The 72,089-nt window shown below is 36.4% G+C and overlaps 2 protein-coding genes, 1 long non-coding RNA gene and 1 pseudogene across 3 annotated transcripts; 1 reads left to right on the plus strand and 3 right to left on the minus strand.

The window, feature by feature from the left end:
• Positions 1-21,024: 21,024 nt before the first annotated feature.
• LOC120085783 (Sucrase/ferredoxin-like family protein) lies at positions 21,025-24,310 on the minus strand. The gene is made up of 5 exons (XM_039041968.2): positions 23,604-24,310; positions 22,734-22,819; positions 22,292-22,597; positions 22,116-22,199; positions 21,025-21,670 (listed from the first exon to the last, which is right to left on the minus strand). Exons 1-5 carry the CDS (start codon positions 23,991-23,993, stop codon positions 21,220-21,222), a joined length of 1,317 nt encoding a protein of 438 aa, XP_038897896.1. The 5' UTR covers positions 23,994-24,310; the 3' UTR covers positions 21,025-21,219.
• A 2,074-nt stretch (positions 24,311-26,384) lies between these two features.
• On the plus strand, positions 26,385-27,050 carry LOC150033891 (uncharacterized; annotated as a pseudogene).
• A 3,190-nt stretch (positions 27,051-30,240) lies between these two features.
• LOC120085782 (26S rRNA (cytosine-C(5))-methyltransferase NOP2B-like) lies at positions 30,241-35,993 on the minus strand. Its single transcript, XM_039041967.2, has 17 exons — positions 35,576-35,993; positions 35,304-35,470; positions 35,130-35,193; positions 34,904-35,037; positions 34,730-34,813; positions 34,571-34,645; positions 34,411-34,482; positions 34,248-34,321; positions 33,948-34,000; positions 32,626-32,735; positions 32,334-32,402; positions 32,094-32,168; positions 31,916-32,008; positions 31,751-31,830; positions 31,556-31,655; positions 30,648-30,907; positions 30,241-30,524 (listed from the first exon to the last, which is right to left on the minus strand). The coding sequence occupies exons 1-17, from the start codon at positions 35,844-35,846 to the stop codon at positions 30,470-30,472; spliced, it is 1,836 nt and encodes a 611-aa protein (XP_038897895.1). The 5' UTR covers positions 35,847-35,993; the 3' UTR covers positions 30,241-30,469.
• Positions 35,994-67,581: 31,588 nt separating this feature from the next.
• LOC120087308 (uncharacterized) lies at positions 67,582-71,542 on the minus strand. Its single transcript, XR_005484482.2, has 3 exons — positions 71,409-71,542; positions 68,328-69,025; positions 67,582-67,965 (listed from the first exon to the last, which is right to left on the minus strand). It is a non-coding gene; the product is annotated as an uncharacterized LOC120087308 (long non-coding RNA).
• Between the last annotated feature and the right edge of the window lie 547 nt (positions 71,543-72,089).

Here is a 72,089-nt window from a genome sequence, read left to right on the forward strand (position 1 = left end):
CTGTATTTGAATAATCATCAATAAAACCGATGAAATATTCATACCCTCCTTGTGCCTTGACATTCATCGGATCGTAAAGGTCTGAATGTGTGAGCTCTAAAGGTTCTTTAGTTCTTAAGACTTTTTCTTATAGAAAAAAAAAAATTGGTCATCTTATTTCCAAGATAAGACACATATAGTGTTAAAAGGTTGTCTTCTAATAGATTTAGATGACCACCTTTAACCTTTTTCTTAATCCCATTAAGACTTATGTGACAATAATTTCCAATGATGAGTACTTGAAGAAATCTTTGTCTTTTGTTTTTCAACCATTTTAAAGATCTGAATATTTAAAAATGGTCTTCGCCTTGGTTGGTTTTAACATAGAAGTTGTTTTATAGTAGAACAAATCAAAATACTTCTTTTGCTATTGAACACTTCATTTATGACAAAAGATACTTTTATACAAATGTTCTTACAAAAAATAGATACAAGACTTTTCATTACATTAACAAGAAGTACATTATCTAATATAATGGATCTATCTTTTGGTTACAACTTTAGGAAGTCCCACTGATTTGTCTGAGAATGCCTCCCTTGTTCATAACCCTGAGAGTTATCTCTACTCTTGCAAGCATTCTTCATAAACTAATTTCCTTGTTTTGCTTTTTTCGCTTTCTTTTCTGCAAGGTACTTTGGGTAGTTTCTCTTCCAGTGCCCATCTTCGTGGCAGAAGAAACACTTTCCTTTGTCTACAACTTTAGCCTTGCCCTTACGGTCAGTAGAAGCCTTTCTCTTCCCCTTACTCTTTTTCATCTGAACACTTTTTTTTCTTAGATGAAGAAAAATCAGACTTTATCTTAGAGGATGATCCTCTTCCATCTGTAGTGTCAACATTTACCTCAGCTTCCTGTCCCATAGTTTTCAAGAGGAAATGAAAAGTATGTAGCTCACTAAGAAGAGTGGTCAAGTTGTATTCTATTTTGTTCATCATCACATTGGTGCGGAACTGTAAGAAGCTCTTCGAAAGAGACTCTAGAATAAAACTGACTTGGCTTTTCTCATCTATGACAGCTCCATTTAATTCTGCCACATTGAAATGAACCATCATTTCCAGGACGTGTTCTCTAACAAAGGCCTCTTCTTTCATTACAGTAGTTGTAAACATACTTGATGGTATCATGTCTAAGGGAGAAGAACGACTGTCCAAACATCCCCTAAAGAGATTCTATAATCTCTTTAGCAGTACGCATGTGATCGTGTTTCTTTGCCAAAACATCAGATAAGCTGGCCAGGATATAGGCTCGAGCTTTTTCATTTGCCCTTGTCCACTTGTCATATGCTTCTCAAAAAGTTCGGTTTGCATTTAAACCAGGGTTTAGAGAACATTCCTCAATTAAAATGAACCTTAGATCATCTATTACCAGTATCATATTCAGATTCGATTTCCATGTAGCATAATTATCCCTAATAAGTCTATCAGAAGCAAATAATTGAATTAATGAGCTAGTCATTCTGAAAATATAAACAAATTCTATTAGTGAATTTCTTTTAAACCCAACCATATTTTAACAAAGTAATATTCTACCTGAATTTTATTATTTTATTTGCAACGATGCTATAGTGAGTTAGAATAACCAAGGGGCAGTCAAATACTCCTTCACTAAAGCAAGACATTCTTGACTAAATACTATCTCTAGAATAACTCATTTTCCAATAGTCATTTAGTTATTGTTTTCGGTCAAGAACTTATTAACACTTAGTAATTCTGTAAGTGTAACCCTCCATTTTCAAATCCTAGATATTCGCCCCAAGGATACTACTGAATTGGAGAGTCAAGAATGGGAATCGACCTAAGAAACCCTATCCATTTATGGAGTTTGATTTGTTCTGAATCCTATGTTACAACCCTCCGAGGGGATAGTCGTCGTAAAACAACTATCGTAGATCGCATAAAGTTGACAAGCAAGTGCAACATCGGAATCTCACAGTCCAAACTAATGGAAGAGACCGTAGGACACGTTGACACACATTTTTCATCCACTTACTATGAACTACTTCCCCTATTCACCTTGCTATTGACCCATGCAAACACTTTCCGAATCGAGATCACTTCTAGGGTGACATGAAGCAGAGCATGAATCTCACGGTGTGAATTCTTAGGGATGTGAGAGCTAAGAACAATATATCATATATGTTAATAATCTCCTAGTGAAGTTTTCTATTATTTTTGGGTAAATCCTTACTTAGGTATATTTCGGCTAATAAAACAACCTAAGTTTAGGTGTTTTTCCACATATAACAATTATATTTGGAATTAACCTACGATGTCTAGGTAATAAACTAGTTTTAAAACCTCACATTGCTCACGTATGCTCATAAAACCGAGTTAACAACGCTCAATTATTCGGCCACAATCCCCAGGTAGAAGGTGTTTCATAGACCGTCAACTTAAATACCTCCAACGTTAGATAGGATTATATACCGGTTGAGTTTGTAACCACAATTTTACAAGATAACGACCTATATTAACTATTAAAATAAGTTGTTAACCTACGTGAGCATGCATCTTATCTTTATTATGGATTTTAAATGTCTAACACAATTTTATAACAACTTATAAGATTTTAGACATTCTTTGCATCCATAACAATCCTCAAGCATTTCGGGATTTAATATAACACCTTATATTGAACACTTGAAACCTTAAACATGCATACTATATATTATAACTCCTTATAACATACTTTCAATGTATGCAACATGCTTCCTATGGTGGGATAATCGATATAGCATTCTATTTGCACATATAATAAGATTATTTAATTACAACATACATCACATACAAAAATAATTAAACACACACTGATATGGACCAGTTTTGGCATTTAAAGCAAGAAAACGGCCTAAATAATTACAATAATAATAAAAATAAAAAAAAGCTCCAAAAAGCTTATAAACCGCTTGAACCACCATTAACCGGACCTGAACGACCTGAACTGGACCTCAAAAGCATCCAAATGAGTTGAATCGAACCTCCCAGACCCGAACCGACTAAACCGGTTCGCTTGAACTGTCGGTTGGGTCACGTGTGCATCTTCTGGGTTGGGGTGAACAACATTGTGACGCTGGAATCCAGCGTTGCAACGCCATGAGCTAGTTCCTTCAAATCTGGACTGAAAGATGAGCAACATTGCAATGCTCTAGGGGCATCGTTGCGACGCTGCTTGGCAGTAGCTTAAAAGCTGAGTTTCTGTTGCTGACCTCCCTTGCTTCTTACTTCAATTACAACCTAATTTCAACTTTATTGACTCTAACAAATTTACAAACTCTTAATCACACATTAAGGCCCATAAACAAAGAGTCAATTACAATAATTAACACTTAATCGAAGAGAATTTAATGCCAAAACTAGAAAAACCACATCAGTCTACCAATTTCATACAACCTATGAAAAACGCACAACAAGCTAAAATTAACACGAATTGAGTGCTTAAATTTTGCTCTGATACCAATTGTTGGAAGTAGCAAGCATACAGTGGAAGAATTCAGGATATTAATTTTAGCATCTAAATTAGCATGTTCATATAATATCAAGAGGGTTTCAGAAATACCTTTGAAGAACTCTTTTGATCCACGAAATCAGCTTCAATTATCCCTCCAAAATCTTGTGGACCACCAAATGATCTTCCCTATATTCTCTTGGACCTTAGATTGAGTTATGGGATTCAAAATGAACTGAATTTAGGGAATTATGAAAGACACACTGGTTTTTCTGAAGTTTTGGAACAATTCTTCAACCTCAATTCTCAACCAAAAACCAGTTTGCATGAATGTCTTCTCAGCTCAATCTTGTGAGTTTTATGTAGGAAACTCATGCAATCAGATTTCCTAGCAACAAGACACCTACTTCAACAATTTTGGTGGTTTTGAGTGGAATACTAGGTGTTATTGCAAGTGGGAAAAACCCACTTTTAGTGGATTTTTCCAAAATCCAATTTTTCTTTAATTTTGAAACTCTTTTCAAAATTAAAACCAAATTTCAATTTCTAGTTCTTTAATTAAATTAAAATTTTATTAATTTCACAAAAATTAATTTGATTAATTAGTTTTTCAAATAAAATTAATAATAAATTAAACAATTTTATTAATTTTATTAATTTAATATCAAACATTAAATTAATTAAACACCAATTCCACTACTATGAATCCTTATTCATGTGATTTGATATTTAAATCCAATTTAAATATCAACCAATTCATCAATTTCATTTAATTCGGTAGTTAAACATGTAATTATATCGCATATAATTACTAACTCCCTTAATTCAAACTTGAAAGTTTCAAATTTACTCATCACACTATTCTAAGGTTTATTCCATTTGTGAGCTAGTAAGGGGACCTAATGGACCTTCAGATCATGGGCTCCAACAATCCGAGATTAACCGGCTAAACTCTTTAACCTAATTAACCATATTCATTAACTACCGGGTCACTCCACTAAAGCCTAGTAGTTGTACTCCCCTCACTATAGATATATTGTGTCCATTCAATATAACCATAATTAGTAAGTTAACCCTTCACAGGTTATTCATAATAATGATTAGGTCAATAGTTGTTTTACCCCCGATATTTCCTCTTGTTCTTTAAGTCTCATTGATCCTCTGATGAACAATTGGTTTGTGATCCAATCATCAAACCGAATCCCTCTCGGGCCAATGAGAGGATGGGTCCCCTTGTTCAAGACCAGGAGTTAGCACTTAAGGGAACAACCTCTCTACTATCCCTAAAAGTGGATAGGAGTAAATTTTATCTTGCACACTATGTCCTCAACTATCTACCCAGTCTTACCCCCGAAATAGGAGGCTTATTGAGATTGCGCTTGAGCTGACGCTATTGAGCCAACCCTCACCCATGCAAACCTAAGGATAATCCCGAAAAAACAGGAGTTCATAGTTAGCTCAGGATTAAGGTTAAGCTACCTAGGTCATCGCTTTAAAATAGCCAGTCTTAAACAGTAAACAGTGTTATAAAGTAAGAGTGACTTATTTCTTGGTCCGATCTTATACAAATTCTTTGCATAGGATGCCCTCACTCGCATTTTTCCACTTGAACGAATCTGGATCACTTCGTTTGTAACACTTTACGACATTTATAACATATACAAAGTGGGTCGCATTCGATAGTGTCCCCATAATAAGGTACCCATCCTTATCCGTATACCATAGACCATTTTGGCTATTTACTCAAACTTGATTCACTCTTACATCTCCTCATAAAGTTCAAGTACTCATGTTGCCATGGATCTTAGTTTATTGGATTTCGATTATTTCTAAAATGAAATGAGCAAATCATATATTTAATAACAATTTTATTGAATCAAACTTCAATAACATCTTTATTGATTAACATAATAAGTTTATTATTTACAAACCATGTGTTTTAGGACATACTTAACAATTTGAATGTTGCTAAAATGAACGGTGCGGTTATAGGTGAGCAGAGTCAGGTGTTCTTTATTTTGGAATATCTTCCGAAGAGTTTTCTTCAATTCCACAGCAATGCGGTAATGAACAAAATACAGTACAATCTGAATACTCTTCTGAACGAGTTACAGAATTTTCAGTGCCTTATGGAAGGTAAGGGACCAGTAGATGGAGAGGCAAATGTTGCCCATTCTGAAAAGTTCCATAAGAGTTCATCCTTTGGAACTAAGTCTGTTTTTTCAACTTCTGGTACTAAAAGGATCCAGAAAAAGAAAGAAGGGAAGGGGAAGACTCCCGCTGCTGGCAAAGGCAAGGGCAAAGCTAAAGCTAACAAAGGCAAATGCTTCCACGGTAATGTGGATGGTCACTAAAAACGTAATGCCTCAAGTACCTTGCTGAGAAGAAGAAAGAGAAGGAAGGTAAATACGATTTACTAGTCCTGGAAACTTGTTTAGTGAAAAATGACCATAATGCTGAAGGAACTCTTATACAAGAGTACCTCTGAGCGAAAGTGAGATCGTTCCAAACTCATTATGATAGAATTAAAGCATTCATAATCTAACATACCAGTTATGCAATATTCAAAAAGTTACAAGCATGCTTTGAAAAATTAAACAATAAGAGAACAAAAACATACCAGTTGAAAAACTCTTCTTCACCAAAACTCGTTCTCCTCTAAGGAATGCTCCTCTCGCTCTCACTGGGAAAGTCCAAGAAAATCTGTAATCACCCAAGTTCAGGAGGGCTACATGAATGAATCGATATCACATCTGAATGAGAGGGATCCTGAGGACATGAAAGTATGGTTAAGAAAGGCTTAAAAGAATTGAAAGTTACTACCTATACAAACAAGGTGCACCTTCCTTTCCGGTGGCTCAATTATAGGAACTCCAAAGCTAAGCGTGCTTAGCTTAGAGCAATCCTATGTTGGGTGACCTTCTAAGAATTTTCTTAGGATGCATGTGAGTGAGGACAAAGCATGTTGAAAGGACCCATGTTGGTTTGTGGGGACAACTTTCACTTCTAAAGAGCAGTCAAGTTTACTGTTTTGCCCCTGACTATAACACTTCGTGGTCTGGTCAGGACACGAGAGTTTAAGGCATCATCCCCAACAGATGCCTGAATACTTGATTCAAGAGCCACTAATCACAATTCCTTCCAGCCCCTAGAAAAGGGAAGGGGCGATGCCATTTCAACTCGTGTAGTGGGAGCTACTAAGTTGTCTTTTGGAAATAGATTTTTTTTTTATAAAACTTATACATTGTTCCGAAGATGAAGAGGAAACTTGTTTCTATTTCTTGTTTAATTGAACAATCATACTTAGTTTCTTCTAATTCAAATGAAGTGTTCATTATGAAAAATGGTGTGACTATTTGTTCAGCTAAACTAGAAGACAACTTATATGTGCTAAGACCAATTGAATTAACAGCACTTTTAAATCATAAGATGTTTAAAACTGCTAATACTCAAACTAAAAGGCGAAGAATTTCTCCAAGTAATAATAATATGTACCTTTGGCATTTGAGATTAGGCCACATAAATCTTGATAAGGTCGGGAGATTGATAAAGAATGGACTTCTAAGCAAGTTAGAAGATTATTCATTACCTCCACATGAATCCTGTCTCGAAGGAAAAATGATTAAAAGACCTTTTAGTGGAAAATGTTACAAAGCCAAAAAGCCATTAGAGCTCATACATTCGGATCTTTGTGGTTTGATGAATGTAAAGGCTAGAGAAGGTTACGAATACTTCATCTCTTTTATAGATGATTATTCGAGGTATGGTTACTTATACCTAATGGAACATAAGTCTGAAGCTTTTGAAAAGTTTAAAGAGTATAAGGCTGAAGTTGAAAACCTATTAGGTAAAACAATTAAAACACTTCGATCTGATCGGGGTGACGAGTATATGGATTTAGAATTCCAAGACTATTTGATACAATATGAAATTCAATCCCAACTCTCAGCATCTGATACACCTCAGCAGAACGGTGTATCAGAAAGGAGAAATAAAACCTTATTAGATATGGTTCGTTCTATGATGAGTTGTGCTCAATTGCCTAACTCGTTTTGGGGTTATGCAATAGAGACTGCAGTTCACATCTTGAACAATGTTCCTTCAAAGAGTGTTTCTAAATCACCTTTCAAGTTATTGAGGGGGTATAAACCGAGTTTATGTTACTTCAGAATCTAGGGTTGTCATGCACATGTGTTAGTGAAAAATCCTAAGAAGTTGGAACCTCATTCAAGGTTGTGTCAATTTGGTTGTTACCCTAAGGAGACAAGAGGTGGTATGTTCTATGACCCTCAAGAAAATAAAGTGTAGCTACTGAAGAATCAACAAGGGTTGTTAATGAAGCTTGTTCTTCATCAGGAGTTAATAAAGGGGCAGCACTTCAGGTCAGTCTTATTCTTCTCCATCATTGAGAGTGCCTCGATGCAATGGGGAGGTTCTGATACAACCTGACCGTTACTTAGGTTTAACTGAAACTCAGATTGTCATACCAAATGATGGTGTTGAGGATTCATTGTCCTATAAACAAGCGATGAATGATGTAGACAAAGACCAGTAGGTCAAAGCCATGGACCTTGAAATGAAATCCATATACTCCAATTCAGTATGGGAGCTTGTAGATTTACCTAAAGGGGCCAAACCCATAGGATGTAAGTGGATCTACAGAAGAAAGAGAGATGTAGCTGGAAAGGTACAAACCTTCAAAGCTCGACTTGTAGCAAATATTTATACCCAAAGGGAAAGGGTTGATGATGCGTTTATGATGTGGAACTCAAGGACTTGGGAAAACGGTATGCAGTGATAATTTTTCAGAAAACTTTTCGGTAACCAAATAAATCAATAGTTTTTGGGATTGTTGGTTGTAGTAATGAAAATAAACAAATGCGGCGGAGTTTCAAAAAGAGTTGATAAAACGGAAGATGTGATAAGTATGCGGTGAACGGGTTGAGAAGGGTTTCGGCTAACACTTCCTAGGATGTGTTCATGCTATGCGATCATGCAACACTCATACAATAGTAAACCACCTCTCGATGCAAATGCTACGGCTTCTAATGCTATAACACATGTGATATATGCGATAAGTCTACACATAAGCCTCTATTCTTATTTATGCGATGACAAAATGACACACACACAAATAAGGCGACCACATAATATCATACCTATCTCTAGGGTGCATGCGATGCAGGTTGATAAACAGAGCTTATCTCTAAGTCCCTATCTCTTGTTTTGCAGATCTAATCTTGCTCTCTCGAGTCTAGATTCTAACCTAGCTCTCTCGAGTCTTTAGGTTCTTTCTTTAGACTCTCTCTCGAGTAGCTCTAAAGGGGTGTTGGGCACAACATAAAACAAGATAACAGCATGCGATGAAGATCCTAGGTCATGTTAGCTTAGTTCTTCTCAACCCATTCAATTAGTTTAGCTACTCATGTGTGCTAAGAGAGTAAACAGATGTAGAATAAGAACTTCCATTGTATAAATATAAAGTTGAAGTACAAAATAAACATGCAAGAAGAGAATAAAGAGCCTGGTAGCGATCTCTTACTTCCCAAGCTTTTACACTATCTTTCTACTCGTGTTCAAAAGATATTCTCGCTCTCGCGAGAGTTGGCCCGCTCTCTGCTTTTACGCCTCTGGGTTCTCTCTCGAGTTGCCCTAAGCGATCTTCCAGCGTCTCGGCTCTTCTCTTGCTCTACCTTAAAACAAAAAGGAAAACTATGGACAAGGCTTACTATGGGAAAATTCTCTAAGTGTTCGAACTTCTTTTCTGAATGTTGCCTTCGGTATTTATAGAGCCTTCGGGGTGAAAGACGGCTTCTCTCTTATGATTTCACGGATAGGATGGCTTTAATTCTCTGACTGATGTGCCGAATATTTTTCATCGAAAAGCTGAATGTAGTTGTTATCGTTAGCGGTTTGTCAAATTAATTCGGATTCGATCGTCATCAGCTTTCTGTCCCATCGTGATTAATTATGCTTTTCACCCAGATGCACCCAACAAGTTGCATTGACTCTATACCGCAATCCTTCTTAAGCAGATGTTTGCGAGCACAAATCACCGTAAAGCATTGCGGTGATGCTGCGCTCGACCGATGATTTCTTGTGATCGCGCTTTTCGCCTTGCGTCAACACATATTCTGCATAAAAATACAAAAATTAACTGTTTCTATGCGATGGACGCATGCGACCGCAATGTTATAAACTTAATGCTTTTTGGACACTATCTAACATATTTTATCAACCCAAACCTTCATTGTTTAATAACTCAGCACTGTAATAACATGCATTTCTGCCCATTATCAGTTGACTATGAGAAAACTTTTTCCCATGTTTCTATGCTTAAGTCTATAAAAATTCTCTTGTCCATAGCCATATATTATGACTAAGAGATATGGCAAATGGATGTCAAAACTGCTTTTCTAAATGGCAGTCTTGAGGAGAATATCTTTATGTCTCAGTCCGAGGGGTTCATAGCTTAAGATTAGGAGCAAAAAGTTTATAAGCTAAATCGATTCATTTATGGGTTGAAACTGAAAGAACCAGTTAAGGTTCGTGAGTGGAAATGGGAATCAGACCCAAATCCTAATTTTTACAAAATTGGGAATTTTACAGAAAAAAGAAACACAAACCATATGCATTTAATTAATTTTTCAACATGCTTGAAGAAAATTTAAAAAAAAAAAAAAAAAAACAGAAAAATAGGTTTAGAAACCCTTACCTTTGAAGACCGATCTTCAATGACAAAATCCCTCAAACCTATAGGACACTACCACGAAACCTACCTCGGTATTCTCTGGATGAGAATCCAAGAGTTTTATGGGCTCTAACTATTTTGGAAGAGGGAGTTTTAGAGAGAAGAGAGGAAGAGAAGATAGGGATGCAACCTCTGTAATTTTGTGTGTTGGTTTCTATGAAAACCAGCAGGAGAAGATGAAATAAAAAACAACTCCCCCACTATCACGATTCCGAGAGAAAGAAGGGGAGGGGGTTACAATTCCCTCCCAAAAATGATTTTTAAAAATTAAATTAAATAAAAATAATTTATTTTTAATAATTCCATTAATATATATTTATATGATAATCTATAATATATGTTATATCAAATATAATATATAACCTATAAATATAACCTTTTCAATTCTCTCTCACCAATGGCTTTTAATATAAATCACCTGTATATTAAATTTAATTATATGAATCTAATTCACTAATTCACATAATTAATATTTGAATCATGTTCAAATATTTATTTCCTCTCAAATAAACTTTATATTATAATGTATCAAATACATTATAGTAATTATATCATATATAAGTAGATTAAATTAATTATATCACATACAATTAATTCCCTCAATTAATTTGAACAATTCAAATTAATCCAAAAATTAGTTCTCATTAATTCACGTTGAGCTACAAAGGGGACCTCATGGACCTATAGCTTGAAACTCCAATGGTATGTGAATAACTAATTAAACTCCTTTAATTAAATTATTCACCATCCGTTAATTGTCGGGCACTCCACTAAAGACTGATAGCTGCACTCTTCGCACTACAGATATGTTTTTGTGTCCATTGGATATAACCAGTCAACAGTACAACAACACTTCACAAATTTCTCGTAAGTACAGCTAGGCAAAAATTACCATTTTGCCCCTATAGTTACATCTAACTCCTTAAGTACCACCGATCCCTCTAATGAACAATAAGTCATAGTCCAACTATGAATAGACTCCTCTCGGGCCAAGAGAGGGTGTGATGCCATATTGTTCAAGCTCCGAAATCAGCCTTTAAGGGAGCAATTTATCTACTTACCCTGATGTTGGGAAAGGAGTGAATTTCTTCTTGTGTAGTTGTGTTCCCAACTCCCTAATCAGACGAATCTGCGAAATGGTAGGCTTATTAAGTCGGCAATCTAGCCACTCTCAACCATACAAATCAAAGGACCACCTTTATAGGCAGGAGTTCACAACTCACTCAGGATTCAACTCATGTTACCTATGGACATCCTGGTGAAATGTAAGTCTCAATATGAACAGTGTTATATAATGAGACTAGTCATTTCGTGGTCCGGTCTTATATAAATTCCTTTGTATAGAATACCACCGCTCACATGTCTCCACATGAATGATCAGGATCAAATCATTTGTAGTATTTTACAACAATTGTAACATATATAAAGCGGGTCGTACTCGTAGAGTCACCAGGATAAGGTATTCAGCCTTATCCATCTACTACAAACCTATCACTTAAACATGATCCACTCGTATATCTCTACATATATGTTTAAGCTACATGATAACTTTTGATGTTATTTTAATGGTTTGTGAATTAATGCAACTAAATGTCAAATAAAACATCACATATTTTATTAGATAAATAAAATGTTTGTACAATACAATTACAAACTATAGAACCTTATAAGATTTAGGGTATCAACTACAACAGAAACAGGCATCCAAATCTTGGAACATTAGATTTGATACAATGATCAAATTTTTTAGTTTTGATCAAAACGTTGATGAACCTTGCATCTACAAGAAAATCATCAAAGATAAAGTAGCTTTTCAAATACTTTATGTGGACTATATCCTACTCATTAGGAATGATGTAGGGTACCTTACTAACATTAAGAAATATTTGGCAGCTCAATTCCAAATGAAAGATTTTGGAAAGGCGCAGTATGCACTTAGGATTCAAATCATCAGGGATCACAAGACAAAACACTAGCTCTGTCTCAAGCAACTTATACCAACAAAATGTGACTCGATATTTGATGCAGAACTCTAAGAATGGATTATTACTTTTCAGGCACAAAAATAACTTGTCTAAGGAATAGTGTCCTAAGACACCTCAAGAAGTTGAGGATATGAGACATATTCTCTATGCCTCAGCTATGGATAGCTTAATGTATGTTATGCTCTACACTAGGCCAGACATTTGTTACGCAGTGATAATTATCAGTAGGTACCAGTCTAATCCAGTGTTAAATCACTGGATAGCTGTTAAGAACATTCTTAAGTATCTTAGGAGAATGAGAAACTACAAGCTGGTGTATGGAGCTAAGGATTTGATCCTTACAAGATACACGGACTTTGATTTCCAAATGGACAAGGATTCTAAAAAATCCACATTAGGATCAGTGTTTACCCTGAATGGAGAGTTGTAATATGGTGTAGAATCAAGCAAGGATACATTGTAGATTCCACTATGAAAACTGAGTATGTAGCTACTTGTGAAGTAGCAAAGGAAGCAATTTGGCTCAGAAAGTTCCTAAGCGATTTTCAAGTGGTTCCAAATATGAACTTGCCCATCACATTATACTATGACAACAATCAGAGCACAACATTGCTGATCCATTTACCAAGGCTCTCTTGGCTAAAGTGTTCGAAGGTCATCTAGAGAATCAAGGTCTACAAGACATGTACATTGTATAATCTAGGGCAAGTGGGAGATGGTAATGGGTATATGGATGCTCTAGTTTATTGTCTTTAGCATTATCTCACCTTTTGGGTTGTGTAAGTGGGAGTTGGTTGAGTTTTATGCCCTAAAACTTATAGATAGTAAATGTTATTAATTGTCTGTCATCAATAAAGAGTTATAGATGTTAAATCAATAAATGTTATTGTTTGTATTGTTGTCTATTTTGTCTTAGTAATCCTAAATCCAATAAACTAATATCCAAGCCTGTCTTATGAGTCTTGAACTGTATGTGGAGACATATAGGGATCAATGTTCAAGATACAGCCTAAAGCGTCTATAGCATAGGGATAAGGCTGGGTACCTTATCCTGATAACACAATGGAAACGGCCCACTTTATATTTGATCCCAACGTGATGATCCAATATGCTCGTGTAGATGACACGCAACTAGAGGTATCCTATGCAATGAGTTTGTATAAGACTAGACTGCGAAATAGTAACCACTAGATGTAACACCGTTGACTAGTCAGGTTTCTATTTCAATAGAATGACCTAGGCTACTTACTCTTAATCCTGAGTACATTATGAACTCTTAATCCTGAGTATATTATGAATGCCTATTAAAGAGGGATTGTCCTTTAATTTGCATGAGTTAGGGTGGCCAGTTCGTCGACCCAATATGTCTACCATTTTCAGGACAAAACCGAGTGGGGAACTGGGAACATAATAATACAGGATGGAATTCACTTCTTTCCGCCTTAAGGATAAATAGATGAGTGTTCCCTTAAGTGGTGTCTCCGGGACTTGAACAAAAGGTCATATTGGATATTAAATTAATTAAAATTGAACATAATCATATTGGAAATGGCAAGGAAGATAGACTGATATGCACCACTTGCGGTAAGCAACACTGGGGACGTTGTTTAGCCAGCTCTGGGATTTGTTTTCGATGTGGCCAGAAGGGGCATATGGCAGATAGATGCCCAAGGAAGAATGCACTTGAGCACAGGAGCCAGCCCGTAGGATCGTTCCAGGGAGGCCCGAACCGCCAGCAACAGCAGGGAAAGGTATTTTCTACCACTCGGTGTGAGGCCGAGAAGTCAAGCACCGTGGTGACAGGTACACTTCCCATTTTGGGACACCATGTTCTTGTTTTATTTGACTCTGGTTCTTCGCACTCGTTTATATCTGCTGTATTTGTGAGACATGCCATGTTACACTAGAATCGTTGCCATTTGCATTGTCTATTTCCACTCCATCGGGAGAGATCATGTTAGATACAGAAAAGATAAAAGCATGTCAGGTAAAGGTAGCCAATCGCGCATTAGATGTAATCCTGATAATTTTAGATATTCGCAATTTTGATGTTATATTAGGCATGGATTGGTTAGCTACTAACCATGCCAGCATAGATTGCTTTCGTAAGAAGGTTATCTTTAACCCTCCTACATGAGCCAGTTTTAAGTTTAAAAGGGTTGGGACCGTAGTCCTACCCAAGGTGATATCCGCATTGAAGGCCAGTAGGCTATTCAACCAAGAAGCCTGGGGCTTTATGGCCAGTGTGGTAGACACCAAGGAGAATGAAGTTACTTTGACTTTGAAGCCAGTAGTGAGGGATTTTCCAGATGTGTTTCCAGAAGACCTTCCCAGATTGCCCCCGCAGCGGGAGATAGATTTTGCCATTGAATTGGAGCCAGGCACAACCCCTATTTCGAGGGCTCTGTACAGGATGGCCCCGACAGAGTTGAAGGAACTGAAGGTCCAATTGCAGAAGTTGTTGGACAAGGGTTTCATTCGCTCTAGCATGTCACCATGGGGTGCACCTGTTTTGTTTGTGAAAAAGAAGGATGGATCGTTACGTCTGTGCATTAATTACAGAGAGTTGAACAAGGTGACCGTCAAGAACAAATATCCCCTTCCCAGGATCGATGATTTGTTTGACCAGTTACAGGGAGCTACGGTATTCTCTAAGATTGACCTCCGATCAAGGTACCACCAGCTGAGGATAAAGGATAGTGACATACCTAAGACAACTTTCCATTTGAGGTATAAATATTATGAGTTCATAGTGATGTCATTCGGTCTAACGAATGCACCAACAGTGTTCATGGATCTGACGAATAGAGTGTTCAAAGAATTTCTCGACACCTTCGTGATTGTTTTTATTGATGATATTTTGATTTATTCCAAGATAGAGGCCGAGCATGGGGAGCATTTGCGGAAAGTTTTGGAGACGTTGAGGGCCAATAAGCTATATGCTAAGTTTTCTAAATGTGAATTTTGGTTGAAGCAGGTGTCCTTTCTAGGGCATATGGTATCCAAGGAAGGTGTCTCAGTGGATCCTGCAAAGGTGGAGGCAGTTACGAGTTGGGCTCGTCCAACCATGGTCAGTGAGGTGCGTAGTTTCCTAGGGTTAGCAGGCTACTACAGAAGGTTTGTGAAGGACTTCTCTCGCATAGCCACCCCATTAACTCAATTGACCCGGAAGAGGGCAACATTTGTTTGGAATGAGGCTTGTGAAAGCAGTTTCCAGGACCTCAAGCAGAGGCTGGTTTCAGCCCCAGTTCTCACAGTACCGGACGGATCAGGTGGTTTCGTCATTTTCAGTGATGCATCCAAGAAGGGGTTGGGATGCGTATTGATGCAGCAGGGTAGAGTAGTTGCTTACGCTTCACGTCAGCTGAAGAAGCACAAACAGAATTATCTCACGCATGAGTTGGAGTTAGCAGCGGTGGTTTTTGCTCTTAAGATCTGGAGACATTACTTGTATGGAGAAAAGATACAGATCTTCACCGACCACAAGAGTTTGAAATACTTTTTCACTCAGAAGGAGTTAAACATGAGGCAAAGAAGGTGGTTGGAACTAGTCAAGGATTATGACTGTGAAATTTGGGGAAAGAAAACGTAGTGGCAAATGCTTTAAGCAAAAAGATGGCTCATTCCGCAGCTCTCATTACCGGACAGACTCACCTATGCAGGGAACTGGAAAAGGTAGAGATTGCAGTAGTCGTGGGGAAGGTCACAGCACAGTTAGCACAGTTGTCGGTGCAACCAAGCCTAAGGCAGAAGATTATTGATGCGCAGCGAGACGACTCTTATTTGGAGGAGAGAGTTCGTAGAGTGGAGTCAGGCCAGGATAGCGAATTCTCAGTGTCAGCAGAAGGTGGCCTCTTTATCAAGGGCGTCTGTGCATGCCGGCGATTAGTGACATTAAGGATGAGTTGTTATCAGAGGCTCATAGTTCCCTATTCTCGATCCACCTCGGCAGCACCAAGATGTACCAGGATCTGAAACGTTACTATTGGTGGAATGATATGAAAAAAGAGGTTGCGGAGTTCGTCAGTAAGTGTTTGGTGTGCCAGCAAGTGAAAGCCCCGCGGCAGAGGCCAGCAGGCTTGTTACAACCATTAAATATACCAGAATAAAAGCATGTGTCTATAGACTTCATCGTGGGGTTGCCTCGGACAGTTAAAGGTTTCACTGTGATATAGGTCGTTGTAGATAGACTTACGAAGCTAGCACATTTCATACCTGGAAAGTCCACCTTTTCAGTGAATAAGTGGGCACAGATATACATGAAGGAAGTGATAAGATTGCATGGAGTACCCATGTCCATTGTGTCGGACAGAGACCCTCGTTTCACGTCTAACTTCTGGAAGATTCTCCAGGCGACTTTGGGGACCCGATTAAACTTCAGTACAGTGTTCCACCCTCAAACTGATTGGCAGACAGAGAGATTGAATCAGATACTGGAATACATGTTGCGTGCCTGTGCCATAGAGTTTCAGGAAGCTGGGATGCTCACTTGCACTTAATGGAGCTTGCATACAATAACAGCTACCAGTCCACTATTGGGATGTCACCTTTTGAGGCCCTATATGGGAAGAGTTGCAGGTCCCCTGTGTGTTGGAATGAGGTAGGAGAGAGGAGATTGTTAGGACCTGAATTGGTGCAGACCACAAATGAGGCCATACAGAAGATCATAGCTCGTATGCAAACAGTCCAGAGCAGATAAAAGTGCTATGCCGATGTAAGACGTAAGGACTTGGAATTTGAGACTGGGGTGAAAGTGTTCTTAAAGGTGGCACCCATGAAAGGTATTCTGAGGTTTGGTAGGAAAGAAAAGTTGAGTCCGAGATTCATTGGACCTTTCGAGGTCCTGGAACGAGTTGGTCCTGTAGCTTACCGTTTGGCCTTGCCCCCAGCGTTGTCCTCAGTTCATAATATCTTCCATGTTTCGATGCTAAGGAAGTATGTGGCAAACCCGTCCCACGTAGTTGACTACGAGCCCTTACGATTGAATGATAACTTGAGCTACGAGGAGAAGCCCATAGAGATTCTTGCCAGAGAAGTAAAGACATTGCGCCATCAGAAAATTTCTTTTGTGAAAGTTCTATGGCAGAACCACCAGTTCAGGGAAGCCACCTAGGAGTGAGAGGATGAGATGAAGGCCTAGTACCCAGAGCTTTTTCAAGGATGAACTTTCAAGGACGAAAGTTCTTTGAGGGAGGAAGAATGTAACATCCCACACCTTTTTATTTATTTATTAATAATGTAAAATTTTTCCTTTTTCAGTAATTGTCCTTAGTTGAAGAGCATGTTTGGAATTTTGAATTTAAAGTATAAGTGCGAGGATTTAAGTGTTGTCGTGGAAATTATTCAAAAACTATTCAATTTTCAAATTCAATTTGAAAAGTTATGGCAGGAATTAATTATTTTTGGAAAAAGGAAAGGAATTAAATAGTATAAAGTGGGTTAAGGAAAGGATTTAATTAGAGTTATAATATTTTCCTTTTTATTATTATTATTATTAGTTTTTTTAAAAATAAAAAAGGCACCCCCCATCTCCTTCACGCGTCTCTCTCGCTCGAGCGCCCCGCCCCTCACAGCCATCTGCCGCCACCGAGCCCTCCTCACAACCCAGACTCGCCTTTCTCATCAGATCCGGCAGGCGCACCCTCCTCCCCAGATCCGGTAGGCGAACCCTCCTCACCAAATCTGGCAAACGTGTCATCGCCCACCGCTCGAGCCAGACCTACCGTCAACCATCACGGTTCCCTCACTTCCTCCCTTCGCCACACAAGCCACCAGACCTACGTGCCGCCGGTCACACCGCTGGATCTCGCCCATTCAGTCTAAATCGCCGCTGCCGCTCCAGCCCCTAACCGCCGCACTCCGTCGCTGTCTCCCAGTAGGTTGAGTTGCTACCGCCTCCCGCCGGTTCCTCCACCGTCCATTGCCGCACTACCTATCTTCTGTTGCGTGGGTCTTCGTCGGACTCTTAGATTTTGGTAAGATCTATTTTGTGGTTGGGTTTCTTGAAAGATTTTGGATGCCCACTAAGTTGGATTAAAGATTAAATTAGTCGCATTATCTTGATTTTAGATTTGAGCTTGGGAAATTACACAGCGACTGTCCAGCGGATTCAAGATCATTCGACAAGAGTTTTGGTAAGAGTTATGGTCCTTATTGTTGGTTTGTGGGCACGCTTTGATTACTGAATTAAGTTGACTTAACCCTTGTATCTTTAAGGTTCCAAGCTGTCGTCCATTGGGAGTTAAAATCTGTTGGAAGGAGATTTTGGAGTGGTTGTTAATCAAGTTCCTTGGGTAAGTTTTTGGGGTGTTGTGGTTTTGAATCTGAGGTGTCGCAATTATTATTGGACTGAAATCTTATGGTTGTATTCGTATGGTAGGGTCGTTTCTTCAAATCGCGGTCATCGTTTGGTTGTCGGAGTTTATCTGTGGAATTTCGATTAAGGTAAGTAATCTTACCATTGGAACTGCCCACGGGCCAGTTTTATTTGTATGCTGCATGATAGTGTATGTTATGGTAAATATTAGCATGTTGACTGATAGTATGACCTGAATCAAGTATGTTCTGGCACGGGTTCTGTTTTGTTTAAAGATACACCTAGGCACTTGATCGTTAGTATGTGATGGTATGTGTTTTTATATGTTGATATCTGATCTGCTGGTGTTGAGGCATACTTGCATGCTGTGGAATTATGATGTAAGGTATACATGAATGTAGTATGATATGTTGTCAATAATCATGTGTATGTGATGGAGCCATGGTATCAAGGATTTTCATGTATGTTCTAGAATTGTACAATGTTGATTCTTAGAACGTTGAGGCTGTGTGACTATCCTCATTGATTAGTTAGACGCTCACCAGTTTGTGTTTCCTTCGGGATTCACCAGTTTGTGTTTCCTTCGGGATTCACCAGTTTTGTGTTCCCTTTGGGGTTCATCAGTTTTGTGGGCATACTTAACTACAATAGGATAGGACTCAGTCTCTCGTTTGTTCCATTTGTTTGTGTGCCATAGGTGGGTATCTAGAGGACATAGATGCCTAGCCTGACCCCAGTGGTGGGGTTACTTACTGAGTATTTCATGCTCATTCTTTCTTATGTTGATGTTTCAGGTAAGGGTAGAGATGCACCGGCGATGGTGCAGTGAAATTCGCGATCGTGCCACTGGGACTAGTTTTAACGCTTCCGCATCATGACATTTAGAGTCCTTTTTTTTTTCCTTAATGTTTAGTTTTACTGCCTTAAACTTATTATTAAGAATCATTTCTTTTATGTACTTTTAATAGTCTTTACAAATTATGGGTACCCTATTATTGTTTTAACAATTGTCTTTAATAAATGTCTTTTGACTTCTCTTGTTTAATTAACATTTATTTCAATATAACTGAGCATCGTTTTAAATTTTAAGCATGCATTTATTTTAGTAACGATCTAACCTAAGTCCTAGGGGGTCGGGTTGTTACAACAAGATTTAAGACATAAATTCCAACAATTATGTTCTCGTCATATATGTCTAAACTTATTATCATTCACTAAAAGAGGTATAGGTTGTATCACTTTAGGAATACCCATCCAAAATTTTGTGGCGAACTCAAATATATCTCAATCACTTTTCATTACTTTCCGATGTTCTAAACTTGGATTATCAATTTAGGAATAACCACTTTTCGCAAACACTCCACACTAATACCATTTTTATAACATAACCTTCACACAATGGATGATTTTCTAGTGTTTAAGCATTGCAATAGCTTTAACTTTGCATCTTAACAAAAGCTTATAATGGTATCATGAAGTTTATTAAATACTATTCTTTTACCACTTGTGGACAAGAAAATTGAAAATCATAAATATCATCTTGAAATTAGGAATTGAATCCATATGACCCAATGTCAAACTTTATGAGAATCAATCAAGTAGACTAAAGAATATTCGTCTTAATAATAGTAAAGGACTTGAATATTGCATTTCCACATAAACATAATGCTTATGAAATTCACCATGACTAATAAATGAAAGACTTTTTTTTTAGCATAGATTCAACAACAAGATTCTTGCAAATTTTATACAGATAAATTAGTGTATGCAACTTCATCAGAAAGATTCTCCGTTTTGTTATGTGTTTGGACATCTCTTAAGTTATTTGACTTACAATGACCCTTCGAATGATGTCCAATGTTATTGTAATTAAAACACTGCATCGTTGTATGTTGTTACCTTTGATTTGAACTCACACCAGACAATTTTCTTTTCTTGTTTTGTAGTCTACTCTCCACAACATTTGTCATGGGGTTTATAGCATTTTCTAGATAATCTTTGTATACAACTTTGTTGTTCTCTTCAATTCCAATACAAACTACGTCGTCTTTAAGTTTTCTTTCCTTTGGCTTATGCTTGAGATAGTTTTAAAATCTCTCCATGAATTAGGCAATTCTTCAATTATTACTGTTCCCTACAATAGTTTACTCAAAAACATATTTCAAAATGTAATCATGACGAATGACTTGAATTTTTTGAACTTGACTGATCAACATCGAGAGGTGATCATCAAAATCACAAAAATTTGTTTCGCCTGTGAAAAAGAGTAACTCAAAATTAGTGAATAAACCGATCGATATTCTAGGCAATTGATGTGTTTTTCAAATTAAAATGGTTGAAAATAGCATATCCATGATAAAACAAAACATGATTTGTTAAACGCAATAGGCAAAATTCGAATCCACCAACCCTAAAACTTGACATCCAACTACTTATTTGAAACTTGAAACACACTAATATCTAAGTAGGGTGAGTACTATGAGAACTCAATTTATACAGAAAGAACTCAATTTAATTTCCATTCATCTGCAACTATGGTTGACATACACAAAGTTTATAAAATCTCCAAAGAAAGAAGATTATCCTAAATTCTTATATCTTTTGCTCATCTACGAACAACGCGAAATCACGAAAACACAAGCAAAATTTAAAATCTGGATTGAAGCTTCTTCACCCATTACATTTTCACAGCTGCTTGTAGCAGCGATAAGCAAAGGCAACCGACACAGCGGCACAGATAACAGCAGCAACAGCATATGTATCTTCGCGCTCCCAGCTCTCAAGACATGTTGGCATCGCGCAAACCTTACGGGAGGATGATTTGTTGCTATTGCTGCGTGAAGTTAGTTTTCTGTTGCTCTTTGCAGTAACAACATTTGGAGGACTGTTGTTTGTATCTGAATCAATTAAGGTTCCTGATAGTTCGGGATTCTGACAGCAAGAGGAATAACCATCTCCATCTCCCTGACAGCAGCCTGCAACCTCGACATGGGATCTATAATGATCGGGGTTTGGATCGCTGGTCTGGATTTGTGCCAGCTCTTCCTTGCTTTTATGGCCATTGGTCCCACTGATTACACTAAGTCTCCTTTCAAGGCTAAGCTTCTGTTCTTCCTCAGATAAACCCATCTGGCCCCTAAGTGAGTATTTATCATATAGAATCAAAACTGAATGTTCAATAATATTTTTAGATGAAATAAACATTTTAGCTTGGATAGTTTGGGATAAGTTACATTAAAGTTTCAATTTCATCCCTATATTTTGGCCAAGTCTCTCAAAATATTGATGCTAATCATTTCCTTCAATGGCACATTTTGGAAGACGCTAGCTCATTGCCCATCTTTGTCTAGTCCTTATAAACACAAAAATGGTAATTTGACCATAATTTTGACAAACCATATCAGAATTAGAAATTCATCGTGTTCTAAAGATCAAATAACCTGATGCAAAATTCACCTTCATGTTCTAAATAATTTGAAGGCAAAATGAATTGGTGCAAGATGAGTGATAACAATCGAGTTTTCATCTAAAACGACACTAGCCTTACATTTATGAGTTATCAGTGCAAAGAAAGAACATACCTCCAAAGTTCGTCTACAATCTTCCCTTTCAAAATATGATGCTGAAGCAATAAAAATACATCTTCAGGGGAAACATATCCATACCTGAAAACAAATTGAGAGGCATGTTACTGAAACAGGTTTAGTCTAAATGAAAAGGGCAGAAGAATATATTAAGATAGATAACTCTCCCATACCAATGCCCAGTGACTTCTCCATTGGCATTTGATCCATATATAATGACATTTCCTGCATACTTGTGGCCCCCAATATGCGAGCATGGGCTAACAGATATTTCATTTTGAAGACCAAGAAATTTTATCTCATCTCGGAACCGACTGACCAAGGTAGGACCACAAACCCCACACCGACGATCACGGGACCCATGACAACATACGAAAACATATGAACCCTTCAGTGCTTCAGGAGATCCAGGCTGCCACTCACCGTTCTTCACAAGCACTTCTTCAACAAATGTGTCAACATCAAAATGGGTCAACCTCCTGCAATTCTTCCAAAGTCAGTGTTCAATTTAAATATATCTCAACTCTGGAGTTGACACCGTCACAGCAAAAGATAATCAAAGAATTCATAAGAATGAAATTAGTTGAAGTTGAGCTTGTAACTGACACAACTGACCTATATCTTATCATGTCTGGGAAGATCAAAACATCCCCATTCGATGTCTCCGTTCCATCATGCCCCTCACATATGGTCAAGCGGGTCTAATATTTCCAGAAGAAACAGGAATGTTGAACATATAGTGGTAAAAGTATCAAGCATCATAGAAGCAGAGAGATTATAAGAAGCATTTGGATGCATATTCTAAGAGGTATTGATTAGATTAGTGATCAATCTAGCTCACGACAGGCTTAACAAGAACCCCATTAACCACAACAAAGATGGTAATACTTTAAACTAAATTACAAAGCACCAGTTTGATAACCTTTCTATTTCTTGTTTTCTGTTTTAAAAAAAAATACTTAGTTATCAACCACCTTCTTTTTCTAATCCACTCTCAAAAGCATTATTGTGAGCTTAATTTAGTCCAGTTTAAAATGCTTAGCTACAAAAAAAGTAAGAAGTTTCTACAACGTATAAAGGAGAGTCCAAAGCATATATTCAGTAAACTACCAGATCTAAAACAGGAACCTACAACACTAGAGCAAAAACCAGCATTGTTTCCCCCAAGAATTGCCTTCTGTCCCATTAGGAAATAAGAGGGATGGAAACACCTTTAAAATCGTGAGAAGCCATACCTCTTTCCAAACAACTAAACTCTTAAAACCACTCCCAACTCTCCCCTTACACAAAATTATTTCAAAGTTCTAATTTCCCCTCCCAACTCTCCCCTTACACAAAAACCACCACATTGCAAAACCCACATTCCCAAATCACTCCAAGAACAGAGCAAATCCAATTACACAGTTAACTACTAAAGAGAATCCAAGAGAGTAAAAGTTCAGAACAAACAACAAACAGTTGGTGGGCGTTAAACAAAAAACCTACTTCTTTCTTCATATCGCCCTTCCTCGACATTACAGCCGCAGAGAGCAGCCTAGGGAGGCGATCGAACTCAGCAGCCTCAATCCTAGGAGGCCAAACCTGGGGATTCTTGTAACAAAGGAACACATGGCGGTCATAGAAATCCACAGTCCCAATAAGTGGGGTCTGGCGAAACTCAGGGCGAGAGAATCCAAACTCAGCATCGCTGATGTTGGGAGTGAAATCGGAGAGAAGGCCCTCATTCTGGAAACTTCCAGAAGCACTTCCGATGTGGGTAGTTGGGTCAGAGAGAAAACTATCACGAGGGTCAGAAACGGAGACAGGGGAAGAAGAAGAAGATGGGTTTGTGGGGATGAAGGAAAGAGGGTCGTCTCTTTCTCTGTTGCTAGACATGATTCTTGGAAGGATTTGGGGAAATGGGTTTGGGTATGGAAAGAAGAGAAAGTGGCAGTTGGGTTTTGTGGGAGTTTTAGGGGTCGCTTTTACATGGTGGAAATGGAATGGAAGTGAGAAGTCAAGGTCTGGCGGTAGAGAAGAATGGTGGAATACTGATACTAATACTATACTAGGTTGATTTGTTTCGCGCTGTGTGTGACATTTGGGTAAATTGGGTTTGAAGTTGAGGAGAAAAGGAATGACTTTTCTGAGACTTGAATCTGATGTTGATGCCAAACCCAACAAATGCAAGGGACCTTCGTTTTCAAAAATCTGTTTACTCAGAAAAGATAAATGCCAATATATGGATTATAAACTTTAAAAAAAAAAAACGTAACTTTTTAAAATAAAAAATGATAATAGTTATCCATCGAAATCTTAAGTTTTTTTACTCTAACATTGACTAAATTAGTCAATGTATTATTAAATTTGTAATAATTTAACTTCGAGAAAAAAAAATCACTAAACTTAAATGTCAATTTTGATATGCAACGACTTAATTTTTATAATTTACAAACAAACTTTGCTCTTAATCAATTTATCAATCTCCTTGTATAACAAATATCATTAAATTTTAATAGTATTTTTTACCATTGGATTAAATCATTATAAATTGTGAAGTACAAGGCCTTAGCTTCGAGCTCGGGTGCCGTACCGCGGCCAGGCCGGAAAGGAAGGGGGCTGCGAACCTCCTGTCAAGAGGCCAAGGTTGCTTGCTGACTCTTAGCCACTTGTTAGAAGGAAGTGCAGCTTGATTGTCGGGTGGAAACAACAAGAAGACAAAAATCAGGTAGATTATTTGATTCTATTTCCTCATATTAGCTTGTTGTGATAGAGGATGTGATTGAATTCGTCTTTTCTTTGTTTGTATCACCGAGACACCTAAAGGGCCGACTATATGTACCTCGCCTCAGGAGACCCGACCCATTCAAATCAAAATCGAATGAGCACTTACGACTAAAGGGAATGGAATGTTGGCCACAAGGTGAGATGATCTTCTAATACGAAGACGAGTGACTGGTCAAGTCATGAAACTTTTGCATTTTGATCAACGTGGCTATACTGTAAGTGGACTGGATTTATGTGTTTAAACTAACTACGACCAAAGTAGTGGCTACTTCAACCAAAAAAAGGGCGACCCCTTTTCAAACAGAAAGAAGTACCACACCTCACTTATGAAGAAGTAGTTGGTGCTGGGCTCCAAACTATGAGAGTTTACTTTTCTTTCATTTTTTAAGAGCGGTCTAACCCCTTATTTGATCAGACCACTCCTGGTCTTCAAATTAGTCATTAATGGTTTGCTTCATTAGTATCTTTTCGATAAGCATTCTGAACACTTTCATTTTTAGCGTCTCATCTTCTCTAGAGAAGTGAAACTCGAACATCTCGAGCAGATGGTTCAACTAAATAACTTTTTCTTTTTCATTAATTCCATGGTCGTGCCTCGTGGCACGGCAGCACCCGTACTATTGAAATAGTTTGTCAGTAGAGATGTTCCCACAAGGGCCCTTTCTTCCAATTGTACTATAATTCCTATTCCTATCTCTTTAATCCCTTTTTTGGTCTATCTACATTCCAGGAAATTCATACGCTCCATGGACAGAGCAAAAAGTGGAGTCTTGGTCAAAGTAAGCCGCCCTATTCTATTACCAGACATAATTGGGAAAAACTCATCCGAAACTCGAGCTAGAAACGCCTCATTTCGTTTCGTTCCCGTTCTTCATTTCCTTCTTCTTTCATTGAAGTGAGACTTCTCATATTTTGAATCTTTTTGCGGTATGCTATGTTTACTATTCTTTCGTACTCTCTTCTCTTTACCACGCCATAGTTCAGTGAAGTGTAGCTAGCACGGAGAAGGAAAGGCCAAATACTCAGGCCTAACGAGAATGAGCAAGGACTCAATTCCAAGATGGGGTGCTCTAGGCACCCCCATTTAGAAAGAAGGGTTGAAGGTTTTGGGCCTATAGCTTTCCCCGCTCGCCCTTCGTCAGGTGGTGCTTGTGTGTAGGATGTGCTACCAGAAATCGAGCTTGAAGCTCTCGCCTTACCAACGTGCCGATAGTTGATGGTTGTTGGTCACGACTACAACCAAAAAGTTCCAATGAAGATGATTATTTCACATGGAGGAATGTGCATCTTTATGTTGGGTATTCTTTTGTCGTGCGACTTGGTGAATTATGTACGACTTGTGGCCCACGCCTTCTATTTGTTCAAGGCGAGCAGTGTGAACTCTAATTCGATCTGGGTATTCAATCTCGTCGCTGAGATGCTCAGTTGACTCCTTAACCTTGATAGGAAAATGGCTTATTCAATAATTTGTGCATAAGGGTGAGGAACTTTGGATGAACTAATGCGAATGGGTGTAAGCCTCCCTACTCGAAAACACCCAATGCTGACCACACTGAGAGACACGAAAGCGCAGGTAATGCCAGTTGGCAAAGTGGTGTTAAGCATCCCTAGCGGTACGAAAAGAGAGGTCGTAATGATATCATCTACGTTCGTACCGCTCCTCGTGGAGTAGATCCCGCATCCAACCAAGTCTTTGACCAATGAAGGGAGAATTCCCACTACCGCTGGCAGGGCAGCCGAGCCGTGAGCGCAATGGGAATAGGCTTCCCAAAAAGCTAGCCTGGGGCCAGAGTCAGCATAGAATGAAGGGGACGACTAGTTGTGTTGGCAAAGCCAACTTCTTGGGTTTTGGACAAAGAAGAGCGGACATGGGGACTTAGGTCAGAACGTAGCGTAACTAAGAGAGCCATTCCATTTAGGGCGAGGTCGTGTGGTTATGGAAACGGGCACAAGTGGTTTAATGTTTGAGCTAATTGGTTAGACGACAACGACTTCACTTATTAGATTAGTATTAGCCACCTATCCTGAAATCAAATGGGATAATAGAAAGAACGGGAAGCGCGGGAGCTATAGAATTGGTTTTTTTAGGTATCATGCCCCACGAATGAGTTGCTAAGTGCCCCTTAGCCCCGACCGGTAGCTGCTGGGTTTCTCCATCTCTCCTAAACTCCCCCCGGTCTTCGGCCCAACCTGTATGAGGCAAAAACTCGTCTCACATACGATTTGGAGGTCGAGCCCCACTCTAGCAGTAGTGGTGCGGCTTAGGTCAACTAACAGAAAGAAGATACAGTTCACTCAACGAATGCCTTTGGGTTCCGAACTCCATATGGGGAAGAAGCGTTGTTGTTTGTGGGGTCTCGATCATTTACATGGATCCACTTCTTATTCCGTTTGTGGTGATTTTATGATCTATAAACCGTCCCTAACGAACGATCAGCTCATCTTTGAGCATGATAAATCATTTGTACTGACCAATTGCCAATAAACTTTCTAGCTTTATATAAGAATGGAAAACTTGAGCATTTTCTGCATCGATGGATGACGAATCGTGAACATAATTACTTCTGGTTGACCATATTCCCAGAAAAATGACACTTTTGAGAAACGAAGAGCACAACTACGTCGCTATACATACAAATCTATTTACGGATCTATATGCTTCGATTGGAACTGGAAGTTCCAAAACAGGCGATTGGTATACCACCATAATGAAACTGCCTTTTATTTTTTTTATTCGAATAGGATTTCTAGTGGCTTCGTTGGGAGGCTCATGTAGTTTGTTACGTCAACTCCAAAAGGACAAGTTGCATTGGAATTGATAAAGTTCCGTGGAGTTCATAATTGCATAAAAGGAGGAGAAGTAGTGGTTGTGGTGCGTCAAGGCACTTCTTCGACAGTCCCCGTCCGCCTGGCTTGCCGACCCGCTCTGAAGAATTCATGGGCCGGTGAGACTCCAAGACAGGGGGTGCGCACTACTAACCAAGCCAAGCCTAGTTCTCGCCGATAGGCGTTGGTAGCTTGCTTCCAAGCCTTGCCAACTATAATAAATGGTCGTGGCCATGGCTCTAAGGAGCCTTAAGCACTTGTACAATGCGAAAGTGCTTAAGGAAGTGAGTAGGATGGAGCGAAGCAGCTCGCCTTAAGAAATGAGCGGGAGAGAAGCGAAGCATTAAAAAAGAGCTCTTTTTTTTTTTCGTCAGCGAATTTCACTCATCAAGATCTTGTTTGATCTGCCACTCTTAGAAGACCACAATATTCATTCTTTTGGGGTTAATGCTCTCAATGTTGAATCGATCATTCGATATCCTTTGACTTATGAGAGGACAGAATGGGAGAAAATTTTATAGACTAAATTGTTAGTTACATAAAAATTTAGGATCAAAAGAGCATTTTAACATCAGTTTTTTTAGTTCCACAATATGTGTTGTGTTGGGGGAGTTTCCAATAGTTTGGTTGAGAGAATCATTAACTAATGCATGAACCAACTCTTAGGTAGATTTCTATGTTGATAAAGAAGACCAACTTGAACATATACTTGATGAGATAACGATATGCAGTTGCTCTAAATATTGGATAACTCAAACATTGAAGAGAAAAGAAATGTTATGTAAATTTGTGATGATGAAATGCTTAATTTTGTGAAAATATTGATAAAACGTTGGCTAAATTAAAAAAAAAATGCTCTAGAACTTTGAATTTGTGTAAAAATACCCTTAAACTTTAAAAAACGGTTTAAAACTAACTCATCGTTAGTAAAGCATACAGAATATGGCATGAACAGTTAAAAAACCAAAATCATCCTAGCTAGCATAGATCATATGTGACTTAGATGTGGCTGATTTGGGTAGGGTTTTAATTTGTTGAAGAATACACAGAGATACTCTTATTGATTGTTAGAATTATACATGTTGAACAATCTTAGCCAGCTATTTCTTTCTAAACTTTTTCTTGAATTTTTTTCTAAGATCTAACAATCTAATTCAAGCCTCAATTACTTAAAGAAAAGACATTTAAACTAGTGTCATGCTGTAATTGTTGGGCGAATTTTCTCCAATATTGAAATTGATTGAAATAACTGTGTCTCCTAAGTTTATAATTTGCGTTTAATCTATAAATGATACAGTTGAAGGGTGATTTTTCAAAACACTTTCAATTGAAGAGTTGAAGCATTGACACAGAAGGTAACCAATGTTGTTTTGGTGGTGGTGAGTGTTTACTTTGAGAGTGGTGTGAGTTTCATGTTTCATTTTCTACTTTTTTAGTTGTAACAAGATAGAATTCTTAAGTATGTAGTCTAAATATATACATTTTCAGTGACAATGGTAGAATTTAGTAACACTTATAACAATGGTAGAATTTAGTTTCATGTTTCATTTTCTACTGTTTTTTAAATTACAGTTGTTTTTCATTTGGATTAGTGCAAGTTTTGATTCTGGTTATGTGGTTTTGATTTGTTGGCATACTCTTAAAATAACACTCATCTATAACAAACCCAAAGGCTCAAGCTTCCACATTCTCACTTTTTCCATGTTATATAGATATAAGTTTAAAGTTAACATCCACATTAAATTTTTGTTAACGTAGTTTTGAATCATTTCGAAAGTTTAAAGGTATTTTTGACACAAAATCTAAAGTTGAAAGATCTTTTTTTTTACAATTTAACTTAAAAAGTTAATTCATATTTCTATAAAATAATAATAAATTATTTATCTTAATAAATAAATATTTTACACTTTCTTAATAAGTTAAAATGCTTGCAATTTTGTATCATGACCACATTTAATGGATTAATTCAATCTGATTGTGTTTGAAAATTATGTTGTCGTTATTACAATTATAATTATGGTACTCTTCAAAACATTATTGATTGATTTATAATTCTAAACAAACGTAATAAAAAATGGTTCAATTACATTTTCAATTATGACCTATTATGATTGATTTATTAATTAAATCTCATTGCAATTACACCAATTTTCATTATGAGTAAACATGGACCATATTCACACAACAATTTGTTGCTTTTTTTTAACCCATTCATCGTTTTATGCTTACGGTGAATATTGTGTGATTCAACATGAAAATTTTAGATGGAAAAGACCAATTTTCCCCCCAAATTTTGGGTCATATTTCTTTAACTCAAACATTTTCTGGTCAATTTATAGATTGTCCAATTAAATTTTGAGATCCTATAATTAGGGATGTGTATCTTTAAATCAATTATTAGATTAAGTTAAAATCAAACCAAAAATAATTTAGATCATCTTTCAAAAAAATGTATAAAGGGCTGCTCATTACTAATTTCTGAGGAAACACCATGGCCTCATCAAATTGATAGGCTATAAAGAACAAATAATTCATCATAAAAATATAATTAGAAAGCAAACATGTGATGAGAATGATCCTCCTACATGAATCGTTAGCTAACAAAATTGGACATTTCATACAAGAATATTTCTTTCCACAGTTGAGCAGAGACTTTAGGTGCTCAATAAACATCACTTGATTTCACTCTATTATAGAATTACCATGTATATCGACTAGTCGATCCTTAACATGTACCTCAAATGATTAGATTTCAAGTTTTACACTTTCTTGTTCCCAGCTTTCTTTTCCCTCAGAGCTTGTCGTTTTTCCTCCCTGCAGCAAGTCCAAAATGAACCGTAAAGATCTCAGAAAATACAAGCCAACCATATGGATATGGCTATAACAACCAACTCTAAAGGCTAAACTACTGTTAGGAAAGATCAGCCAGCTTCTCACCTAGCTCTTGCAATTTCCTCTCTTGAAGGAAATTTTCTCTTCTTCCTCTTTTCCACAGTGGGCTTGGATTCTTTGCCATTTCCGACATCGTGATTTTGTGAAACCTTCTTCCTCTTTTTACTGTCATTTACTTGTGGGTGAAGACATTCACCATCGTTCTTCTCATTTCCGCTCTTCCCTGCGTCATTATCTTCTTCCACAGCCTCTTCCAATGATTCTGAAGATCGTGCAGTTGAAATCTTGTTGCTCATTTTCTTGAACTGTTTAACAGTGGAAACTAATTAATCCAGAATTGTATTACATTCAAATCAAAAGGTCCTACATTACGAGCCATAATAGAATATCAATTAAAAGTTGAAAGATAAACTATAGTTTAGTGTGTATATATACTATATATTATGTTATGGGCGAACAACGGGAATATATTGAAGCTAAATCAAAATAAGAATTTTACAAATATAGAATCTTGATGGCCACAACTGTTAATGTTCACTTTCCCTATGTTTCGTGAACACTCCCTTTGTAAATTAAACAAAGGTAGGGGTAATTTTCTGTGAACTCCTGGATAACAGTCCAACAAAAAATACATGCAACTCAACGTTATTTCTCACGTCAGTCTTTTTTTCATCAAGTTAAATTTACCCTTTTTTTTGTTTGCTTATGTTTCCCTGACCTGAATATCCCCGACTTAACCAAAATAATAATAATAAACAGCACACTCTGAACCTCGTGTTCACGTGTGTAGAGCATGTCTAAGGGTGTCGATATCAAAACTTTGCCTAAATTTGAGTATGTATGGTTCCAAGGTGTATACTAGATTACTAATTACGGAATTTAAGATTTATTCCTCAAGAATGCAAATTCCTGATATCCAAGCCAACATATCATCTTTCAAGACTGAAATCTACCTTTGCCACAAAAAAACCATCCATGTTGTGGACATGGGGGTAGAAACGTCTTGTCTTCTCCAAAGATGGGTGAAAACGCTTTTCCCTGAACCGTATAAATCTAAAACAAAAGTAGATTGGTTAAATGAGGGTATGAACAAGGATGCTGTGGGAGTAACTTCTGTTTTAAGTCTGGAAAAAAGCATTGTGGGGTACCCGGGACGTCCAAAATCAAGGCCACATGGCACAAGCTTCACATCCCTCTTTTTAAGGGCATAGTCAACAACTGCTTCATTCTGCACAATGCAAATGTGCGATCAGTACTTGGCAGTATAGCGTCAAGAAAGAAAAATAACAAAATGCATTGATATTAGTGCAGACCTCATCAACCATTATGGAGCACGTGGAGTAAACAACATATCCCCCAGATTTTGAATTGCAATCGACCATGTCAATTGCAGCAAGTATAAGTTGCTGTACGGGACACAGTAAGATTTATAAGAAACTTTCCTTTTGTCCAATGGAACCAAAACAATAATTGAAGTACTATCAGATATACCTTCTGCAACTCAGCACATTTCTGGATTTCTTCCAAGCTTTTTGAGGTTTTAACAGATTCATCCTTAGATACAACCTAACCACCAAAAAAAAAAAAAATTATAGAACAATAGTGCACGAGAAAATGGTATCATTGGAGAGATGAAAATAAAGTAATGTTGATCTCAATAATATGTGCCATGAATTTTAAATAATCTTCCAGGGTAATAAAGAGTGCAATATTTTGACACGGGTTACTTACTCCAGATCCACTGCAAGGGGCATCTAATAGAACTCTATCTGCTGTATTCACACCCAAAACTTTCGGGAGCTGAATGAGAACAAACAATAAAAAGAAAGAAACTTTAGTGTGAGCTTATATTCTATTTCTCATGACACAAACCATGCAGAAGCTAATTTCTCCAAAAAAAGGATGATAATAAGACAGGTATAGTTAGACCAAACCCATCTATGTTCGAAATTCTAAAAGACATGTATTAATATAAAATAGAAAACAGTGGTGGTGGTGGTGATAAGAATAATGATAATCGGACCTCCTTCCCATCATAGTTGCAGACAACAGTATTTGTCACTCCCATCCGATGTAAATTTGCGGTAAGTGACTTCAATCTTGGTGCTTTCATCTCATTTGCAAATATTATACCTGAGATGGTTAAACAGTTAATGAACAAAAAGAATCAGAACAGTCAAAATTTTACATCAAATTCACAAATAGAAGAAACAAAAAGTTGATTAACGACACACAACAGCCAACAATGAAGGCACATGGCATGGTAAGAGATCAGAGTTTTTTTTATATCTTTTAGAATACATAATGTGAAACTGTAGTGAAGAACTGGACAATTCTCAAAAGATAAAAATTGCCAATGGCATTTCTGTAACATTAATCAACCTATCAGATAAAATTACTTTACGACTACATATCCTACTCTCCAACATTTCTATTACGTAAACAACTTTTATTTAGAATGAATGAAAGAATACAAAGCCCTCAAAAGGAAACCCTCCTAAAGAAAAGGTCTCCAATTGAACAAAATAGAGACTATAAAGTCTTGAAATACCAAGGAATTTATAAAATCAAAGTGGAGTCCTGAAGAAAGTATTCAATACTACCCCATTGTACTCTATTATTGATTACAAGAATTGCATTGAAAATGAACTTATGGCTAGTTCATATTTATTAGCAGACAACGGATGCTATTCAAAATACAAAAAGAAAAAAGAAAAACTAGATTCCTCTAATCTCTACATTATACATATTTTATATTTATAGCCTTTTATTGTTTCAATTTCATCAAGAAGCTAAAAGCCTAACACTAATACCCATAGAACTTGCCCAATGTAAATAATAGTAAAGGGCTTAAAGAAAATAGATTCACAACATGGTGGTCAAAGATCGAAGATTTAATATCCTGAGTTCCATTGACAACCAAATGTGGGTGGTAGGCTCAGGTAGTTGTTCCATCCAGGAGAATAGTCGAGGCACACACGATCACACCCCATAGAACTTGAGCTTGCATGTATCCATTTTCATAACAATTTTAAAACAATAACTGAATTGGATCAATCTGAACCAACCAGTTCTACTTAAAACCAGTTGGCATTTAATTTAATTGTTATCTATCAGTTTGTTCTGGTTTAGTCAAAATTAACCACAGAAAACTATACCCATCGACACCTCAAATCTATATATATTTTTGCAATATCCTACTACTTCAACTAGTCCTTGTTTCCCATATGAATAATACATTTATATTTACTCTATAAAAATACATTGAAGGACATGGTCAACAGTTACTTCAGCCACTAGACTACGTACACGGACATCAACATATCTTAATTAGGGTGTACATACCACTATTTTTCATGAGTGCCGCTATGTAAGTAGTTTTACCACCAGGTGCTGCCCTGCAATAGTTTCAAACTATTATAAGAGAAGATATTGATTGATACAATAGTGTGCCAAATATCCAACTACATTGACAGTGACTATACTACTGTAAGATATGACAGATTTCTAGTTGCTAACTTCTGGAATCAATGAGATATAGAGAATAAATTTCAAATAAGCCAACTTTGCAGGATATGACATCCTCTTCATCAGTTTAGAAAAATGACAGTAAAGTATCACTGAGGAGCCAAGTTAGTCGCTTACGCCATGTCAACAATTCGTTCTTTTTCCTGAGGAGCAAGAGCCATCACAGGCAGAAAGGAGCTTGCGCCTTGTAGCTGTATAAACAAAATATACCTATTTACTACCTAAAGTAGTGAAGACTGAGGAGTGTGCATAAAGGTTATAGAACTAGTACACAGTTTACCATGTAAAAACCAGCCATATATTCAGGAGTTGCTCCAATTGGCACTTGGGAATCATATACAACAAGTCCAACCTGCAATTAGTACAGGAAATATAACTACTTAATTACAAAAAAGAAAGTAACGGGAATGGAGGATAACTTCACAGACTAAGCACCTTACCTTTGACCACTTGCTTAAAGGATCTAGGTTTACACCTCTGTTAATCAGAACATCTGCCAGATCCCGCCTCCTTGTCTGAGAGCAAAGAGAAGTATTTCAATATGATACAGAATATCAGAAATCTCATATCACAAACAGAGCCACCTGTATGGCAACTACCTTTAAGGTGTTGGTCCGCAAACATATCGGTCTAGGCTTTTCAAAAGCTTCAATAAGTTCCATTAGCTCAACTACTGGAAACATCTGAAGACAACACGTGTTGGTCATTAAACTTTCATATTAACTTTTACTCCCAACACTTAACACAAAAACTAATTATAAATGAGCGGTTACCTCAACCAGCACCCCAATAAGAAATTCGTTGTACCCATAGTATGAACCAATATCTTTCTTAAGTTGTTCAACATAATCCTTACGCGTTGCTCCCTCTTGCCTAAGAGCCTTGAAATTCGAAAGAACTCGAACAACTAAAATTACATTTCAGCAGACATGGGATCACATAAGTACATGAGACGCTATGGAAAATAATACATTGCAGAGAACAGATGAAAATGCATACTCTCTCTTATCCGCCTTTGTAAATTTGAAAGGTCAGGAGGTCTAAGCGCCTCCTCTTCAAGTTCCTGGTAAAACATGGTAATAAGTAAGACATTTAAAAGAAAACTACAAACCATAAACCAATCACATCAAAATCAAATAAATTAAACAGGGTGAAACTGCATATAAATGCAACCTCCTTGGTTGGTAATCTGAACTCGTCGGATTCTTCTTTAATATTAAGCTGCATTTCATCCGCTGCATCTTTTTCTTCCCTCGCCCTTTTTTCATCGATGATTCTCGACTTGTCTTCGATGTCAGTTTCATCAGAATCAGAACTTGAAACCGAGCCTGAATCATTCTCTACATTGAAAAAAAAACGAAAATTTGCGATAAACCCCACAGAATAAGGTGATAGGAGAAGAGAAATCATTATGAGAAAAACAAAAAAAAAAAAGGGGTAATGACCTTCGTCACTTCCTTGGAGGAAATCATGAGCCAAAGGGTCATCACCATCAGAAGAATCTTCAGAACCAGACCCAGATCCTTCTTCGTCTTCTTCGTCACCATCAATGATTCCATTGTCTACTTCGTCCTCATCCAGAGCATCAGAAAGGTCAGAATCATCATCTTCCTCCTTAGAACGTTTAGGTGTGAAGAGCTCGTCCTTCTCCTTCCTTTTCGATGGAGGGTCGTCCTGTTTCACACCCTTCTTCTTGTTGAACTTGGCAGCAGCCATTGAATTAGAGAAGATGCTTAATGAAACAAGGTGAAATATACCAATTTCTTGGCTGATTGAAATCCCTCGGCGAAACCTGGAACTACAAAGTGAAGGAACGACTAATTTTGGGCTACAGAAAATATAAGGAAGACATTGACAAGAATCGTCGACAAATGGGGGTTTAGGGTTTTGGCAAAATTTGGTCACCCAACTATTAAACCGGGTCCCGGTCCATGATTTTCCAATCGAACCGGTATTTAAATTGCAATGCAATAGCTAAGGATTAAGACCTAAGACCAGTTTGGTTGAGAATTTAAATTTTGTTTTATATTTTGTTTTATGTTTTCAAATTTAATAACTTCGACAAATATATATTTTGATATATAATTTGAATTCTGTTTCTAAAAATTGTTTAAATCGAATTCAAACGGTATAAATTTATATTTTCAGTTTATCTAAATTTTGAATATTAAATTTTACAGAAAATAAAGATAAAAATACTTAGAAACATATTATTTCAGGTTATAAATTCAATTCATTTTTAAAAAAATAAAAATATATATTATAAATTATATAATATTCCAAATTAATAATTATACAAAAAATTAACATGTTCATAAATTCATTAATAATAATTTATAATCAACCTAATATTTAGTGGTTAACCACAACTAGTTTTATGGTTTATCAACACATAGCTGTTTAAATTAGAATCTAAATTTTGAATCTACTACCAAACACATATCTAAAAATATGAATTACAACATTGTTTTTATTGAATTCCTTGGTTTAAAATTTCTATATTTCATATTCTCTACCACACAGGCTCTAAAATATCGATGTTGATATTGATATCAAGATTTCGATTTTACAATTATATCAAAAAATTTTCAATATAGTACGATATTTCTATAAGCTAAAAGAATTATCAAATTTATTTAGGCTAATAATTAGATTGTTTTTGTTCCTGTTTGTCAAAAAAAAAATGTATATTTGTACTCTCAAATTAAGTTACGGATATCGTAATCAATATTTTAATTTTTATTTGTTTTACAAGTCATCTGTCCATGAACTTATCCAACTATTAGTTGAGCGTAGACTTGGTTTGTAACTTTTTTTAAAAGAAAAAGACTTTCTTGGTCATTAGGTTTTGAGTTTAGTTTCCACTTGGTCTCTATGTTTCAAAATGTTGCACTTTTATAAATTTTGAGTTTGATTTCGATTGGTTGGCTTTTGGCCATTAATCTCAAATTAATAATTAATATTATGATGATAACAAATTTGATTTTATTTACTAATAATTTGTATATTTTCAATAGTCCATAGAGTAGAGCTACAACGTTTCTTGAATCACCCAAATCGGAGCTCAAATAAAAAAGATATAGTCGAAACAATTTTGAAGGTAGAATATCCATAGTGGTGACATCGCCGGTTTAGTCATTAAATTAGATCAATTAGAAAGTATCACTTGAACTACAAAGGAGTGACACAGGGGCTTAAATTCATATTAGGTGGATTTTAGTTTTCTTTAAAATTAAAAACAAAAAACAAACAAACAAGTAGAATTTGATTTGGGAAAAAAACCAAAAATTCATATGGAAACTTACTAGTTGAAAGGGAGCTTTGTTCTACGAAATTCGTCACCTAATTCCGAACCAAATAATTTTAACAATTTTCACTAAAAATGTAGTAGTGGTAGTACGGGTTGAATACATGAAACCTTTGAATTTCTTAATCAAACAGTTTATAGCCCGTTGCAAGAAAAGTAAATAGAGATTGAATTCGAATAGTTAAAATATCTAACTTAGGTTTTTGAGTTGTTTCTCCAATTTTGCAACTTGATCGTAGGTCTATCAGATAACTCTTATACCATCTAATCTTAGCCACTAACTCAGAAAAGCTAGGTGAGAATCTTATTTATCTAATTAATCAATTTAATTAGATGAAACACATCATAACTAGTTGGCTAACCGCATTAAGATCGAGGAACCTACTTTGAACATCCAATTGGAAACGCCAAATCAAACATTTAATGTAATTCTTCCCTAGGTTAATTAGACCATATTCGTTGAGATATACAACTTACAAGCTAATTTAACATATTGCTACACCAGATTAACAAACAATTTAATGTCACATATTGCAAATTAACATATAGCTATTGATTATATGTCGTAAGCGAAAGCACAATCAAATTTCATTCATAATCTAAGAAGAATTTTAAAATATACAATAACTCGATAAAAAGTGATCTAGACCTCACAAGATTGCAATAACAGGGAAATCTATTCAATGTCTAAGTTGGAAAGCATTACCTTAGCCCATAATCAACATGCCGATCAAGGGGGAATGGTTCAAATACATAAACTAGACAAAAAATAGCAAATAGTAGAGAGAAAACATCTTCAAATCGGCATAAAATGGAGAAAGACTTTAACCTAGTGGCTGTAATTCTTTTTATAGAAATTGAGATAGTGTCACGGCGCTAGAGTGCAAGATCATGCTGTTAAGGGACATTCGCACGTGCCCAAATTTCAAATCGCCACGGCGCTCTAAGGTAGCACCACGACGTTGTACGTTTGCACAAAAACATGCTCTCTACTTTGCAGCGCCAGACATGGCGCCTTGCTAAGCACAGTTGTACTCCCTTCAAGGTCAAAATGGTAATTTTGGTCTTTTCTTTCTTGGTTGATGCAATTAAGCTCTATTTTGGCCCATTTTAGCTCCATTTCATCACTAACACCCCATTCTATCATTTAAATGTTCGAAACCTTCAAAATAATCAAATAAACACATAAAATTCAAGAACAATCCTAAATTAAATGGAACAAAATAGCACATTTTCGATGCTATCAAGATTTTTTCTTTTTTAATTGTAGTTTTTGGAAATAATTAGGGAAATATGGTTGTTTTTTTGGGTTGGCCAGTTAAAGTTGGAAACTTTGGTAGGCAAATTGTTCGCAGGCACAACCTGCGAACCAACGCTCTCCCCCTTAGAATTAATAGCCAGTAAAAAAAAAAAAAATAAGAAGCCATAAGCACATGTTTGGTGTTCTATGTATGCTGGTTATTTATACTTTTCTTTTTACCTCTTGGCCTACCAATATACCAATATTTCTATCCGTTTTTTTTTTTAGAAAATTTCCCTATCTACGATGAAAATTTTCCATTTTTTTTTAGAAAAAGAGAACTTCCAGTTGAAAATTTTCCACCTAAAAAAATTGTTCATTCAAATATTATGTCATTGGAGTTTATTGCTAGTTCATTTTTTTCACATGGTTGATTGACATCTTTTTGATAGGGTGATTAGACAGTTGCCTCCAACAAGATGTCCCATCATAGTGCGATGTTGAACCCAGACTGTATGGCATATATCTACTTCAAACTCCAGATTGGTTTGGGCACTTCGTAGAAATTTTGTTGTAATAACAAGTGTCCCAATTGATCCAACAATGGACATGTAACTCAAGATCATAACTATTGGTAATCAAAATATCACGAGTCAGTACATTACTCGTGAAGGAGCAACTTTTGGTCAACTGGTATGTACTACGACTTACTTTTTTATTTAATGTAATTTTTTAAAGTATTGTCTAATTATTTTATCTTTCGCAGAAATCAAACAACAACTACCTTCGTGATATCTCAAAAGATCGTCCTTAGCATATGCTATTACTAATGAGATATACATGGAGCAACTATATCATATGTACGATATACCTATTACACCTCCACCTGCTCCTAGACATAGAGGTCGTGCTTGAGAAGAAGAAGTTGAATATGATGAGGTTGACCATAACATTGAAGACTTTCCTATTATGACACAAACGCAGAACCAAACTAGTGATGCTAGTCCATTACCCTGATGTGTCAGCTTTAGGGCTTCAATAAAATCTGGATGATAACAAACTATTAATGATCAATTCACAATTGAATTTCAATATAGAGCTACACAACATGTTTCAAACCTACACAAAATGTATAAGATCTACCAAAAATTCAAAAAACATCTCCAACAGCTTGACAATCAAACAATGTCATACAATATATTCCAAAACTACAGAAAGCCTATGATCTATCAAAATTTTAGAAAACTCTTCAACAACTTTACAACCAAACAAAGTTACATAAATACCTAAGGGATACTAAAAGTTCAGAGCGAAAGCCAAACAAATATATATTGTGGCACCATGCAATCCGATCAAGTGTAATTTGACACATGCTCCATCCACTCAACTCAGACCTTATTGAGTTCTTCTTGGGTAAAATGGTTTTAGTATTAAACTACATCAAAATAAATAAATAACAAATATTACAATATATTCATTTTACTAAGTTTGCAATATGTAAAAAATTAGAATAGTGATATACAGGGGAATTGATAGAAGTATCTGGATGATGTAAAATCTCTCTCATGAACTTTATTATATATTACCCACATTCCACACTACTTTTTTGGCGAGGGCACTAAAACGTAGAAATAAATAACAATAATTAAGATTTTTTTTGTACATATAATAATAGATAATTGGTTATAACTCAATTTTATTTGCCTTTATCGGGAGTCATATAGTATTGACATGTTTTTGTATTCGGTAAATACTTTGAGTCATATACATTTTCGTTGTGCAAAATAAAAGATAAGAACATCTAAACACAAATGCAAACCTTTTAACAAACTTAAACAATAGAAAATTTAACTATATTAATACAATGTTTTACAAACTTATGTATTTACAATATGTTTTAGATCATCGAACCTGCTAGGGTGTACTGAGTCAAAATATTTGTTGTATTTGCATGTACATTAACTACATACAATATCCAATGGCCTCTATCAAAAGAAAAGAATGAGTGATGACTATCTTATCAAAAGCTACATAAAAACCCAACTAATATACAATAATTTAAACTTTTACCCAAGATTATATGGAATCAACACTATTTGTCGTGGTTGATCTGAGGAGACCATTGATAAAGTTCTTGTTCGATTGGCTGATGTCCCAAAACAAGGTGCAATGTCGTTCGAGTCAACTACTTTGAATAGATTCAGTACTTCTATCCTTCAAAGTATTTCCAAAGAAACCTATCGAAAATAGTAGTTTAACCTAGGGGTATTTTTGTAATTTACCAGACCCCCTAGGGTTTCCTCTTGTCTACTTATTTGAGCATTCTCCTTATATTCTGTGTATCAAACAATAATAAAAAATTAGTCTATATCGTGGTTTTTTCTCCCTGTTCTAGGTTTTTTCATGTAAACTTGGGTTCTTTTTCTTCTCTCTTTTTCATCATGGTATCAGAAATAAGTGACAAAACCATAGCCGTCATCGACGAGAATCAACCACATCCTCCTTCAGTAACCTCCGTTGGAATCAGTGGAGCCATGAATGTCAATATCACGGCAGTAATACAGGTAGTCGTCGAGCAGTACCTTCAAACCGCGCTGCCCCAACTTGTTTCAGCCATTGCGTTCCAGCAGATGGGTCAGATTGAATCCAGTCGTGCGCAGCTAGTTCTTCCATCCCAAATTGTAGCCATGGCCAAGACCAACTGTGCATAGCCGTGGCCGAGTCAAGCCGATGATCGAAGCCAGCACTTCGCGCCGAGTTTAGCCGACAATCGAAGCTAGAAGGTCGTGGCCGATCCTTCCCGATCACAACTCCCGTTTGCAACCTCTCCTTCCCTATCGGAGCTCCTGTTCGTGACACGTCTTTCTCGATCGAAGCTTCCATTCGCGACTGACACCTCTCGATTGCAAGTTCCATTCACAACTGATCCCTCCCAAGCACAACCAGCCATAACAACCCAACCGGCCTTCAACCCAACGATCAGCGTCGGTTCGTTACATCTGGGCCGATGAGCCTCTGTCAAACAACCCATTCCAGCCGCGATAAACAATGGCATGGTTCAGGGCCCAAACGAAATCCGACATCATTTCGCCCATCTTCAACAGCAGATTGCAGATTTTGGAACAGTTCTTGGCACAAACCCATAAACAGTTCAACCAAAATTCTCCATCAATCTACCAATATATTCTGAGAATCTGGTAAATTCATTCCCTATTTTACCCAATACAAATCTATTGTCTGGATCAATGGGAAATTCTGTAGGATTCATTATTGGAGAAAAGTTGAATGGCCATAACTAATTTTCCTAATCCCAATCAATTAGAATGGCTTTGGAAGGACGACATAAATTTGGGTACTGGATAGAAGAAATACCAAGACCTGAACTGGGTGATCCTCAAGAACATATCTTGAAAGGAAAAGATTCGTTGTTGCGATTCGTTCTTGTTAACAGCATAGAACCCTAGATTGGTCGACCGTAACTCTATGCTACAATTGCCAAAAACATTTGGGATGCTGTGTAGAAGTTATATTTGAAAAGGCAGAATGTGTCTTGGCTATATACATTACGGAAGCAGGCCCATGAATGTAAGCAAGGGACCATGGACGTGACGTCCTACTTTAACAAATTGTCCTTATTATGGCAAGAGATGGACTTGTGTCGAGAAATTGTTTGGAATTACGCGCATGATGGGGCTCAGTATTCTAAGATTGAGGAAGCTAACCATATCTATGATTTTCTAACTGAGTTAAACTCGAAATTTGATGTTGTTCGGAGTCAGATATTGGGCCAACATCCTATACCTTCCCTCATGAAGGTGTGTTCAGAGATACGTTTGGAAGAGGATAGATCGAGTGCCATGAACAATCCAGTAAGAACATCAACTGATGTTGCTGCCTTTTCTACAAAATCGTTCGGATTAGAAGGCGATGAGAAAACTCCACCTGTCTGTGAGCACTGCAAGAAGCCTGGCATACAAAAGATCAGTGTTGGAAGTTACATGGGAGACCTTCAAATAGCAGACGACGTCACTCACATGGCAAGTCAAATCCTGGACGTGCTCTAATGAGTGACTCGACAAGTGAAAATTCCCAAAATCAAACTCCAGCAGATGGTAAAAATAATTTAAGTGTTGTTGGAGTCAGTGTTCTTGCGCAGTCAAGTACGATTCACTCTTTTGGCCTTATTAGCATTAATGAGAAAAAACCCCAGATTGTTGACTTAGGAGCTACAGATCATCTAACTGGCTCATATGATCAATTTATTTCATACTACCCGAGTGCTGGTAATGAACGAATTAGAATTGTAGATGGGTCATTTGCCCCTGTTATAGGAAATGGCAATCTCTCTCCGTTTAAGGGTTTAATGTTACTTGATGTGCTGCATGTTCCTAAGAGTTCGTATAATTTGTTATTTGTCAGTAAAATTACAAGAGATATGAGTTTTCAGGCTGTTTTCTTACCCAACTCTGTTTTATTTTAGGATCTGAACTTGGGGACGACGATTGGCACTGCCCAGCAGGATAGGGGGCTTTATTTCCTGACTGATGATATTTCCTCTAGGAATTGTTATAGGACCAGTTTTATTTCTTTAAAATTTTCTACTTCTGAGAATGATTTTATGTTATGCCATTTTCGTCTTGGACATCCCAATTTTCAAAACATGAAATATCTTTTTCCTCATTTATTTCATAATATTAATATATCTTCCTTGAATTGTGATGTGTGTATTCAAGCCAAACAAAGTCGAGTCACTTTTCACTCTCAGCCTTATAAACCATCCAAACCCTTCACCCTTGTCCACAATGATGTTTGGGGTCCTTCACCAATCACCACCTCTACAGGTAAACGTTGGTTCGTCACCTTTATTGACGATCACACTCGACTTATTTGGGTCTTCCTTCTTACTGATAAGTCTGAGTTGTTGTCTGTCTTCCAGCAATTCTATGCCACTGTAGAAACCCAATTCAACACAAAAATCGCAATTCTACGAAGTGACAATGGGCGTGAATTTTTTAATAATTCTTTCTGGGAGTTTCTTGCCTCTAAGGGGATTATCCATCAAAGTTCTTGTGCCTACACTCCTCATCAAAATGGAGTGGCCAAATGGAAAAATCGTCATTTGGTGGAAGTCGCTTGTACTCTTATGCTGTCTACCTCTCTTCCATCTTACTTATGAAGGGGGGGTGTTATTCTTACTGCCGCCCATCTAATCAATCGCATGCCTTCTCGTAGTTTAAACTTCCACAATCTGCTTGATTGTTTTAAAGAGTCATATCCAACCACCCGCCTGATCCTAGATTTTCCTCTTTGAGTGTTTGGTTGTGTTGCCTTTGTTCATACCCATGGTCCAAATCGCATGAAATTTACCCCACGTGCTCATAAATGTGTTTTTTTGGTTATTCTCTCCACTAACGTGGGTATAAATGCTACCACCCACATTCTCGAAAATATTTCATTTCCATGGATGTTACCTTTCTCGAGGATCAGTCGTTATTCCCTATAAGTCATCTTCAGAGGGAGAATTCTAGTGAAGAAACTAAGTGGTCCACATATTTAGTTCCCTTAGAGTTGTCTCCTGAACCTAAGCACGTCAGTCCCGTCCTTCCTACCAATCAGGTCCCATGGATAACATACTATAGGAAAAATCTCAGGAAGGAAACAGTGCCACCTGTTGTTTCTTTAGCTCCGGTCCATGAGTCTGACCCAATTTCAGCTCTAGGTATGTGTATTCATGACACTAATGATATTGATACTTGTATTGAGACTGACACTTGCAGAATGGACAGAGATAAGGAAGGCATTGATAGTACTACCAAGGAAACCATGGTAGATGAATAGACAGATAAAAATAATAATACTGAGGAATCATCCCTAAAGAATGAACGTGGTACTAGGGAGGATGATGGTGTGAAAGGCCCCTCTGAGAATGAACCTCTAAAATAGACAACCAATCATAATGGGAAACTTGACGAGATAGAAAGTCATGATGCTTCTCTTGATCTTTCAATTACCCTGAGAAAAGGTACTAGATCCTGTACAAAGTACCCTATGCATAGCTACATGACGTACAGTAACTTGTCACTGGAGTTCAAGGCTCTTACTACCAGTCTAGATACAGTAATGGTTCTGAATAGCATACATGTGGCAATGGAAAGTTGCTGTTATGGAAGAAATGAGGGCTCTTGAGAAAAACAAGACATGGGATCAAGTTGTTCTCCCTGATAGGCATAAAATGGTTGGATGCAAATGGGTCTTTACCATAAAATATAAGTCTGATGGGATGATTGACGAGTACAAGGTCAGATTAGTTGCCAAAGGCTTTACTCAAACCTTTGGAATAGATTATTCTGAAACATTCTCCCTCGTAGCCAAGCTTAATACTGCCCAGTGTTGTTATCTATTGTTGTGACCAAGGATTGACCACTTCATCAACTGGATGTAAAAAATGCATTCCTAAATGGGGAACTTGAAGAGGAGGTCTACATGAGTCCCCCCTGGTTTCGAGAGTCAGTTCAAACACCATGTGTGCAGACTGAGGAAGTCGCTATATGGGTTGAAACAGTCCCTAAGGGCTTGATTTGACAGATTCACCACCTTTATCAAAATACAAGGGTATAATCAAGGACACTCATATCACACACTATTTATAAAGAAGTCAATTTCAGGGAAGATCACAATTCTCATTGTGTATGTCGATGATATTGTGCTATCTAGTGACGATGATACTGAAATTATGAGACTTAAAACAAAAATAGCCGAAGAGTTCGAGATTAAAGACCTTGGAAAGTTAAGATATTTTCTCGGGATGGAAGTGGCTCAGTCTAAAGAAGGTGTTTCGGTGTCTCAACGGAAGTACACTCTTTACTTACTCAAAGAGGCAGGTATGACTAGGTGTAAACCGGTTGACACTCTGGTATAGTATAATGCAAAGCTTAGTAATACAGATAACAGAGTTCCTATCAATAAGGAATATCTATCAGTGATTAGTTGGGAAGTTAATCTACTTATCTCACACGAGACCTGATATATCCTATGCAATGAGTGTTGTCAGTCAGTTTATGTAGGCTCCCTATGAGGAACATATGACAGTTGTTGAGTGTATTTTACGATATTTGAAGGGAACTCTTGGTAAGGGCTTAATGTTCAGAAAGTCTGATAAAAGGTGCATTGAAGATTACACTGACTCTGACTGGACAGGTTCTGTTGTTGATGGAAAGTTAACATCTGGGTATTGCACTTTTGTCTGGGGTAATCTGGTTACTTGGAGAAGTAAAAAATAAGGAGTTGTAGCCAGAAGCAGCGCTGAAGCTGAGTACAGGGCCATCGGTTTAGGGATATGTAAAGAGATTTGGTTGAAGAAAGTGTTGTTAGACCCTAACCAAGATAGTGAGTTTTCGATGAAACTGTTTTGCAACAATAAAGCAGCAATAAGTATTGCAAATAATCCGGTTCAGCATGATAGAATGAAACATGTAGAGATCAACAGACATTTCATCAAGGAGAGACTAGACAATGGAAGCATATGCATTCTCTATATTCCTTCAAATCAGCAAGATGCAGACGTGCTCACAAAAGGGTTGCTCAGACAAAGCTTTAATTATTGTGTCAGCAAGTTGGGTCTTATTGATATCTACGCCCCAACTTGTGGGGGAGTGTCAAAAATAGTAGTTTAACCTAGGGGTATTTTTATAATTTACCAGACCCCTAGGGTTTCCTCTTGTCTATTTATTTGAGCATTCTCCTTGTATTCTGTGTATCAAACAATAATAAAAAATCAATCTATATCTGGTTTTTTCTCCCTGTTCTAGGGTTTTTTCACGTAAACTTGGGTTCTTTTTCTTCTTTCTTTTTCATGAAAACCTATATACACATGTTGAACAAATTTAATACTTCTATCCATTTAATAGTTACGCATAGAACTATCAAATATGTCAATTATCCAATATAAATTAATAAACATGAATTTAAAACTTCCACCATTCCGCACAGTGTCCTACATCATCATAATTATCTTTGTTTCGTCTTTATCAATAATAGGAATTTGTTTTCCATGTAAAATCCATGTCTTATAACTCTTGTCAATGTCATAGATAAACAAGTCGTGTCTAAATACGACAACATCTTGTTTGAATGTATTTCCAGAACAACCTATCTTTATTCATCGAGGACTCTATAATGACAATATCTATAGAAATAAAAATATATCAAAAAAATAGATATGTATATACGAACAACACTCATCTCAAAATCAACATTCTCAGACTCATTCCACAGATTTACAACTACCGACAAATATACCACAACAAGCATATCGTAACTCATGATAAAAACATGGGCTTGACAATTTTGGAGATCCATTCTAACCAATACTAGTGAATTTTTTCTTCTTCTTAATTTTTGGTGTAAATTAAAATTGGGATTTTACTTAAGAACACTGTCAACCATCTTATGAAATTAAAAATCAAACAAAAGGTCTTTCAACACTATATTGTAATGGACAATATTTACTATTCAAAACAAAAAATCCAAAAGCAAAAACAAACTCCACCATATTTAAGAATCAACGCCAATTATAATTCCGAAACTGCCAAAATGGTTGCAGTGAGTACAGTTCAACATATATCTCAACTAATCTAACCATGATTCTATAATAATTGAACCTAACAAATTTTAACATTCCTAAGGTGCGAACACCGTCGAACACCTGATGAGAAGAGAGATGAACGAGAATAAGAACGAGTTGGAACTAACCCTCGTCAGTTGCTGTCTAGTCTTTAATTGCATGCGCTGAGAACAAACACTTGTGATGAGAAAAGAGAGAGAACAAGAGATCGATTGGAGGCTTAGGATTTGAGGTTGTTAATATGGCGTTCTTTTGCTTAGATTTGATGGTGCATGAGGCTTCTTAAAACGGGCCTTTATAGGGTTAAAATTTAAAAGTAAACAAATAAATATTTTGATGCTTATAGATGACAATTCACAATTGTCATTATATTATAAGCTTCTTATTTTTGCATGAATGTAAAATTAATATTTGACGATTTTTATGACTTAGATGACGGTTTATAACTGACATTAAAACCTTCTTTTAAATGTCTGAAATTGACATCATACATGAACTTCATGTTAATTTACAAAATTTTACATTAAAATAGGCTCATTTTTCAAGAACCGCCATCATAAAATCAGACATCTAAAGCCAAAATTATTGTAATGTATTTTTATTTTTTTTTTTTGCAAAATTTAATATTTTCCAAAATTTAAAAATCAAAATGAAATCATCATAGCAAAAAAAAAAAAAAAAAAAAAAAAAAAAATCTAATTTGTAAATTCATTTGGAAATTTAGAAATTCTCATATAATTGTGAAATGTAAATTGGCTTAAAATTTTGAAAAATTATGTAAGGATTTGATATAATATTTGGTAAAAATAAAAAATTTGGAAAATGTCTAAAAAATATATAAGATTTGAGTATATTACATAATATTTGAAAAAATCAGTAAAATCTCGGTGTAATTTGTACGAGATGGACGAAGAAGGCAAAAAAAAAAAAAGATGAATTAGAAAAAGTTAATTTTTTAAACTAAATCTCGATGGTCAATCTCGTCCAAGATGGACCGAGAAAAAACTATTTGAACGAGTTTTCAAAAAGGGTGCTAGTTTTGTAAGATGAAAACTTTAATGTGTTATTTCTGACAATTTCCCATTGCCATACCCTGTCCAACACAATTTAGTTCCGGTGTTTTAAAATGTTACAATTTCACCATCGTTAAGGTTCAAATTTTGTTTCAATTTGTTTTCTAGGATTTATGGCCTTAAGCAATCCATATATGGCCTTAAGTAGGCATCCTGTCAATGGTACCACAAGTTTCATAAGATTATTATTTTATCTGGTTTTGATGTTAATAAAGTTGATGACTGTGCGTATCATAAATTCAATGGGAGAAAGTTCAACTTTCTAGTGCTATATGTTGATGATATTCTACTTGCTAGTAATGATATAGTCTTCTTACATTCAACCAAGAACTTTCTAACTAAAAATTTTGAAATGAAAGATCTTAGGAATGCATCTTTTGTGCTAAGTATCCAAATACTGCGAGATTGTTCTCAAGGCATTTTGGGCTTATCACAAAAGGGCTATATTGATAAGGTGTTGAGTAGATTTGGCATGTCAAATTGTGCACCTGGAGAGACACCCATTGCTAAAGGAGATAAGTTTAGTCTTGAACAATGTACCAAAAACTAATTTAGAGAGAACTGAGATGCAAAAGATTCTTTATTCAGTAGTTGTTGAGAGTCTTATGTATGTTCAAGTTTGCACTCGTCCAAATATAGCCTTTGTAGTGGGAGTTTCAGGCAAGTACTTAAGTTATTTTGGAATATCTCATTGGAAGGCAGCCAAACTAGTATGTGATATTTACAAAGAACGAAGAATTACATGCTTACTGATCAGAAGTCAGACAGTCTTGAGATATTAGGTACTCTGATTCTGATTTTGCTGGATATTAAGATAACAGGCGATTCACATATGGATATTTATACATGATGGCTAGAGGAGCTGTATCTTGGAAAAGTGCCGAATAGGCTCTTGTTGCCTCCTCAACTATGGCTGCAGAGTTTATTGCCTATTATGAAGCAACCAATCATGATTTATGGCTCATAAACTTTTTCACAAGGCTACGTATTGTTAATGATATTAAGAGGCCACTCAAAATTTCTTGGGACAATAAATCAACATTCTTGTATTCTAATAATAATAAAAGTACGACAAGGACTAAGTTCATCGACATAAAGTATCTTGTTGTCAAAGAAAGAGTACAGGACAAGTTAATTACTATAGAACATATAGAAACTTGTTATATGCTAGTAGGTTCACTTGCCAAGGCAGTTATTTTGGGATTGGTGTCCTAATTCTCCTAGTGGTCTCGTAGTTTGTAAACATTTTGTACATATTGTTATTAATAAAATAAATGTTATTTTATTTGCATTTACTCATATCCAACAAACTAAGATCCGTGGTTATTTCATGTAACTTAAGCATGTATGTGAGACATACAAGTGAATCATGCCATAAGTAATAACCTAAATGGTCTGTAGTATAAGGATAAAGGAGGGATACCTTATCCTAAGAACACTACAGATACGACCCGCTTTATAAATATTTACAAATGTTGTAGAGTGCTACAAATGGTCTGATCCTGACCATTCATGTGGAGCCATGCGAGCGGGGGTGTGCTATACAAAAATTTTGTATAAGACCAGACCACGAGATGATTCGTCTCTTTATATAACGCCATTGATAATTGAGACTTACATTTCACTAAAATGACTATAGGTGACATGAGCTTAATTCTGAGTGAGTTGGGAACTCCTACCTATGAGGATGGTCGTTTGATTAGTATGGGTGAGAGTGGTCAGATTGTCAACTCAACAAGCTTACCTTTTTTGAGATTCGTCTGATTTGGGAGTTGAGAATTCAGCTACACAAGACACAATTCACTTCTTCCTGGAAGCAAAGGTAAGTAGATAAATTACTCCCTTAAGGGCTGATTTCGGGTCTTGAACATAGTGGTCACACCCTCTCTTTGGAAGAAAGGACTCAGTCATAGTAGCACTATCACTTATTGTTCATTAGAGGAATCAGTGGTACTTAAGAAGTTAGATGTAACTACAAGGAGAAAATGGTAAATCAACCTAGCTGTACTTACGAGCGATTTGTGAAGGGTTATCGCACTGTTGATTGGTTATATGAACACAGAAATATATCTATAGTGTGAAGAGTGCAACTATCGGTCTTTAGTGGAGTGCCCGACAGTTAACGGATGGTGGATCTTGTGACTAAAGAGTTTAGTCATTTATTCATGTACCGTTGGAGCTTCAAGCTACAGGTCCATGAGGTCCCCTTGGTAGCTCAATGAGTTCAAGTTGAGAATCAGATTTTGGGTTAGTTTGAAGTGTTCAAATTAACAAGAAGAAATTCGATTATGTAATATAATTGATATGATGTATTAGATACATTAATTGGAGGAATTAATAAATATATGATTTATATTAAGTACCATAAAATAGAAAAAGAACTATGGTTTATATGTTTCATATGATGAAATATTAAAACTATAGGTTATAAATATAATGTGATAAGTTGGTTATCATTTTTATTTATAATATATTAATTATATGATAATTAATTTTTTTCTCTAATAACCGTTTTGAGTGGAAGGTTATTGGAAGTTTTATGGTAACTGTGAGATAAAAAAGAAAGTTATTTTCTAAATTTAGAAACTGAATTCATTCGGGAATTTCTCACCGGAAAAGGCTATCAAGTAAAAATAGTTTTTACTAAGCGATAGCCGTTGAGAGCATACACGATCGCTTAGAATTGACTATACGATAGTTACTCGTTGATTATTGCTACACGATCGAGTAGCAAAGTCTATGCGATAGGCTTCCATTTTCTAAACAATTGAGTACATCGTCTATGCGATAGATAGTGTTCATATCTCCCACTTACTCGATCGTCTACTTGCTTGTATACCTCCTGCTTTCCTCAATCCAAGATCATACAGAGCCCACAACTCCTAGATTCTCACACCAAAAATACCAAGGTAACACTTGTGGTGGTATTCTAAATCAGTTCGTGGATCGAGTTGGACTTGATTGGGGTCGAGGCTTATCCAAACGTTTTTGCTGTTCGTGTTCTGCTCGTTGCGTTTGAGTGCTGCATTTGGACGCATTGGAGATTGATCGAGGGATACTTGAAGAATAGTTCTTCAAAGGTACGCATACTCTATCCCTTGTATACTCTTGAAGCATGTTGTAATTTTGGTTTATGCATAACTTGTTAGTTTTCGTTTAAGACTGTAATTGTTTGTGTTCATTTTGAATGGAATTTGGAACGATCCACTTCCGCTGCTCATGGAGATCTCTGTTTGTGATTTTCTTCAATTGGTATCATAGCCAGGTTGTTCTGATATTCTAAATTCCATTGTTGTATTGAACTTCTTTACAGTAGTGGTGGGTTTTAAGTTTCCTACAATGGGTTTAAGAGTTAAATATGTTTGTGAATGTGTTGATGAATGTTTACGGGATGGTTGCCTCTGTTTAAAGCTTTCTTTAAGTTTACAAAATGTTAATTTGTAAGGGCTCCTGCGTTTTTGGGCATAATTAACAAGAAATCGAGCGATCGTTTAGACGATTACGCTTCACCGTATCATTGCCTTTTACTTGATCATTTAAGGCTTGCGTTACACGATGTGCGTTGCACGATCGCATGACCTTCATGCTTCATCGCATAATTAAAGGTACACGATCGTTGCTAAACGATCGTTTATGCTCTTATAGTGTTGTTAGACAATCACAAGAAGTTGTTACATGATTAAGGAGACGCGATCTTCGCCCAGACGGTTCAAGACCCGGTTCAACTGTTTGAACCGGTGGACTCATTGCTCTTTGTAATATTTAGTTTTATTTATTTTTGTTTTTTTTTGAGGATTTGAGGCAAATTATCCCGGTTCATCAACTTTTATTTAATATACATTAGATGTATGTTTGCTTATATGCCATAGTGTATGACGTATAGATTTAAAAGCCACCTTAGGTTATGCATTTTATTCATGCATCATATATTATAAGTGTTATAATATAGTAATTGGCATGATGAAATTACAAGAAAGCATGCTTATGCATAATAAAATATAAGAGTTATATTTATGCATGCATCATCTTTATATTATAAGAATTATAGTATGAGGGCGTATGAGAGCATGTATGCTTGGTTCATTGCTTTGTTATATACCAATAGTAATGAATGAACAATGCATGGAGCATGACACTTGTGCTTATTTATAAGAGTTATGAATGCCCTGTATGTGTTGCTTTGCATTATGGTTGGTTTTAGTTGTTTCCTGTTATAAGTGTTATAATGGAAATTAAAACTAAAATCAATAAGAAAGAGTTACATGCAAACTTAGGTGTGCGAACTTAGGTGAACTCATGTTTTAAAAGGGTTTTAAAATTTGATTGAGATAGACCTAAGTTCATGGTTCTGATGAGATTAGATACCTAAGTTTAATCTTTTGAATCGGTTTAATAGGATTAAATTGATTTCCATAAAAGATTAAATTTATATTAAATTTATCTACAAGGGACCTTTTGACTAAGGCAGGTTCTGTCTAGGCTAGGGTATTTAAGCTAACAGAAATGGAACACTCATACCTGGGAACCTACTTGGAAAGGTGAATTAGATAGATTTGCTACAAGTATGCAACAGTTGATCAAAGACTTCGTTAAAGAGTTTAATGAATGATGATCAAAAGTTGTTCAACCTTCCAAAGTAAGAGTTACTTTTGGGCAAACCTAAAAAGTCACTTAGTTAAAATCGTTAGCCGTGTTTTTTTCTAAGTAAACTAAATCCTAGGTTATAAAATACTTAGTGGGAGGAAAAGATATATATGATATGTCAATTCGACTCACGTTTCTCCCTTAATGTTCACACCGTGAGATTCATGCTTGGCTTCGTGGTGCCCTGGGAGCATCCCCCTTCGGATGGTGTTTGCATGAGTTAATATCAAGGTGGATGGAGAGAGTATTTATAGTAAGTGGGTGAAGGATGTATGTCAACATGTCCTGCGGTCTTCTTCATTGATTTTCACCGTGATCTTCTTGCACGACTTCGTGGTTCCCTGGGAGTGTCCCCCTTCTGATGGTTTGTGCGGTTGGTCAATATCAAGGTGAAATCCAGAAATGGATAGGGTCGTTTTAGTTTTTGCCCCAATCAGATTTTTTCCTTTCGAATTGGCTGCTTGGGGTGGAACTCTAGGATTTAAAATGAAGGGCCACACTTACGGAAAATTGTTAAGCAAGTTAATGATTTCTTGACCAAATTAATGATGGCTAGTCGTTATAGAAACAAGAGTTGTTCTGGTATTAATGACTAGCTGAGAGTGTCTCAATTCAGAGGAGGAATAAATTGACTACCTTTCGGTGGCTTTTGTCTTAAAACACTAAAGCGTCAGTGCAAAACTAGATATTATATGGGGTTCATTTAGATTTTATTAAACCAGATTGGATTTTGTTTTTCAAGAGTATTTGCTAAAATCTAATGTAGATCAATGTGTTTGTTTTTCAACAATATGTATGATTTTCCATTAGTTGCCTCTTTTAATTTGACCAATTCATTGGAAAGAATCTCTTAAAACATATTTTGTGATAAACAACCTCGAGTTTGTCACGGTTGAGGAGTGTCCTCAAGTCCCGGCCCTTGATGCAAAATAAAATGTTCGTAATGTATATGATGTTAGAGTAAGATAATATGTAGTGGAAGTATCAAGGTCCATAAGTATTCAAATTCACTAATTTTGGCAGAAACTAGAGCATGGTCATTTAAATAAGAGAGTTTTAGATCATATCTTTGTAGAACTCTTCAAGATCTTGATCAAACAGCAACAGTCTTTACCAAAGATCACCGTGAACCACCTCATGATCTTTCCCACTATCCTCTTGGAGCTTTAGATCGAGTTTTGGGACTCAAGAATAGCTTGAAGTAATGTAAAACAGAGAAAAGCTCACAGTAGCACATTACTGAAGAACTCTTTCTTCCAGTTGAAATTTTCTTTCAAAGTTTCTGTGTAATCCTCCCTTAAAATCACTCAATTCTTCTTTATTTATTGCAGATGAACATGCAAAAGAAGGATTGTGCATGGCTTGCAGCTCATGCTTGGAGTTTAATGAAGAAGAGGAAGTGGGCTTTGTGTGGGCATGAAGATGATAATGGAAAACCATGTTTTTCCATTTGTGCATATAATCCGAATTTTCCAATTTTCCTTTAAAACCAAAATTTGATTTCAAAATCAATTTTGATTTTAAAAGTGAAAAATAATTTTCTAAAATTAATTTAATATCAAATATTAAGTTAATTTTGCACAAAACCATCTTCATATATTTAAATCATATCTAAATATATATTCTCCTATACTGTTTAATTTTAATTTGAACGTTTCAAATTAATTTCTCAAGCTACTCTAAAGCTTAACCATTTACGAGCTAGTAGGGAGACCTCGTGGACCTACAGATCATGAGCTCCAACGATTCGAGATTAATCGGCTAAAATCATTAGACCGATCTAACTCCCATTCGTTAACTAATGAGACACTCCACTATAACCCATAGTTGAACTCCCCTCACTGTAGATATATTATGTCCACTTTATAACCATAATCGGTAAGTCGATCCTTCATAGGTTATTCGTAATCACAGCTAGGTCAAAATTACCATTTCATCCCTGTGAATACATTTTGTTCCTTAAGTTCTTACTGACCCTCTAATGAACAATTTTGACTCATAATCTCTATGAATCAAATCCTTTCTCTATCATGAGAAGGCGGGGTCCCGATTGTTCAAGACCTGGAATCAGTACTTAAGAGAACAACCTATCTGCTAACCCTAAATCGAGTAGGAGTGAATTTCATCTTGCACGGCTATGTCCCCAGCTATTCATCCAGTCTCATCCCCAAAATGGGAAGCTTATTAAGCAGTGTTGTTGGACTACTCTCACCTTTTGCAGACAAAAGGATAATCCTGAACAAACAGGAGTTCATAGCTAGCTCAGAATTAAGATCGAGTTAACTTAGGTTATTTGATAAATGAAATAGTCAGTTTTAACAGTAAACGATCGTTATAAAGAAAAGTGACTATTTTCGTGGTCCAGTCTATATGCAAACTCATTGAATAGGATGCCCCCACTCACATGTCTTAACATGAACGACTTGTGAATCATCGTTTGTAGTACTTTACAACTTCTTGTAACAACTACAGAGTGGGCTGCATCCAATAGTGTTACCAGGATGAGATACCCAATTTCATCCATATACTTATTAGACCATTTAGGCTATATACTATCAACTTGATCTTATTTATGTCACTACATAAAGTTACAGTATTAAGACTATAGCCATGGATATGTTTATTGGATTTTCATAATAAGTTGCAAAATCAACAAAGTCATTATTATTGATAAATAAAATGTTTAACATGAACTGCGAGTTCTAGGACATTCCCAACAATCTCCTACTTGGACTAAAACTCCAGTGAGAACAAATATATACAATATAATGTTGAGAAACATAATGGAAAAAATACAATAAACTAGGTCATCTCTAATATCATAGACATTCTCCCAGTTGCCCTAGATTACACTACTCGGAGTCCTAGTCCAACTAGGTGGCCCTCGAATACTTTAGCCGAGAGGGTCTTTGTGAATGGATCAACAAGGTTGTCTTCAGAGGCAATCTTTGTGATGATCATATCTCCTATGTGCACTATCTCCCAGATGAGATGGTACTTTCTTTCAATGTGTTTTCCGCGTTTGTGACTCCTGGATTCCTTTGAGTTGGAAACAACACCACTATTGTCACAATATAGTGTGATAGGCAAGTGCATATCTGGAACGACTTCCAAATTAGCCAAGAATTTGCGTAGCCATACTGCTTCTTTAGCAGCTTCGCATGCAGCCACATATTCCACTTCCATTGTGGAGTCAGCGATACAACTTTGCTTAATGCTTCTCCAAACTATAGCTCCTCCGTTAAGAGTGAAAACTGGTCCTAAGGTAGATTTCTTGGAATCTACGTTAGTCTGAAAATCAAAATCAGTGTATCCTGTAAGGATCAAATCCTTAGGTCCATACACAATCATATAGTCCTTCGTTCTCCTTAGATATTTGAATTTTTAACAGCAGTCCAATGACCATGTCCTGGATTGGATTGGAACCTGCTGACGATTCCAACTGCAAAACATATGTCAGAGTGTGTACACAACATAGCGTACATCAAACTCCCAATTGCAGATGCGTATGGAATTCTGTTCATCTCCTCAACTTCTTGAGGTGTCTTAAAACATTGTTCCTTTGAAAAATGAATTTCATGCCTAAAAGGTAATAAACCTTTCTTGGAATTTTGCATATTATACCTTGATAACATCTTGTCAATATAAGATGCCTGAGATAGTGTCAATGTTCTATTCTTTCAGTTCCGAAAGATCTATATTCCTAGAACATACTGAGCATCACTCAACTCTTCATTCCGAACTGTGTTGCTAACCATTTCTTTACGTCAGCAAAAAAACTTGTCTCATTCCCAATGAGCAAGTATCATCAACATAAAGAACTAAGAATGCTGGTTTTGTTGACTATCTTCTTGTACACATAAGATTCATCAACATTATGTTCAAAACCATAAGATTTGATCGCAATGTCAAATCTTATATTCCAGGATCTGAACATTTGTTTCAATCCATAAATGGATCGATTAAGCTTATAGACTTTCTATTCTTGTACTTTTTTGATGAACCCTTCTGGTTGAGACATAAAAATACTTTCATCAAGATAGCCATTTAGAAAAACTGTCTTGACATCCATTTTCCATATCTCATAATCATAATATGTGGCAATGACAAGAAGTATTCTTATTGATTTTATCATGACAACAAGAGAAAAATTTTCTTCATAATCAACTCCTTCTCTTTGGATAAAACCCTTTTTCACGAGTCTGGCTTCATAGGTTTGTACCTTGGCAGTTTGATCTTGTTTTCTCTTATAGATCCATTTACAACTTATAGGTATAACCCCATGTGGTTGATCTACAAGTTCTTAGACAGAGTTGAAGTACATAAACTCCATTTCATCGTCTATGGCTTTTATCCATTGTTCCCTGTCGACATTTTCCATTGCCTTTTTAAAGGTTAATGGATCCTCTAAACCATCATCTTGTATGATGTTTTAAGTTTTTAATAAACCCATGTAGCATTCAGGTTGTTGAATAACCCTCCCACTATGTCGAGGCATCCCCAACTCTTGGGATGGATGTGACGGGACAACAACTGTTGTCGATGGACCAGCTTGATCAACAACTCTTGTTGATCTTTCTGTAGTAGCTTTAGTCAGTTCTTACAATATTAGTTTACTGCGAGGTAGATGATTTTTAATATGATCCTCTTCCAAGAACGTAGCATTTGTCGATACAAATACTCTATCTTCTTGGGGATCATAAAACAATCATTCTTTTGTTTCTTTGGGGTATCCTACGCATAATTTCGAACGTGTTTCCAATTTCTTAGGATTCTGTATCAACACATGTGCTGGATAACCCCAGATATGAAAATGACGTAAACTCGCTTTGCGTCCTTTCCACAATTCATACGGTGTTTCTGAAACACTTTTGAAGGAACAACGTTCAGAATATAAACTGCAGTCTGTACTACATACCCCCAAAAGGATTGAGGTAACTAAGCATAACTCATCCTAGATCGAACCATGTCCAACAAGGTTCAATTTCTTCTTTCTGCAACATCGTTTTGTTGTGGTATTCCAGGTGCCGTGAGTTGGGTTTGAATTCCATGATCTACGAGATAGTTTTGGAATTACAAATCCATATACTCACCTCCTCAATCAGATCAAAGTGTTTTAATTCTTTTACTTAATAAATTTTTAGTCTCAGCCTTAAATTCTTTGAATTTTTCAAGAGTTTCAGACTTGTGACTGATTAAGTAAATGTAGCCATATCGAGAGTAATCATTAATAAAACTGACGAAGTACTGATATCCTCCTCGAGCTTTAACATTCATCAAATCACATAGGTCTGAATGTAAAGTTCGAGAGGTTCTTTGGCACGAAGACCTTTGCCAAAAAAAGATCTTTTAGTCATTTTTCCCTCAAGACATGATTCACATGGAGGTAGGGAACTGTCTTCAAACTGATTTAGATGACCGTTTTTTTACCAACTCTCAATCCTGTTGAGATTAATGTGGTGCCAAAGATAGTCGTTAGGAGAAATTTTCTGCTTCTTGTTATGAGTCTCAACCATTTTAAACATCTCTATATTTAAAATGGCTTTTGCTTCAGTTGGTTATAATATGTATAAGTTATTTTCAAATCTAGTAGAACAAATATGAACACCTCTTGAATAAAAAAATACTTCATTACATTCAAAAGATACACTATACATATTTTCTAATAGACAAGAAATGGAGATCAGATTTCTTTTCATCTTTGGTACATAGAACACATTCTTGAGCAAGATAAAAGAATCTCCCAAAAACAACTTTACATCTCCCACTACTTCAGCTGAAATGACTTCACCTGTTCCCACCTTGAAAGTCATCTCATCTTTAGAAAGTCTTCTCCAAAAACTAGTTTCCTGTAGAAAAGTAGAAACATGATTAGCGGTGCCTGAATCCAATATCCAGGAAAGGTGAGAATTTTCCACTATACATGTTTCAACAACAAATAAATCAGATTACCTTGTTTAGCCTTTTCTGCTTTCTTTTTAGCCAAATTATTTGGGCCCTTTCATTTCCAATGCCCAACTTCTCCACAATGGAAACATTTTCCTTTGGGAGTTTTGTTTTTGTTTTTCTTTGCAGTAGCTTTCTTTTTCCCTTTTCCTTTCTTCTTCATTTATACGGTTTTTTCCTTTGAAGAAAAAGAACCAGCTTTGTTATCATCAGTGGGTTTCGTACCTGATGTGGACCTCTTATAAAACTTTTTCGATTTCAAAATAACACTTATTTCTTTTTCCTTCAGTTTCATCATTGATTGATAAGTCTGCAACTCATTCAATAGCGTCGTCAAGTTATAGGTGATTTTGTACACATTGTTATTAATAAAATAAATGTTATTTTATTTGCATTTACTCATATCCAATAAACTAAGATCCGTGGTTATTTCATGTAACTTAAATATGTATGTGAGACATACAAGTGGATCATGTCTTAAGTAATAACCTAAATGGTTTGTAGTATAAGGATAACAAAAGGATACCTTATCATGGTGACAGTACAAATATGACTCGCTTTATAGATATTTACAAGTGTTGTAAAGTGCTACAAATAGTCTGATCCTGACCATTCATGTGGAGATATGCGAGTGGAGGAGTCCTATACAAAAAGTTTATATAGACTGGACCATGAGATGATTACTCTCTTTATATAATGTCATTGATAATTGAGACTTACATTTCATTAAAATGACCATAGATGACATGACCTTAATCCTGAGTGGGTTAGGAACTTCTGCTTATGAGGGCGGTCCTTTGATTAGTATGGGTGAGAATGGCCAGATTTCCAACTCAACAAGTCTACCTTTTTGGGGATTCGTCTGATTTGGGAGCTAGGAACTCAACTACACAAGACAAAATTCACTCCTTACCCAAAGCAGAGGTAAGTACATAAATTGATCCCTCAAGGGCTGATTCTGGGTCTTGAATATAATGGCCAAACCCTCTCTTTGGAAGAGAGGACTCAGTCATAGTAGAACTATGACTTATTGTTCATTAGATGAATCAGTGGTACTTAAGGTGTTTGATGTAACTACAGAGGAAAAATGGTAAATTGGCCAAACTGTATTTACGAGCGATTTGTGAAGGGTTATCGCACTGTTGATCCATATGGACACATAAATATATCTGTAGTGTGAAGAGTGCAACTATCAGATTTTAGTGGAGTGCCTGACAGTTAACAGATGGTGGATCTTGTGACTAAAGAGTTTAGTCATTTATTCACGTACTATTGGAGCTTTAAGCTACAAGTCCATGAGGTCCACTTGGTAGCTCAATGAGTTCAAGTTGAGAATCAGATTTTGGGTTAGTTTGAAGTGTTTAAATTAACAAAAGGAAATTCAATTATATATGATATAATTGATATGATGTATTAGATACATTAATTGGAGGAATTAATAAATATATGATTTATATTAAGTACCATAAAATGGAAAAAAAAACTATGGTTTATATGTTTCATACGATGAAATATTAAAACTATAGGTTATAAATATAATGTGATAAGTTGGTTATCATATTTATTTATAATATATTAATTATATGATAATTAATTCTTTTCTCTAATAACCGCTTTGAGTGGGAGGTTATTGGAAGTTTTATGGTAACCGTGAGATAAAAAGGATTTTTTTTTTCCAAATTTAGAAGTTGAATTCATTTGGGAAATTTTCATGGGAAAAGGCTATCAAGTAAAAATAGTTTTTACTAAGTGATAGCCGTTGAGAGCATACATGATTGCTTAGAGTTGACTATACGATAGTTACTCATTGATCGTTGCTACACGATCGAGTAGCAAAGTATATGCGATAGGCTTCCGTTTCTAAACGATCGAGTACATTATCTATGTGATAGATATTGTTCATATCTCCCACATACTCGATCGTATACCTCCTGCTTTCCTCAATCCAAGATCATACAGAGCCCATAACTCTTGGATTCTCACACCGAGAATACCAAGGTAACAACTCCTAGGTCGAGGCTTATCTAGATGTTCGTGTTGTTCGTGTTTTGCTCGTTGTGTTCAAGTGCTACGTTTGGACGTATTGGAGACTGATCGAGGGATACCTGAAGAATAGTTCTTCAAAGGTATGCATACTCTATCCCTTGTATACTCTTGAAGCATGCTATAATTTTGGTTTATGCATAACTTGTTAGTTTTCGTTTAAGACTGTAATTTTTTGTGTTCATTCTGAATGGAATTTAGAATAATCCATTTCCGTTGCTTATGGAAATCTCTGTTTGTGATTTCCTTCAAGCTACACCTATGCTTTTTTCTAGAGCATACTGCTCATATGGGTATTGATGCAGATGAGAATACCTTAGTTAAGTGGGGGTAAGTTTCCTATATTGTTTTATGTCCCTGTACATTTGTACAGTTTTATATTTTCTGCAGAATAAAGATGTAATACAGTTTGTTATTAAGCATTAGTTATAAATATCAAGTAATGTATCCATTTTGTGTGATCTCACTAATGCTTGACGAGTTGAAAATTGGCATTTAAGGTTACTTAACATGCAAGTTTCATGCTACTTACCATATTCGATCTATGTCATAAAATGTGATGTCATAGAATGTGATTGCGGAAGGTTTAGTTACATTGATTACGTTAGTAAAAGTCGTCTTGGTCTTTCACTTTTATAGGAAATGGACAAGTTTGATATTAAAGGATAGTCATTGATAAATAGCCTTAAAAGTTGCACACTCAGATATCAATAATATATATATATATATATATACACACTTCAAAGTTAATATGTAGTCTAAGTGGGAGATTGTTAGAATATTTAATTAATTTTATTATGATAATCAAAATGTGGACCACATATTGGTATATATTTATGTTATTTGGCCATTTAGATGGGCAAATTAAAGTAACCTATAATTAAATAGGTTTATAAATTGTTATTGAGTATGGAATTTTTATTAAGTGGATACCCAAATAACTTTTACTAGGGTTAATGGGCCCAGTGAAAAGTTTATAAATAGGATGCAAGGGTTATGGTCTCCAATATGCTAAACATATTCAATCTCCTGCTTCTCATTTTACAGAGAGATTTTTAGAACTCTGGTGTGTTTAGCTGAGAAAGATCTTGCTCTAAATGTTGGATTGCTGTCCAGGTTTGATTGTTTATATTCTTAATTCTAACAATTTTGTATGCATGAATCTAGTGTTGTTGCTATAGATTTATTCATTTTTTCAACATACAATTTCCAAAGCAGAAGACAGAAGTGTAGAAAATGAGACTTGAATGAATAATTTATGTGTACATCTCATATGTCAGTAAGGTACAAGTATAAATAGGGATAAAAGAATAAAAAATAGCTAACAGATCTCCTAACAAACATCCTAACAAATCTCAACCTAACATATAAAAATCCTAACAGAAGAATATCTTTATAATTTAACACCTCCCCGCAAACTTAAAGTGAAAGGGTAGAAACCAACTTGAGTTTGCCTAGTAGCTGAAGAAAGAGAGTGGAGGGCTTTGGTGAAGATGTCGGCTGGTTGCTCGGTTGTAGGTATGGATTGAAGGTGCAGAGTAGAATTCTGAAGATGATGGCAGACAAAGTGGTAGTCAGACTCAATGTGCTTTGTCTGTTCATGAAACATATCATTATGTGCTATCTGAATGACATTATGATTGTCATAATGAAGAATAGTGGTAGAATTTTGAGGAGTCCCACCAAGAGGCAACACAACCGTAAGATCTCTAAAGTTGCATAAGCAAGTGGACTATGCTCCAATTCAATGTTGGACTGAGAAACAATTGTTGTTTCTTACTCTGCCAAGAGATGAGAGAATCACCTAAATAAAAACAGTAACCTATGTATCTGTAGGATCGCCTGCCCAATCAACGTCAAAATATCCAGATAGGACCAAAGAGGATTTAGAGGAGAATTGAAGTCCATGCCCCAGTGTACCTTTAACATAAGGTAGAATACGAAGAACAACTGTGAAATGGATAGTGCGAGGAATGGACATGAATTGACTAACAACATGAGTTGCATAAGCTATGTCTGGACGAGTTACTGTTAAATAGATAAGGCTGCCAACTAGTTGTCTATACAGTGTTGGATCCTGGAGCAGAACACCATAAAAAGAGGTCAGACGAAAATTGGAATCCAATGGTGTTGGTGCTGTGGTAGAATCAGTGATACCTAAACGAGCTAAAAGATTTGATGCATACCTCACTTGAGATAGGTAGTATTCATCAGAGCATGATGAAATCTGAAGACCAAGGAAGTAATTGAGTGGTCCCAAATCTTTCATCTCAAAATGTTCTCCTAGATAGCATCGGAGATCCGAAATAACCTGAGGATCGTCACCAGTAATGATCATATCATCCACATATAACAGGAGGAGAACAATTCCAAGGGAAGTTTTCCAAGTAAACAGGGAAGAGTCATGAGCGCTGGAGGTAAACCCAATCTGGGTAATAGTAGAACTGAAGGTTGTAAACCAGGCACGGGGAGCTTGTTTAAGCCTATATAATGCACGGTGAAGAAGACATACCTTCTTTGGTGGAGAAGAGACACCAGGTGGTGGCTGCATATAGACTTCTTCAGATAGTGTGCCATTGAGGAAAGCATTCTTAACATCCATTTGAAGAAGGAGCCACTATTTAGCAGTTGCTACGACCAATAGACTTCAGACAGACGTCATGCAATTGGAGTGAATGCTTCCTCATAGTCAATACCATATTCACGTGTATACTCTTTAGCCACCAGACGAGCCTTATAACGTTTGGTAGATCCATCAGAACGGGTCTTAATTTTATAGATCCACTTACATCCAATAGGTTTCTTGCTAGGAGGTAGACCAACATACTCCAAAGTGTGAGTCTTTTCTAAAGCTTAAAGTTCCTCATCCATAGCTTACTGCTAAAGAGGGTTAGTATAACCCTCATGATAGGACTGTGATTCAACTAAGGACATAGTAGTGGAAGAACAAAGATAGTCTTATAGATAATGAGAAGTTTCTCTTACCCGGGCAGACCGATGAACAGATGTAGGGTCATGTCAGCATCAGGGACAAATGGTAGATCTGAGAGTGCAGCAGAAGGAGGAGACTGATCGAGCTCTGGAATGAGTGGAGTAGAAGACTCAATCTTTGGTACGGGTGAAGTGGGAGACTAAGGACTAGATGAAGATTCACAGGCGAGAAATAGATCTGTGGTAGAATTAATGAAGAATGATTGGACACCAAAAAAGGGAGCATGAAAAGAAGAAATATTAGAAAACATATGATGTTCCCAGAATGTGACATGGCAAGAGATACGTAACCGATTTGATATAGGATCCCAACACCAAAACCCTTTATGTTCAATTCCATAACCAAGAAAGCAACACAAATGAGCCCGAGGTTCAAGTTTGGAATATTCATGAGAATGAAATAAAACAAAGCATACACAGCCAAAAACTTTGAAAAGGGAATAAGAGGGAGGAGAGTTATACAACCGCTCAAAAGGAGACACATTGTAGAGAACAGTGGAGGGAAGACGGTTGATAACATAAACATATGTGAATGCAGGTTCACCCCAAAAGTTTTTAGGACAAGATGCAGAGAGAAGTTGTGCTCGGACATAGTCAAGAATATGACGATGCTTTCTTTCAGGCCGACCATTCTGTTGAGAAGTATAAGGACATGAGTGTTGGATAAGCGTGCCCTATTGGGTTAGGAAGGAGAGTAGGTGAAAGTCCTTATACTCCATTGCATTGTCAGTCCGAAGGATTTTGATGGTTTGAGAAAATCGAGTTTGAATCATTTTAGCAAATTTAATGTAAACTTGAGCCAAAGAGGAACGATTCCTTAGAAAATATATCCAAGTAAAACGAGAGTAGTCATCAATGAACAATATAAAATATCGATACCATTTATTGTAGGGGTAGGAGTAAGGCCCCAAATATCAGAATGAATAAGACCAAATGGTTTATCACGTAGAGAAGTTGAAATAGGAAATGACAGAACATGCTATTTTGCCAGTTTACAATGTAAATAATCAAATGAACAGAATTGAGAAACATTACTTAAGGTTCTAATAGAAATTAGGCTACGAAGTTTGCCAAATGATGCATGACCAAGACGACGGTGCCAGTAATACATGTCAGTATCTGTGACAGCTGCAGAAACAGATGGCAGGACAGGAGGTTGAAAGGACGTGAGCTTAAATAATCTTCCCACCTTGCGACTCGTACTAACCATCTGACCAGCCCTGGATCCTGAACTTAACAACCATGAGAGGAAAAAAGAACAATTAGTCCTAGGTCACATAATTGTTCAATAGAGACAAGATTAAAGGTCAATTTTGGGACATGATAAGTGGTGGATAGGTTAATACTCGGTGTACTAACAGTCCCAGTATGTGAAATAGGTATGTGGTTACCGTCAGTAGAATATACTGGAGGCAGGGATTTTACAGGGGTGGAGAAAGACAACAAGGCCATATTCGAGGTCATGTGCTTACAGCAGACTAAATCAAGAAGCCAAGATGTACTTGGTGTGACAACAAGGGTAGGAGAATTAGGAGATAGCACCTGTAGCAAGTCCTGAAGATCGCTGAGCTGGATACTCAGAGGATTTGAGGGTACCACATCAAAGGTAGTGGCAACAGCTGCAACAGATGGAGAACTATGCTTAGTAGAATTCTTGGATTTATTGATGTATCCTGGAGGAGGTGGTTTGGAAGGACAGTTATCCAGGATATGACCCCGTCTATGGTAGTACCTACATTTGATGGTGGGGCAACTGGAAAACTTATGACCATGCTGTTTGCAGTTCTTGCAAAAAATCGACTTAGTTGGAAATCGTGAATGGGTGGTTGCGAGAGCAACGTTTAGGGAAGGTAAGGAGACTAGCCCAAGCCGCTTCTCCTCAAAGATAGTTTCTTGAATCGAAGCATCAAGAGATAGCAGAGGACTGCGATGTAACAAGGCAGCACGAACAGATTCATACTTATGACGAAGCCCCATAAGAACCTTGATAAGTCGTAGATGATCTGAACTGATCTTAGCATGATCTAATTGAGTCCAAATAGGCTGAAGAATAGCGAGATACTCATTCATAGATTGCTCGTTCTCCTAACTTGTGCCAACCAAAGTAGTATTAAGTTGGTAGTAGTGAGTAAGACCAACGATTGGGAACCGTTCCGACAGAAACTCCCAAAGTTCTTTAGCTGTGTCGAATGCATCAAACTGAGTGTGGATGGCTGGGATAGAAGTATTACTCAACCAGGTGATTATTTGATGGTTCTTACTGTCCTAGTTTTCTAGTCTGTCCACAAACTTACTGTCTTCTTCAGTAGCTCCTTTGACAGATTTAATGACATCACCTGTTACAACTCACCACAATTTACGACCAATCAGGAAATGCTTCATTTGATAGGCCTAGGTAATATAGTTAGTATCATCAAGGATTGTGCTGATAGGGCAAAATGTCATTTTTTTCCATTATAACGAGAAAAAACCAACAGAAACGGTCAGACGGATAGAAATGAACAGAAACAGCTAGAAAAAAATCAATAGGGCTTGGCTCGGCTTGGTTCCCTTGACTCGAATTGCTTGACTCGCCTTACCTGACTCGGCGGGCATGGCTCATTCACGGCTCAACAATAAGGATAGAAAAAAAACATGGCTCAGCAACATAGCTCCTTCGTCTTCACGACTCGATTCTTCACAGAGATCTGGGCGGAAAGAACAGACGTGCGACCTCTCCGATGGTCGACGATCTTCGTTCTTCACGGAGATCTAGGCGGAACGAATGAAGATGCAACCTCTCTGACGAACGACGAGCTTGATCAACGTGGATTGGCGTAGATCTAAACGAACTTGATTGACGGACGGCGAACTTGATCAACGCGAATGAGACTAGAACTTGAGCACATGGATGTGAATGAATGGAGCTTGATCAGCGGCTGCCTCTGATGGTGTGAGAGGATGCACAGGAATCAGATCTGGGTGCGCGAGGTGTCGAGCAAATCTAGGTGAATGGGAAGCAGATTGGATCAGATTGGTTAGGTGAGTCGATTGACGAACAAAGCATGGAGCAAATTTGGGTGCGCGGGTTGATGGCAACAATGGCAGAAAAAAAAAAAAAAAAACTAGCAAGGCTCTGATACCATATAGAAAATGAGACTTGAATGAATAATTTATGTGTATATCTCATATGTCGGTAAAATACAGGTATAAATAGGGATACAAGAACAAAAAATAACTAACAAATCTCCTAACAAATCTCAATCTAACATATAAAAATCCTAACAGAAGAATATTTTTATAATTTAATGAGAAGAAAAGGTCGAAAAGATAGAAATGAGATAATGAATGACTTTGTTAAAGTAGAGCTGTAGATTTAGTATAAAAAGATTAGTATTTGTGGAGCTTACCTTCCATGGAAAAGAGAACATGTGAGATAGTTACTGTCAATGTGGCAAAACTCAACCCGTAATTAAAAGCAAAGATTGCACTGGGTTAGAGTTTGCTATAGCCATCAAAGTTTTTCTGATATATGTCAAATGTCTTGGCATTAATAAATCGAGAAATGTAGGTTTTACCAGTGAAGTGAAAAGTGTGAGCAGAAATCATGGGAAATCGCTTAGCTTCATAAAGATTTGACCAGTAGACAATGGGGTTTATTACATAGACGACCATGAAAAACCCAATTAAGACATTGACGATTGCAAAGCCAGGTGTGGCCAGAGGGCTTCCCAAGAAGCCAGCAACAGTTTTCCAATCAATCCCGAATGAGCCGATGCCAAGGCCGCGAAGGCCCGAACCAATCTGTTGGGCAGTAATGGAGTTTCTCCATATCAAACAAACCAATGAGATGCAAGATATTGATGGGAAGAGGTAGCTTGGAATGAGGTAGTAACCGAAACTCGATATGAAAACCCTGAAGAAGAATTGTTGCCTTGTATGACCCCTCTTGGTCTCTTGTCTTTCTCATGCAACGCCTTGAACAATTCCTAGATATTTGAGATGAGGTAAGCTTCTTTTTTCTTAAATCATCCATTGACCCAAAAACTGAAACTAATGCGTGAACGCTCCCCTCACTTGTGACTTGATATATGAGAAAACCCAACAAGTGGAAATCAATATCAATTGGAAAGAAAATAACATTTCAAGGGTTCGACCACGAGACCTACCTAGAGCACCTAATCTAATTCCATCTTAAATCATCGATCATGACTAAAAAGTTTAAACTTTTTTTTTAGATAGATATGATATTAAATTTATCAATTTTGTTGACAATGTTTGCTTTCATAACTGATACACTTGATTCAGATTTACCAAGCAAAGATTAAGTTTCAGTTCTTGAAGACAGTACCTGAACAGAGAGAACTGAACTAGATTTGCAGGCCACCACATATATGGGGAGTCAACTAGGTATCTTCTGAACAACCCAGTCCATCTATATATCCTAGCATCTGCTCATTGGCAATCACTCAGAAAAATATACTAGAAATGCACCAACCAATATATGAAAATGGGTATTGTATTATGGGACAAACACAACCAGTCTGAAGCAATCTAAAGATAGAGAGGCTTATTGAGCCTAATGAAGTAAATTAGAAGATACCTGACTGGTTTGAGACAACAAACAAGGCTGCCAAAGGATGGAGATTTCTGTGGTAAAATGCCTTACCTCGTGACTATATTCATAGCACAGACAGTTATTTGATCCAGAATTGGCGAAAATGGTGATCAGGACATGTTCTTTGACAGTAAACGGCCCTGGATTCAACGAAAATGACCATTTGGTGAGTGGAATTCGAACTGAGGTAGATGGAATAGTTGCAGCCATCAATTTTCCCAGAGGAAGAACAAGAATCTGTGCAGAAACCGACGAAACATAAAGCGGATTCTGGCGAAAACCAAAGAATTGGTTTACAACAAAAGACAAGGGACAGCAAGATGTAAGCCAAAGAATCCATGTTCTGAATGTTAAGGCTGGCTCTGAAGGGTCATCAGTTGGTGGAACTATCAGCCTCACTTCCTCAATTGGACTGTCATTATCTTCCTCCACTGCATTACCAAATTTCACAAATCTTATTCTGATCGCACATCATCCTTAAATGGAACTAACAAACTGTGTTAATGGAGAAAATCACTAAATTTATTGTAACTGCTACTTAATTAGAAAATCATTACTAATATATACATATATTTTGTGAGGAGTATGAGATTAGATGTAGCCTCAGATGCACCTAATCATTGCTTGCACTTGATGAAGAGTTAGTGACATTCGAAACATCATTAACAGACGTATTACTTCCATCCAAGTTACTATTTGGGTTTTGTTCCTTTTTATTGATTTCTTGTTTGACCATATTCGATCGTTGGATATTCATGTATCTTGTAACACTTATCAAGTATGATCTTACATTGCAAGAAAGTATTAAAAAAAATGTACTTTATTTTCTGATTATCTAGTATCTCTACTAATAATACTTTTTTTTTTTAAAAAAAAATGAAAATTATAGGACTCACATAAATACGATGAAAAGAGCAAAAGATATACAATGCTCACTCTATCTGCAGAAGTGGGTTTTTAATGCACCTCCCAAAGCAAGCGTTTCAGAATCCTAAGGAGGCTACACATTTTTCCAACAAAAAGGTATTCTTCTGACCTTATTTTTCCCATTTTACTTATCCAAAAGGGAAAAACTTAGGTATAGCGAGCTGCACACATGTTGTGACACTCTTCTTTTTTCCAAATATATATATATATATATATATATATTTAAATTTTTATTTGTATGGTAAAGAAAAATAGAGTATAGGAATGCACCTAATCATTACTCTATTAAAGAAAATGGACTAAATTTTGTGACTTTTCTTTTGAGCATATTTTAAATATCAAGAGTATAGATTCTAATTCTTCCACTTTAAAAATATATATATACATTTTAAAATGGATTAAATATTAACTATAACAGTAACGATAATGATATGACGTAATTTCAGGATATAATTGGATTGAGCACACTTCGTTCTTCCATCAATTTGCGCTTTTTTATTATAGGTTTTGAAATGGGCCCCATGTATTCGTATGGATGCAGAATACAGGTATACAACACTAAATCTAATCAAACGGGGCCACTTTTCACATGACCATTGATTTCTTAACTTTTCACTAGAGTAAATGTGGCCTAAAAAAATTAATTTTTTAATGTTAAATTATAAATTGAGTCCTTAAACTTAAAATTTATATTTAATAAATGTTTGAACTAACAATTTTGTATTAATAGATTTTTGAACTTTCAAATTGAAATCTTATTGGTCCTAAATATATTCACTCTAAACTTTTAGCTTTGCATAATAGGTCCGTGAATTATTGGACATAAGCTCAACTTTTAGGCAAAAAGTTTGATTAGAGAAAATGGTCGAGATACTGTGTTCTTTAATATGTATTTATTGTTCTTTTTTTTCTTTAAGTAAATCAAATGTGTTCACTAACTTATTTGCCATATTTATTTGCTTACTTTTTCAAACTATTTTTTCAATTTTAAAAAATGCCCCGTTTAGCCAACAATCCTACAGCTTCTCGACAAGGAGTCCTCGTGTCAACATCCCCACAGGAGATTCCGCGGAGATAGGGATTGAAATAAGGGGCCGCCTTCCCCATCTCCATTTTATATTCCAAATTTTTAATTATTAATCTTGTACAATATATAAAATTGAATTCTACACTTTCTGTTATATATCTAGCAAGTCGATAAACTTAAAAAATATTGAATAGGTCAATGACTTATGTGACAAAATCGAAAACTTTAGAGATTTAATAGACAATCAATTGAAAGTTTATGAATTTATGGACTTCTTAAATATTATCATATACTTGGTTGGCTATTGGCAAAAACATTTCTTTGCCCCCTCAATGCGGGCTTGGTGAAGTTCAACAGGAAGTTCGAGAGTAGATCCCAATGACCAAACACTTATGCATCTAAGGTGGAAACCGAACAACTTCTAAGTTATGGAGGACACACCTGACGTAGATTGACTAAACTACACTATACCTCATCTCACCCCCCCGAAGCATATAGATCCACTTGATGTAGGCTGATTTATATGCTAAGACCGTTATCATATAAATCACTTCTTAATACTAAACTGTTCAAGACAACAACATCAAATACTAAAAGACGAGAAGTTTTTGGAGCTAGAAACATGCAAGCAGAAGCAATTAGGATCCAAAGTACTTTAATTTCATTAACTTAAGGATTAAGCATGTTTGTCCTAAAGGGAAAACCATCGAAGGTTTTACGCAGCGGAAAGCGAGGATTGATCCCAATATCGTATTTCACAGAATTTAAGAAGTTATAGAATTAAGAAGAAGAGATCATGCATTAAAATTAAATTTACAACATGCTTTTCAAAAGGGGAAAAAGGGAGAAGAAAGACTTACCGTTTGAAGAACAAATTCTTCACGAACTCCCTTGAACGGATCATGATCTCTTCTTCCAATTGGGACACCACCACAAATGGAGCCTCATGTATTCTCTAGGGTTGAGAATTGACAGGAGTTGTGGGCTCTGCCTTTGAATTGGAAGAGAGAATGAGAGGATTTTTCAGAGAACCTTTCTCTGTGATTTTTCTGTAGAGAACAGTTCTTCCAAGAATCCAAGGAGAAAGATGAAAATGACCACTCATTCCATCACTCCCACACATTACACGATGGGTTGAGAGAATTAGGGGAGGGAGTTTTAATTAAAATAATATAAATTAAATTAAAATTAAATTAATAATAATTATAATTATACATATAATAACAACCTTATTATATATAAATTATATGTTATATCCCATATAACACATAATCTATAGTTACATATTGTATCAAATACAATATAACCTATAGATTTATTTTCTCTCAACCATACATGACATTTAATATAAATTACATTTATACTAAATTCACTTATACGAATCTCATCCATATAATTTGAATCATATTCAAATTTCTCTCATATTACCTTATATCATAATGTATCAAATACATTATATTAATTATATCATATATAATTAATTTTCACAATTAATTTGAAAACTTCAAATTAATCCAAAATTAATTCTCAATTAAATCCTT

The sequence above is a fragment of the Benincasa hispida genome, chromosome 9 (assembly GCF_027475165.1).
Source record: "Benincasa hispida cultivar pf3 chromosome 9, pf3_genome.v1.1, whole genome shotgun sequence".
Taxonomy (NCBI): Eukaryota; Viridiplantae; Streptophyta; class Magnoliopsida; order Cucurbitales; family Cucurbitaceae; genus Benincasa; species Benincasa hispida.

Coding starts and splice junctions, on each gene's coding strand:
- LOC120085783 (XM_039041968.2), bottom strand. CDS start 23,993: ATGTCTAGCAACAGAGAAAGAGACGACCCTCTTTCCTTCATCCCCACA. Junction 22,598..22,733: donor CCAGACATGATAAGATATAG/GTCAGTTGTGTC, acceptor GAAGAATTGCAG/GAGGTTGACCCATTTTGATG. Junction 21,671..22,115: donor ATTGTAGACGAACTTTGGAG/GTATGTTCTTTC, acceptor ATACTCACTTAG/GGGCCAGATGGGTTTATCTG.
- LOC120085782 (XM_039041967.2), bottom strand. CDS start 35,846: ATGGCTGCTGCCAAGTTCAACAAGAAGAAGGGTGTGAAACAGGACGAC. Junction 34,322..34,410: donor ATATGGCTGGTTTTTACATG/GTAAACTGTGTA, acceptor TTGTTTATACAG/CTACAAGGCGCAAGCTCCTT. Junction 32,736..33,947: donor GGCACTCATGAAAAATAGTG/GTATGTACACCC, acceptor TAACCATCTCAG/GTATAATATTTGCAAATGAG.